This window comes from Neltuma alba, unplaced genomic scaffold (genome assembly GCF_004799145.2).
Source record: "Neltuma alba isolate B1F8T4 unplaced genomic scaffold, ASM479914v2 tig00002049_pilon, whole genome shotgun sequence".
In the NCBI taxonomy this organism is placed as follows: Eukaryota; Viridiplantae; Streptophyta; class Magnoliopsida; order Fabales; family Fabaceae; genus Neltuma; species Neltuma alba.
Genome location: NW_021632720.1, coordinates 5,136 through 76,041, shown reverse-complemented (window position 1 = coordinate 76,041; position 70,906 = coordinate 5,136). Strand labels below are relative to the sequence as shown.

Sequence of the window (70,906 nt, the reverse complement as noted above, 5' to 3'; positions counted from 1 at the left end):
GTGCTTATCTATAATATGGACCTTGTAGATTAAAATTGGATGGTCCAATTATTGAAACAAACTGTGATATGGAAACAAAAACCTCTAGGGCCTTCTAATCATGATTAACTTTAATAAGCATCTTAATTTCACACCTTGAATTGCAGGGATTTGAATTGACCCGAGGATAGCTGCAAGAATAAACTAATCCCGTAAATATTGAAATCATACATGGTAGAACAGAGAACATAATTTTGATGGGCAAAGAAGGAAGCGCACGATAGGGGTAGGCTGAGTGTCCTGACTAAACTCCAAAGAGAAGCATTTATTTATGGTGTGTTACAACAACAATAAACCTTATCCCACTTGGTGAGATTAGGAGCATTGATTGCAAGACGCCATTGCTCTTTATCAAGCCTTGTTTATTATGTGTTGGATTTAAAATAATAATAATACAGTTTCCAGCAGTAAATACTTGTTTGCAGTTAATGAAGCTGTTTCAAAATCAGTTATGATGAGTATATTGAATGAATCAGCGATAACGGGTTTTGTTTACTTTTTTCACCGCTATCTTTCTGGCTTGCATCCTTCCTTTCATAATGTAGGTGTTTCCCAGCAACTGCAAGAGTATGAGCGCAAGATCTATGGAGCGGTTGACCCTGGCGGCTCTCCTTTGTTTGGATTCTCAACTCCAGCACCTCCTCCTATTAGCTTTGGCTACCCAAGAGTTAATGATCCAGCAGCTCCTCTTCCTGCCTTTAGCAATCCTGGCGCTACCTCAGTCTTTGCCCAAGCTCCCTTAGACGTGCCCCCGACTGACTTTACTTTTGGAGCCGGTCAGACTCAAAACAGTGTAATTGGGAGCCCATTCAACGCCAATCCACCAAATCGAACTGGCAGTGATGCCCAGATGGATGGTTCTTGATTCCGGCTAGAATAATTCACGATGACCAGTACGGCAACTCTGATGAGCTTTATTATCTGGAGCATAGAGAGTGGTGAGGGTAAAATGCTCATACATTGTAGCTTCTAAGACTTGGCTGGTGCTAAATTTATAGACTAAGGTAAAGTTTTTTACGTGTTTGTTATCAAGTTTTTCAATAAAAATTTGACATGTAAAGGAAATCTGTTGAAAGATCCAGTTATGCAGTGTTGAGTTATTAGAAACATACACTTGTCATATTTTCATTGTATAACTTGATAACAATCACATAAAAGTTGTACCCCGAGTTTAGGATGCTGTCCTGCAAGCTGCCTTGCTTCAAATCGAGATGCGAATGATCACAAGTGACTGATAGATACTATACAAGTTCATTCTCTCTTATTTATTTTCGACTCATTTCATAGTTTCCTGGTTGTAGTAATGAATTACAGCTGATTTGCTGGCCTGATGTGCCTGCTCTTCTGCAGAGCCGCACTTGGATTTTCCGGTTGTTAGACATTACAAGCGGAATTGTACAAGATGAAATAGGTTACGGTACTCTTTATCTACGCATTCGGTATTGTGTTACTCTTGCAGGGGGTGTTTGGATAGAAATCAAACCATAGTTTCAGAAGTGTTTTTACGGTTTACGAAGTAAATATGTGAAGGAATTTGTCTCGTTTTGCGACAAAGTGCTTCTGAAACTATGATTTGGAAGTTGTCAAACACCCCGCAGTCATACTCGTTTGCAAACTGACTTTTCATTTGAAGTCTCTGCCCATGCGGCCTGATCTAGACTTGACTAGATTACGAGTCTGTTTTCTTGTGGTGTCTAATCTGAATCGTATTATTCGTAGATTATGATTAGTGGAATGTAGCTTCCTTGTGTGTGTGTTTTAATTTGTATGCCCCTTGACTGAAAATAATCAACATGTGCCACCTCATTATTCAACCAATATAATCTTTCTTGAACAAACTCCGAAGATAAATTTAACAGAACCATTTTGTTAGGTAATATTGATCATTAATAATTACAATAATGGAGGATATTGTGTTCAAATTCAATAGCCAATGACCAATCATCAATATAAGATGTAAAATATAGAGCAACTTGTTTCTATCGTACTCTGCGTAATGCATCATTCTCGTGTTTAATTATGAACTATTTGTCGTGTAAGCAAGGAGCCTGGCTATTTATTTAGAGATGGCAGGAGTCGTTCGTTGGTTTTTTGGACTTATTTCACATAAAACGTCCCCTCAATCGACTTAAGGGTGTTTGGGTATTAAAATTTTTTTTTTAAAAGTGTTTTTTCTTAAATTGAGATAAATTTCTTCACATATTTATTTTATATACTATAAATCTCTTTTAAAAATTATTGTTTTAATTCCATCTAAACACCCCCTTAAACTATTAAAATTATAATAAATTGTATTAGTAATAAATTATAAATATTACAGCTTTTCTTTATAAAATTCTTTGTGAATAAACTACATGAATAGCACGTTTGTATTAAGCTTTATGCCTCACCTTTTTTGGGCAATACATTTGAAGTAAGAAGATGTGAAAAGATTGGAACAGGACATAGGTTAAGAGGATCCATGACCTCATGTCTCATTCCAATTATCAAAATCCTCCCCCAGGTCTACTCTGAGCACAATCAAACGGTGACTTATCGGACAAGACAAAATCTGATGTTCACACATGGGTTTAGGCTGACGTTCCTCCTTTTGACTATTTACAAAATTTAAAGGTCAATACTTAGAATTGATTCCTTTGTATGTATCAAGACGAAGTAGGAAGTATGAGTGTTCTTCAGACTTCACAAAATTGGATGAAAATTTTGACCCAAAAAAGAAAAAATCGATGAAAAGAAGATTACCTTGAGCTAAAGTTATTTAGATAATAACCCGATAAATCCAGTAATATTTAATATTAGACAGCTAAATCATACAATTTACTTCAGTCAGAGACATAATAATGACAAAATCTTCCTTGGATTTATATAGCCCAACCTCAGAACACATCACAATTCACAAAACTAGAATTCGAATCTGCCCAACACTACCTTACACAAATTACGCTAAAACAAAATAGACACACCCCACTCTTAGATATCCTTATCCTATACTAAACTTTATTCCACCACTTCTAAATTTGATATACTTATATATAAAGATTCGACAGAAATAAATAGGAAGTAGTACAGGACATTGAAATTCAACAATGTAGTTTAGGGATTTAATTATATTGTTTTCATAGGAATTCAGTTAAAACATTCTTGACCACATAATTGGCAACAATGCCGTTGGTTTTCTCAGTCGGATGAAAAGAATCCCAGAAAACGTATTTGGAAGCATCTGAACAAGTGAACATCTCCCCTCTCCTGCAGGCATACCCCATCTCGAACATTCCTGTTGCACAACACGCCACTGAGGTCGATTGAAACCCTGTTCCACACGAAACATCCTAGTCAACTCCGAGATAATTAATTATATCTAATTTAATCTCAAACAGAGGATAAATATTTAATACTAGTATCCAGTTGACTCATTTGTGACTAATCTATGAAGATTAAGAAAATTATTAAATTACTTAGCATAATCTCTCTAAAATATGTTTGTATATCGTTATAGTATATGCTAATTCATAAGCGAGGCAAGTTAGTTTTGAGAAAAATGATAAATATAAATACTTAGTAATTTTTTTAATCTCTTCAAATTAGATCTTATCTTAACGGGCAAGGTAGTAAATGGAAATCGGACTTACCATACTGGGCAGGTTTTGTTATGATGCGCTGTAAAATGAAATATGGATTAGAAAACGCGAGTCTGATCCCAGGTAGCTCCTTGTTCAGCTTCATGGTCAATCTCTTGAGCTTATTGTTGAACTCCAGGGCTATGGCGTTGTAACTGGGAACACATTCATTACCACCAACGATGTTTGTGGTTCTCTCTAATGGCAGGCAGCCCATTGGAGGGAGGCCTCCTAGGGAGATCCTCCGGGCACCCAGACCGTAGAGTTTCCTGATGAAGTTCTCGGCGATGCCGGCGAGGAAATTCTCGTATTGCTGAGGAGTGTACTCCGACGACCGGCCGGGAATGGTGTAGTAATTCTCCAGGAAGTCGTTTGTTCCCAGACTCATCATGTGTAATGCTTCACTTATGGTCTGGTTTGCCCTGCTTTCTCCAACATGCCCTCTTAGCTTGTTTTGGTAATCTTTGTAATACTCCATTTGCCTCCATAGTGGTATCACCGACTGAAAATGACAAATATTTGTTTTTGTCAATTTACGTTACTTTTAAAAGCTGTCAGCTTCATAATTCTTGAAGGAATTTGGCTGAAGCTGACACCAAAAAACTGACAAAACTCAAAAGTTAGAACCATGAAAGCATGAAACAACGTAATGTGAAGAGAAGAAGACAATAATTAATTACCAAAACATCGGAAGTGGCGTTGTCGTAACCAGTAGCGGCAGAAGCGAAGGTGACCCCGGTGGCGAAATCGGAAATGTTATACTTTGGATCCAAGTACGCCGGAATGTATGGCTTCAGTCCGACAGCCTCAGAGATGAAGTCAGTGGGTATCCTTCCATTGCTGAACCTCCCTGTAGCCTTCCCACCCTGAAAGTCCCTCCCATAAGGCTCGAAGTTGCTCCGGGCCACCGTGGGAATGAAGTTATTGTTCCCAGCGTCCACCGACGAGTCACCGAACACGATGACCGCCGGAACCTTTGAACCGCTGGTTCCGGTCACTAGGAGTGGGAGAAAGATGCACAAAGTAAAGTGTATGCATGAGAGGGATGATGATGAGATCGCTTTGTTTTGGTGGCCTTGCATTGTTGGAGCTGTAAGTGACTGTGATTTCTGGGATGAAGAGAGATCAGAGAAAGCGAGAGCGGTAAAGACAGGGATGGGATGGGAGAAGGTGAGATCATAAATGACATATTTGTGGGGGAACCATTAATTAATGCAACTTTGATCTTTTGATCTTTGGGCGGAGAAGTTGTTGAAATTCATAATTGCTCCTCACAAAACCACCCTGCGATTTTTTATGTTCATTACTACGACCACCACCACAGTGACATGGTTCCACATTATTAATTAGTTATTACTCTTTATATTCTCAATATAAGATTTATTTAACTAATTTGATTAGGTTAAGAAAGTTAGATAAGTTAATTAATTATAAAAAATATAATATTTTTTTCTAAAATATTATAATAATCTTTCTTAATATCCTTATGTCTTTTTCTATTTGATTATGGTGGAGGGAGCATCTATAGAGATAATTTAGAAAAAAAATAATAAATATGAAAAATAAGTTTTATATTTAATACCAAAATCAATTATACAATTAGGTCTGTATTAAGGACCGGACGAGTATTCATTAGGATGATGATGATTATATCAATTGACTTGAGATAAACTTGGGATCAGTTTTTCTCCCCAAGTAATGTGGAACTCGTATCTTAGATGTCATGTGAACGCAATACCCTGCCGGTGATCCTAACCTGGACTGGTATTTATCTTAACTTCTATTTTCAGAATATTTAGTATTTTTATGCCTATAATTTTACCTCCGTTGTAATTTAATCGTTAAATTTTGATTCAACACAACTCAAATACTATAATTTTGATTTTATTTAGAACTCGATAGCTAAATCTTGATTAATTGCAAGTTAGGAAACTTTAGTCTACTTAATTTCATTAAATATAACTAAGTGAGAACTCCGAACGAAATTAGTCAAGTGATAATATTAAAATATATACACACACAGCTGAATGAAAATTATAAGGGCAAAAAGATTGATAATTCGTTTTTCTTAATTTAACTTAATACTAATTGTTTGAAATTGAGAAAACTATCTTTTTCTTCCACTGGTAGACAGCTAGAAAACTGTCTCTATTTTAAGTTTTGTTCCAAAATTGGTGAGAAATATGCACTTTTTTGCATTGAAGTTTATTTGGTAGAACACGTACCCCTGCTTGAGTCAAACAATAATGAAGGATTCTGGATTAGTAAGGGACAAAAGCTTAATGTTCCCAATGTGTCAGCCTTAAACGTCACAAATTAAAGTACAAGGAATTGTGGTTATCCTTTATAAATAGTCATATGCAACACAATTATATAAATATTGATATGGATATCCTATATTGCTATGTATCACGAGGACAAAAGAATTTGTCATGGTTTTAATCTTTTTTTTTTTAATGCTTTTCTCTCATTGTCTTATTATTTATTATTTATGATGGACTGTACTTGTTCAGCTCCAAAAATAACCTTTCAACCCCAGGATCCATTGGGTGGGTAGGCCACACCCTTTCATACATTATTGCAGATTTTGTATCATATTATTAATGATTTATCAGCAATAATGGATCTTGCTGTAAATTTTGGTTTCAATGAAATTGTTGCTCCACTCAAATTTTAAATTTTATACTCATGTTGATTGATTAAACGTAATTATACCATTTCATTCTGCCGTAAGTGCTTATACCTATTAAACTTGCTGCAAAGTTTTGTATATAACAAAAATTTCAATAAATCACATTTATGCCATCTCTAGTCTCCACACAAATTTGCCATAGATGAAATTTCAATTTCATCAAAGCAAAAAAAAAAAAAGGTGTCAAAATACCAAAATTTAAATAAAAATAGGAAAAAAAAACACTGTACTTGCATAAGGCGGAAGATGGGAAGAGACGAGCTGGAGAAGTATATGAGAATGAGAGAGATGATTTCAGGAAAAAGATGTAACAAGAAGGAAAAGAGTTGTGGATCAGAATGTGTGTTTTGAGTAGTAAGGATGACTTTCAGAACACAAGTAGATGCATATATAGGAGGACCATTCTTGAACAAACATGTAGATATAATCGATGTGCAATAAAAGCTGCCTCAACAAGAAATACTACTCTTGATATTAATGCATCTATCCACTTCTTCACCTATTAATTCCAAAGGCTTTAATTTCCATAATTTTCTAGGTTCCCCAATTAATAATATATATTTTTCTAGTCTTATTTATAAGGCATTCTAGCAATATGTTTCAGCAGAATCAATAAAAACTTTAAACCTTATTAGTCTTATCTTAAAATGTAATAAATTTTCAACTTATTTTTCTTACTTAATATCTACTACTTTAATAAAAAATATAAAGTTAAGACAATAATAAATAAAGCTTAAAATTGAACATGAATTTAATCATGTAACTTATAAATAGAATTAGAATAAATCTTCTTCCTTTGCTTTATGTAAGTCCAAAATGCTGCTTCATGAGTAGTCATTGCCTCTTTAATAATGTTCTATCTTCTTCTGGTTTCATGACACAGGCACATGCCACCCTCTCATATATTTTCTGGGTTCAAACTTATTAGAAATTAAAGCACACATGTACACTATTAATTGTTTTCTTAAGTAAGACAGAGAAATTGAAACACGCACCTACACAAGTGAAGAGATTTAATGCATTCTGATTATGAGATGTTTAGTGGGCGAAAAAAAAAATTACTAATTAAAACTGATGCGAAATAGAAAAATTCATGTTTGTGATATAAAGAACAAAAAAGATGTGGGAGATCGAATTAATGAGGGAGGGATGCATGTGGTTGCAACCGTCCGTGAAAGAGAATTCCCACACACAGACTCATAAATTTTAAAGGCTTCCTTATTCAATTCTCCCACCAGAAAATGAGGTGATCCCATGTTCCTGTCTCTCTCTAGTTAAGTGCAACCACCTTAATTGTGTTCCACTGAGTTTTCGTGCTGCTATCGTAAGTATCACATTTATTTGTTGTCTCTGGCTCAACATCTGATGGATGGGTGTATGTGTTTGATCCGAAGTTGTGCACTGTTACTCATGATCTCCTGTTAGTGTAAAAGAACCATCGTTGACAAAGCAAGAGATCTCTTGATTCATTGATCAAGGACCTGTTTGGTTTGAAGGGAGGGAGGGGAGGGTGGGGTAGGGAGGGGAAGGGGAGGTTTTATCCTCACCTTGTTTGGTTTGATTAAAAAGAAGATGAGGGAATGATATTTAATGATCCATTGTTTGATTCAAGAAAGGGCGGGAGGGATAGTAATAATTAATTTATCATTTTACCCTTACACATTAGTTTATATTTTTATTGATATATTATATAAACCAATTTACATCTTAATTTAAATTATATAATTTAATAAAAATTCAGTCTCATCATGTTAATATGTGCATTAAAAAATTGGTATAGTAATTTTTTATTCTAATTAATATAATAATATATTTGAAATAATCAAATTAACAAATTTTATATGCTCTAAGAAAAATGAAATTTTATTCTCTTTAGGCTATCCTTTTTTTCAGCTTTAAAATATATGTAATAAATAATATATTTATAAAAAACAATTCATTTTATAATATTATAATTTTTTATTTTTAATTAATATTTGTTATAATATATTTTTTAATTATAATAATTTATATTTTTTATGTTTTACTTAGGATAATATAATTTTTATTTGAAATAAATATTATAATAATATATTTTATAAATAGTAGTGGAATATTAAAAAAAATGACCTAAAAATTTAGTTCCCCTCTGAAAACTCCTAATTTGGGAGGAGCTAAAATGAGAGGAGGGGAGGAGACATTTTGGCTTCCCTCCTCTGCTCTCCAAAATTTTTAATCAAACGAGGAAAAGGGTTCATTTTCCCCCTCCTCCCCTACCTTCTCCTCCAACCAAACACAAAAGATTCAAACGTTATTGATGCATTAAGAAGACAATACTACCTGGGCTATTTTCTTGATGATGTCTCTGAGAGTCTATTATTGTTGGATTGGAGCCATGAAGAGATTGGAATGACTTAGCAAACAAGCCGATCGAACTTTGCTAGCAACAGCTCATAGTCATTCGATTTCCTTCCATCACAAGAGGGTCGCAAGATTGAGGTTCATAAACACTTGTAAAAGAGTCTAAGGATTCACCATATATATATATAATCACCCATAATAAGGTTTAGGGTATCATGCATCCCCCTCCCCATGAAATATCCCGACACAATCAATACCATCCACTCTAAACTGAATTTGAAATGCACTTTAAAGGTCTCATAATACTTCTGAATTTGAAATCACAAGGTTTTATTCCAGTTCAAACGCAAATCTCTAACTAATAACATGCATCTGCATACGCATAATAATGCTTTTCCGCTTCTTCCATCTGCTCTTTTCCTTCATTGCTCTTCATCAGATGACTCATCATCTGTATATGAGCACAAACTCACACGTCAACATAATATACCGCATTAAAAAAAATATGCTTTTTGAGTGAATAAAATAAATATTTGATCAAAATCATTAATAAGATAAATTTTTAATTAATCAATATGTGCGTGCTATGAAATAAAGTTGATATCTTTCTATTTTCTTGAAGTGAATAATAATAATTAAATTTTGGAGTTATAAGTTTGCTGGATACAGAAATTCTAAGATATCAACTAATTAGAAAGAACAAGCAAGTCTATGGAAGTTCAGATCTTTATGAGTTGATCATGAGCTTAAGGACTGACAAGTAATATAAAGAGGTAGTTAGGAACAAAGATTTTTCCTCTTTCCTTTTGGAAAGAATACTAGAATCATAGATTAACATTTTAAGTACAAATTTCAGGTCTGTAACAGAGACTTCGCTGGGAAGAAACTCTGTTTTATTAAAAAAATGGTTAATCAATAGAGTAGATTTTGTAATATTTGTTTCAATTGTATATATTTTTAATGGATCATTATGTTTAAATAAGGAAACCGTGGGAGCAAGATAAATAGTGAAATACCTATGGTTTGGGTGGAAGCGGCTTGCAGGGAGGAAAAGTCCAATTTTGGGCATTCATCTATCTGGACTTCTTGGAGTTCGAGTTTTGGAGCATTTAGCTTGAATCCTTTGCAGAAGTGAGTGAGGGCTGGCAATTTTGAAAGTGTCAATAATTCTAGATGTGGAAGCACAAGTTCTTGCGTACTGGCAGTTGCTTCATCACTTTTATGTGAACAGAGCTCCTCCATTTGTGTTGCCTCTGATACGCCAATGCATTCCTGTGGCGGAAGCATTCCAACATCAACGTACCTGAGAAGGCATTTCAACTTGTTGCAGCGTTTCACTGTTATGCTCCTCAATTGTGGAAAAGGCAACTGCATATAATTCGAGTTGGATACAGTATTCTGAGCTTCTTCCAACGACTCTTGCATGATTTCCTCTACTTCCTCACATTCTGTAATTTCTAGATATTTCAGTTGTGGAAGGCTTCCCCAAACAGACATGGAGAATATACATTTGAGTTTTCCACATCCATGCACTCTTAAAGAATAAAGATACTGGAAGCTCAAACTTTGGGAGGAAGTGAAAGCCGTGCATATAAAACTCAGCTCGCTTAGATTTTGGAACTCTAATTCCTCTAATGTCAACAGGTCTAGATAGAAATATGGAAGTTGATGAAGCGGTTGGTTGCTGTTGTTGGCGTGAGGCTTTGCTTTCTATGCAACACACAAATGGAGCATATTAATGAACTAATAGAGAAAGAAAGCCAAATAAAGACATTTAATGATTCGGCCAATAATAATATAGTGTATACATAATACAAAGTAAAGGCAATTCAAGGCTCTAAGTATGACGTGTTTAAGCAGCGCTAACTTTTTTTATTTTATTGTCGTCCTCCATGCGAAACAAACAAAACCAACACTCGAATACAACTTACCTGTGTAAACGATATAATCCGCATGCTCCCAGTTGCTCCCATAATTGAAGAAAATTTTGGGCAATTATTCATTTTAATTTCTTGGACATTCTCTGCGGATAACTTAAATCCTTTGCATATATCAACAAGACTTGGCAATTTCATTAGCCTTATGTCTGTCAAATTTGGAAGCACAATTTTGTTGACATTGTCATTACTGCTGTTGGCTTCACTCCTATGTTCAAAGAGCTGCTCTAACTCTGCACATTCTGATATCTCTATATTGCATAAATGTGGAAGCAATATGGTGACAGAGGAGGTTGAGAAAAGAGACTTGAGCCTGTTACAGTGCTCCACCCTCAACACTTGTAACTTAGGAAAGCTAGTTTGGAATGATTGGTGATCTTGTTGTGTCAGAATCACCTCCAACTCCTCACAGCTCCGTATCATGAGCGTCTCTAACATTGGGAGGCTTCTTTCGGGGCTGCCCTCACCAAATACGGATTTCAACTTCTTACAATTATATAGGCCCAATTCTTGAAGATGGACAAGGTTCGAAATATGTGAAGGAGCTCCCCATATCAGCCACAGCTCAGGGAGACTTCCTAATTCTAATGCTTCCAGTTTTGAACACAACAGCTGCATATACACAGACCAAACAAACACACATCAACATAATAACACAAGACAAGAAGCCGCTTCCTTTTCCAGATGCCAATCATCAGTACAACATTTTTGCTTTATAAAAATAATTCAAAATTATTGCTCAGCTACGAAACTATATTGCCTATAACTTCAGGCAACATCTCTGTTCTTTTGCATGCTTCAACACCAGTGTCATGTGGTTTACAACAAAATATTATCAAAATAATTTTTGAATTCATCTAATTAATAAATTAATAAACTTACTAATAAATAAATAAAATTTTTAAAAATAAAAAATGAATGGTTCTTTTGATGCATTGGAAAATAGTGGGCAACATTTCTCGAATGTTGGGAAGAAATATTTAAAGGCCACATTTATCTTTTCATTACCTATAAAAATATGGAGTAGCTTTTAAGTGTTGCAATAAAAATAGTTTTATAGGCAACAGTTTTTATGTTGCCTATTTGACGATTTCAATTCAATAGTTGAAATTTGTCGCCTATTCTGTTTTAGGGAATACTTTTAGATCTGTTGTTAAATATTACTATCACCTGTTCATATGTTAGATTACGCAACAATTTCAGAAATGTTGCATAGTCAAGTGTTACTAAAATTAAAAAATGTTCCAGCGTCCCCTTTTCTTCATATTCAATAAAATAATAAGAAATACGACTATAAAAAAAATTTCTAGCTGTCTAGCCTATGCGCGTGCGCACACATATATAAAAATTAGGGTAACAAAAATATAAAAAAAATATTCGAATGTCATTTTTTCCCTTTTAACAAAACTAAAGATATTTAAAACTGCTCATTTTAATTCACATAGAATTTTCATTTGAAATGAAAAAATTGATCAATCAGCTGTTATAAGTTCGCATGGTTTGCTAAAGAAAAAGAAACCAAAATTTAAAAAAAAAAATTTGAACAATCATACTGTATACATATATATATCTATAAAGTATTGGACGGAAGCGTCTACGTTCAAGAAATGTAAAATGTTAAATCCTTTGACAAAATTCATCCTTTGGAAAAAATTATATGTTCAAATTCCTGCTTTTAAATAAAATTAGAATTTTAATATATAATTTTTTTATAAATTTTAATTTAGAATTAAAACTCGATAATTCTACTATTATTTTTCTGCACAATTTCCTATAAAATCCTTACCAAAAAGAGGGAGGGACAGCAATAAGAAAAAATCAAATAGTATTATATGTATTTATGCCATAAAAATATTTAGAAATCATTAAAATGGGTACATATTGTGTATATTCGTTATTAGGATCTTGAATCTCTAATTTTGTTAATCTAAAATGAAGTGAATACAAATATTGCATCATCCTGGGATATAATAATAATTTAAGATTCAAGAAAGAAAAAGAAGGAAAAAAAACTTATCTGCGATTAGATACTTAAGGATTCCAAGAACCAATAAATTGAGCTGCAATAAAGAGAGAAAAAATTCATTTAAAGAAAGGGAAACAATTAGCAAAGATGTGAGTACCTGGCGAAGACAATCATTGGAAAAGGATAAATTGTGACAGAAATCCTTGAGACTTGGCACTTCTCCTAGAATCAAACTCCTTAAATTAGGTAATACATTCTCCGAAAAATCACTCCAATCTATGGCCATTGAAAATAGGCATTTTAACTTGTTGCATCTTTGAACTCGAAGCATTTTCAGATTTTGAAAACATATTTGTGGTGAATGAGGAGAATTCAATGGGCTTTGATGTTGCTCTCCTACCTCTGCACTGGATACTATTTCCTCTAATTCATCACAATCTGATATTTCAAGATATTCCAATGGTGGCATGTGCTTAAGAATTACAGGGGAGAAAATAGTTTTCAAATTGTTGCACCCGCTCATTGTGAATTTTCTAAGATTTTGGAGGCTCAATTTTTCCATGGGACCACTCCAAACAAATTTTAGATCGGGCAGATTCTTCAATTCCAGAGCACTTAAGGAAGACGTTAACTTGCTCTGTGAAGTCCTTTTAGTCAAAACATCCTCTTCAAGTCTAAATATAATGTCTTCCGTACTACAATCATCGACCTTAAGTTTCTCTAAATTGAGAAATGATAGTGGAGCTGAAATCCCACTATTCAATTGATTGTCCTGTGGCAAAGGATTTCACAAATCAAAATAAGATATTCACATTTGGTTCGTGCATCATTTTCATAGATATTATTGAAAAAAAAAATAGCAACAAAAATTCGAACGAAGAATTTAACAGAGGGCACATGAAAATACATACCATATTTCTGGTTGAACCATCGGTGATGTTAACACATGAATATTTCAATTTGGGACATTCCACGCATTGCAATTCTCTCAAAGATGGGCAACTTGAATGAATGTTTTTTGGAAAAATGCTGAGCAAATTTTTCAACTGATATAGTCCAAATGATTTCAAAGCAGGAAGCTTGATCTGAACCTCTTGATGCTCAACTTCATGTTGACCAAAAGCATATTTTAGTTGAGAAGCCCTATAAATGCACACCCTCTCCAACTGCTCAAGGCCTCGTACACAAGAGTTCGAGAATACATATTCCAACTTGTCACAATCAATGATGGTCAAACTTTTCAATTTTGAGAACACCAAATATGCACTATTGTTTGAAGCTGAAATTATTTCATTGTTAGCACCACCACCATCCTCCTCTATTATATTCTTCAGTTCACTACAGCCATTTATATTTAGCTTTTGTAACGATAGCATAGCTCTCACAACACACTTCGGAAATAGCGATGTCAGCGTAGGGCAATGGGATATATGTAGTTCTTGTAATTTTTCAAAGAAGCAAAGCTGAGGGGTACCACACCAAATGACTTTCAAGTTCACTAAAGACTCCAACCTTAAGTTGATTACCTTTGGGAAGAGCCAACTTTCTGTTTCATGAGAAGTTGCATCTACAAGGCATTCTAAATCTAACCAAAACCGGAGCCACAAAGTAGTTAGCTCATTCATCCCTCCTACAACTTGAACAATGTCTGGTACGATATTTTTGTGACCTGCATCACATCTGTGCAAACAAACAAATTCTGCTTGTTGCAAAAGATCCTTAATAAATGGACTTAAAACAGAGATTTTTAACTCTTCAAATGATAAAGCCTTGGAGTGAAAATCCATCAAATTTTGATAATCCATGGTGAATGTAACATCAGTATCACGGTTGATAATTTGAAGTTTATATCTCTTCAATCTAGGAAAAGCAGCATCTTTCAACAAACGTTTGCCAAGTTTTAAAGTTTTTCTGAGTCTCCAAGCATATAATTCCTGTAGTAGTGTGCATCTTGCAATTATCTTAAAACTTTGGTCGCTGATAAAATCTAAATCCAACAACTTCAATTTACTTAACTCTTCCAATCCTTTTGGCAGGTCCTTAAAATGACTATATTTCAAGTCAAGAACTTCGAGTCTTTTGAGGCCTAACATCCATGACAAATCATCACCTAATTGACAGTATTGCAAGCGCAGAGTTCGTAGATTAGTTAGCAAATTCATAGAGCGCGGCAATTGTAACAAATGGAGTGCATCAATGACACTACGTGTAGAGTTAATTTGCATAACCTTGAGTGCCCCAATACCTTTGAAATTTGCTTCTGATAACTCACATTTGCCAATATTATTTAGCAACAAAATCTCCAATTTTGGAGCATCTAATCGTGAAGAAAATTGAGATACTTCATTGCACCAAGAAGTGAATGCATAACAATCTTTTATAGACCCATCTGTTGTCACCTTCATGTCCTTCTGTAGATTCACTATAACATTGTGATTCTCTTCATGTGATATCCACAATGCTACATCTCGAATTGTATCATGCATTCTCAATTGGCCTTTATTTTTCTCAGAACGCATTAGCAGACAAGAATCTACAAGAAGATTTATACATTCACCCACTTTGTTTCTTGCTTCTTTAAGAGACTTTAATTCTTCACACATGCCCAAACCTATCATGATTCTGAACAAATCTTCAGTGTAGATATCTGCATCTTCTGGATATATGCAGCATTTCAAAAACAGTGACTTGGCTTCTTTGATACTCAAATAATCATAACTCAATCGAAGACAAGAAAAAGCATCTCGGACACCACGTTCCACATTGATGGGTTTTGAATCCCTTAATCTTCTTAATGCCTCCTCCCATTCTTCTATGGACTTTCTTTTCAAAGAGGCTCCTACGGCTTGAATTGCAATAGGAAGTCCTTTGCATTCCCTTACAATTCCTTGTGCCACACTACTCAATGATTCATCAATAGTAAGAGTGTGTTTTTGGAACAATGTCCAAGATTCCTCATCAGATAAAAGATGCAAATGAATCTCTCTTTCACAACCCATCGTATTACATACTCGTTGGCTCCGAGTGGTTAGAAGGATCTTGCAACCACGATAATTTTCAAGAGGGATACCGACTTGCTCCAAATCAAACCTAGCCCACACATCATCCAATATTACAAGAATTCTTTCTCCATTGCTCAATCTCATCGATAAACGTCTAGCTCTTCCTTCATCACTTTGTTCTTTGAATTCCAAACCGGACATATCTGCGATCTCATCTTGAATCTTTCTAATATTCAGAGTTAGGGACACAGTTGTCAATATGACTAGATCAAAAAGGTTTGATTTCTTGGCTTCTTTGCCTACTTGTTTTACCAATGTTGTTTTGCCACAGCCCCCCATTCCAACCAGTCCAATCATGCGAACAGCATCATCTTGGAGAGCAGCCAACAATTGATCTGAAGCCCGCTTTGTAGACTGGAAATACACAAACTTTCCAGAAGAAAAGTACTCTACATCTGGTATTGGGACAGGGGTAGAAAAGGGATTAAATTCATTCCTTTCATTGAGATTCTTTGTTGCCTCGATCATCTTTGTCATTTGTCTACACAAACGATATCTCCTCCAAGTAGGACACCTTCCTTGAAAGCACCTATTGCTTTCCTTCATTTGCTGTTCCAATTTCTGCACCTCATCCATATGACTCCTCACTTCAGCTAACCACTTGTCAACAGCATCAACAGGCTTTTCAGTTTTGTTAAGTGCTTGTCGAACACGTGATTCAACTCCATCTCGTGTTGATGCAAGCTTCTGCTTTTCAGTTTCAAGAGTTTTTGTAATGCTGCCTGCACAAAACAAATATTGTCCTTGCCGCACCAAAGGGGCTACCGAATATTCAGCGAGTTTGGCAATAACAGATACGACAATCTCTGCCATTTAAGCTAAAACTACCTGAAAGAAGACAAGCGGATCAAAACCCCTCTTTGTGAGTTGTAGGACTAAATGAGTCGTTGGCAATCTCATGCAGAATCAGATTATAATAGTATAAAAATAATAAAGAAAAATATGCTTGTGTTCATATAAAATTAACAAATGCATGTGTGATTGGATCTCATTACATGAAGACTTTCGACGTGCCTCCCAGAATCTAATAATAGATGCACTTCTTGACCCAAGCACGTATGAACATGTTAGTACCCACAAAAGTGCATATTTGATCTTTTAAGTAGTCTTTATTTTAGTTTTCGAATTATATAAAGTGACTTTTTATTTCTCTAATCATAATGATATTAGTATCATTAACAAAAAAAATTCTACCACTGAAATTTTAAATATAAATAAAACATTCTCAAATACTGATATAATATAACAGTTTATGAATAAAAAAATGATAAGGATTGACATAAAAAATCATCATTTACAACTAATAGTATTAGAGTTTGGAAACAAAAAAAGGAGGTTCATAAAATTAAGAGATTAAACTGAAGACTTGTATAAAATTAAATAATCAAAATACACTTCTGCTTATGATAGAAATATAATGAATTTTTAATTAAAAATTAAAATATGTAATTAATTTATGACAAATAGAATTAATAACATTATATTAAGTTATTCTTCCGTTCTAAATATAAGATCTCTTTTATAGTGTAAATTACTTTACAAAAAAAATTTTATATTTAGGACCAGAGAAGTAATAAATATTTAAAATTTTGATAAATGTTCGATTCCTATGCATGCAAGATATGAATATCTTTGACGCGCATTGCCAATTGACGTAACACATTGCTTCATCCTTTTAAGAAGCAACGGTGACGAAAAGAGAATTATGCCGGTAGTTATCCCACAATTATGAAAATTCAAAACTTTCTCACAATGCTTAAAAAGCCTTCACCAAAGTAGAAACCATTTTAATTCAATTTTTAATTACTTAGGGCGGAAATTTTTATTGTTTTTGAAACTTATACTTTAGTCAAATTTTTTATAGTTTTTGAAATACTTAATTTTTACTAATCTATACAATTTTAAAAAAATATAACTATTAATTTGCTCACTGTAATCCTGTTTTCAATCATCCTTTCTCATGCCAATTTAAAGAATTCCAAACAATTAAGGATGGTAATATTTAAATAAATATTATACATTAAAAAAGTTTTTAATCTAAATGAGTTTTGGGCATTGTTTATGCTAAAAATTGGTTTAAAATATACGACTCAATCGTTAATTAATAATATTCGTAGATTGGAATAATATCTTAGAAAGTACGTATTTTGTGGCTTTAGATTTTAAGAAAGATTTATACAGGCTTCAGAAATAATATAACTTTTAACCCTTAAAATTTTGCCTTATAGTTTATTGAATATAAGAAATTATATAGTTATGGAGTTGTATTAAATTACAAAATCATGAGAACTAAATTGTTTCTAGATTATCAACTATACGAACTAAGTTATTCCAAATCAAAGTTTAAGAAACTGAAATGATAATTAAGAAAAACTTTAAACAGTGTAAACTTTTTCTTTGCGAGAAAAGGAGATCAGATATACATGTACAAACTTTCTAAGAAGGAAGCAGGGATGGGGAAAAAAGTGAGGGTGCTTGTTATTTATCAAGCTCACTCCCGGCATATTTTGCCATTATATGATTGCAATATTATTCATTCCATTAGTACTGTCTTTTAAATCAAACATAACATAGAAAATAAAGAGAAGAAGACTGACTGACACAGATGATGAGTGGAACCGCCTGAAACCAAACACACACAAACACACACACACATCTGAGCTCTAGCTGCAACCTATAACCCAAAACCCATATCACAAATTAAAGTCAGAAAGCAAAACCCAGGTAATTGAAATAACTGTTCAATGCAACTTTGTTAATTTCAACCCACAGAATCTAAAAGCCAATGAAAGCATGCGGAGAATTTTAAGGCAAGCATGGATCGGAGAAAACTCAAAACCGCCTGTAAGATTTGGAAATAAAAATTCAAACTAACCAAGGGATATTGGACGAGTGGCGTTGGACGATGGAGGTTTGAGAGACAGAGAGGCTGATCGACGGCGAATTATGACAGTGTGCCGACGAACAGTTGCGAGCAGTGGTGGACGCAGACTGGAAAAAAAGTGAATGAAAGGAATTAGAAGTGACGAAGAGCTTGAGAGAGAGAGAAGAAGCAGAGGATCGGAAGCCAAGTTGAAGTTGTATGTGTTGAAAGGATTGCCCAAACCTTGTTTTTTGCTTTTGGATGCTAATAATTAGGATCGCTGCTTAGTTTCCTGGTCATTTCCCATCTTCACTTTACTTTGATTTTGGGTCAATGAGTTCTCACTTATAATTTCCTGGTAAAGACATGCCTCTCGTTCCAAATCAATCACTTTAACAAAAGTGCTTTGCTTTTGGATATGTGTTGAATTATTGATGGTTGTGTAGGCCCTTCTTGTCTGCCATTTCAAATTAACAAAGTGATATATTCCAATCTATCTTCACCTTCTCCGTCAAACTATTAATTTGTCCCCATCAATTAACAGGATTTGTAATTTTAAGAGAATCTCACTGCTAATTAAGTGCTTGCCAGCTGGTGTCAACTTCACACATATAGTTTATTTTAATCAACATTGAAAAGGGAAAAAAAAACTGGGGAAAAGATATATATATATATATATATATCTATCTATCTATAGGCCTGCTTGGTTGATGCTCATGACAAATTATGAGAAGATAAACTCAATAATGGAAACAACAGAGACACCTAGGAAGAATATCTCTGTTGAAAGTTGAAAATATGAAAAAGATAAACTCACGGAGGTAACTGTGCTTAATTAAAATCTCCTCAGCTTTAGAAAAGAAAAAGTGCATGTCGGAGCTGGATAATTATGAAGGAAAATTATTGTGGAACATAAGCAATATAATTTAAACATTCAAAAGGACCTCCAACAAATGAATAAAAAATGTGAGGGACATTTGACAATAGTACGAGGTCATAAGGAAAATTGAACTTGCAATCTTCCACTTATTGAGAGTATTCATGTCATTAGGTTATAAGACTATGAGCAAATATTAACTCTTACTATGTTTATATAATTAAACATAGAAATAAATTCTTACAAACCAAGTCGGTGTAAAAGGTGAAAAGGAACTTGGATCCCTTCAGTGCCACAATGAATGTTGAAGAAAAGTGACTTTGCTTTGTGCCTACCCAAAAACCAAACCCTATAAATAAAAGATTTCATGTCTTGGTACGTGAGATTAGGGTGGGTATCTTCAGCAGGTGTGCCATATATGTGTGTGTTTAATTCCATATCATGTCACTATTTCTCCACTGCGAGCACAAAACATCGTCAACGTTTCACTCTGCACACAACGTTTAGATTTTGCTGGTGTATGTAATTCCCAAGAAACTTTTCCTTTTGAATCACGGAACATGTTCAAAATTACTATCAGGCACACCTACATGTTCAAAGTTGGTGTTTTAATATTTTTTTATATTATTTTCGTATTTGTTCTTTATTCTTTATTTTTTCTTTTTTTCGTCACACCCACAAGTACATGTTCGGCTTAAGCAGCAGGGAACTGGCTAAAGTAATTGGCTGCCATTGTAGGCATATGAGGCTCTGTTTCCTATGTTAAAGACAGATGAAGAACATTATTACTCCCTCCGTTCCTTATTATAAGAGACGAATAACCGAATTACGTTGATCAAAAAAACAGTTAAAATTAGTTAAGAACAATTAATGTGTAAAAAGTATAATTTTTTTTCCAAAAATGCCCTCATTAATAAGGAGAGAGAGCATGAAAGAGAACAATAGTAAATTCTTAAAAGAAAGAGAAGTAGGAAGGAGAGAGAGTGTGAGTTGGAAACAATAAATATGGGTAAAATAGGAAATCAACACAAAAAAGTAGAGACAACTTTTAAGTGTCTCTTATATTTAGGAACATGCTATAAGCATCAAATGTCTCTTATAATAAGGAACGGAGGGAGTATCATTTATTAACGCAATAACAGATGGAGGCCACAAACATTTAACAAGGCACCAATAAAAATGATTTGAGCCATAATTTGTTCAGGCAGAAAACACCTCAAAGGCTCTGTTCACAGTGTTCTAGCACTGTGAACAGAAATCCTTGAGATTTGGTGCTTTTTTTTAGAGTTAGTTTTATCAACTTGGGTATGATCCTCTTATCTGAATTACTTTGCCATTCAATTTAAGCCTCGCCTCTAAAAGTTTTCTCTAATGGTGCAGCTCTTGACACATGGAGATGTTGCAACTCAGGAAGATCATCCCAAGCTATAACCACAGAAAATAAGCATTTTAACTGGTTACATCTACTCAAGCTGTTGGTAACTTTGATTGATGATTTCCCCTGAAGTTTCGTTTTTTTTCACTTTTGGGGTCAACGTGTTCTCACATAAAGTCATGCCTCTCGTTCCCGTGATCCTTCCAAATAATTATTATGATCATCTACAGTTATCCACTTTGCTACAGTATTCGTGCCATTCGTTTGGGTAAACAATTAAGAGTAAAAGCCAAGAAACCAGGATAGTAAAAGGACTAGGGACCTACACAGATCAGATACGAAAGCATGAGGGAGCCACTAGCCAAGGCCTTGAGTGGGACACAGCAGCCTCAGTCCCAATTAATTAGGCCCATTCCAAAACCAAAGCCAGTGAGGATGGACATGCACAACCTCATAGACATAACTTCCTAACTAATTAATCATAATGTCTGTATATACCTTCAGGCTTTTCACTTCTTCCATCTGCTCTTTCTTTCAATGTTTTGTCCATTGCAATGGTCATTTTGCACATCAAAAGAAATTGGCATTTCAACCTACATAAACAATTTCCTAACCACAGTTTATATGTTTGATCCATTCGTGTGTGTGTGTATGCATGTAGTAGTAGTAATTAAATAAAGAAATGAGGTGGCAGCTTGATAAACACCTGTGCCTTCCAGAAGCGAGAAGCCAAAATTTGGGCATTTATATACTCGGACATCATGAAGGTATGCAGCATTTAACTTGAATCCTTTCCAGAAGTGAGTGAGGGCGGGCAACTTTGAAAGATACAATTTCTCTAGATTTGGAAGCACAATTTCTTGCATATTGGCTGTTCCTTGATCACTTTTATATGATAAAAGCTCCCCCATTTGTGCTGCCTTTGATACCTCAATGCGCTGTAGTTGTGGAAGCATTCCAACTACAACATTTTTTAGAAGGCATTTCAACTTGTTGCAGCCCCTCACCTCTATTTCCTTTAGTTTTCGAAAAGAAAAGTGCATATTGGGGTTGGTTAGATTCTGATGAGCTTCTTCTCGTTCTTCCATGATTTCCTCTACATCCTCACATTCTGTAATTTTCAAGGATGTCAACTGTGGGAGGCTTCCCCAAACAAACATGGACAAGATACATTTTAGTTTCCCACATCGATGGACTGCTAAAGATTGAAGATATAGGAAGCTCAAGTTTTGAGAGGAAGTAAAAGCTGTGAATATGCAACCTAGTTCACTTAGCTTTTGTAATTCTAATTCCTCTAAAAACAAGTTTTTTGAGAAGGAATATGGAACTTGATCCAGGCATTGGTTGCCTTTGTTGGCATTAGGCTCTACTTCCTTCTGCAGAAAACACAAACGAAGCACATTAATGAGCTAAGAAAGAAAGAAAGCCTAAAGAAGTTTAACTATAAAAGATTACACCAAAATTGTTCTGGCCAATACTTGTTTTGCGTAATACAGAGTAAGGCAATTCAAGGTTCTAAATATTACTTGCTTAAGCACCATTATCTTATCTTATTTTATTGTTGTCCTCAATGTGAAACCAACAAAACCAACATTAAAATACAACTTACTTGTCTTAATATGGAAAGTACATGCTCCCAGTTGCTCCCATAATTGAAGAAAATTTTGGGCAATTCTTTATTAGGATATATCCATTGTTCACTACGGATAACTTGACACCTTTGCAGATATCAACAAGACAAGGCAAATTTGTTAGGCTTATGTCTCTCAAGTTTGGAAGCATGATTTCAGCAATGTTGTCACTACTACTGGCTTCACTACTATGTCTGAAAAGCTCCTCTAACTTTGCACATTCTGATATCCGTATTTTGTATAATTGTGGAAGTTGAGAAAAGGCACTTCAACTTGTTGCAGCCCTGAACATTTAACTCATTCAATTTAGGAAAGAAAGTTTGAAATTTTTTATCCTCTATCATAATTTCCTCCAACTCCTCGCATTTGCTTAACACAAAAGTCTGTAGCATTGATAGACTTCTTCCATGGATGCCCTCATAAGATACAGATTTCTGATTGTTACAATTATAAAGCACCAATATTTGAAGACAAGCAAGGTTGGGAATCTGCAAGGGGGCCATCCATCTCAACCACCGTTCAGAGAGACTTTCTAATGTCAAACTATGAGGTTTTGAGCCAACGAGCTACAAAAAAATGGGCAATGGAACAAGATCAACAGCATTAGTAAAAGAAGCCTTTACTGATACATGTTCAAAAAATTGATAGTGACTACCTAGTTTCTTATAGTTAGTACCTACATACTTTGAACCAGCATACAGAGGAGTTGTTGCTTTCACGATAATGAAAGTTCTAAACTAATAAGCTAAGACAAAATGAATAAGAATATTGATTGATAGCGAGATCCAATAATATTAAAAGAAACTTCAAAATACATCAAACTCTTCATTAGAACTACTAAAATTCAACGGTTTCCACACTAAAAATTGGGCTGCAAAAAAATACAATTAATAAAAAATTAAAGAAACCAAAGTAAGTATAGAAAATGTGTTATACCCGCAAAAGACACTCATTAGAGAGCGATAAACCTTGGTAGAAATCCTTGAGATTGGACACTGTCGTCAGAGCCAGATGCCTCAAGCTGTGTAAGAACTTCTTTTCTGCATTGTTTTGCCATTCTGGCTTGGCCTCACCTCTAAAAAGTTGTTCTAGTTCACAAGCTCCTGATACATATAGACGTCGAAGCTCAGGAAGATCATCCCAAGGTACGGCGACAGAAAACAACATTTTAACTTGTTGCATTCCATGATTTGAAGGCTTTTCAAATTTGGAAAGCACACTTGTGGGGTGTGAGATGAGTTCTGATGCTGTTCTCCAATTTCTGTATGTGAAATTATTTCCTCTAATTCCTCACAATCCCATATAAATAGTGTTTCTAATAGCTGCATGTGTTTAAGAATCACAGGGGAAAAAATAGCTTTGGCATTGTTATGCCTGACCACATCGGACTCCTTAAGATTTTGGAGGCTTAGAGTTTGAGATGGACGAATGCAAATGAACTTTGGTTCAAATAAATTCTCCAAATTCCGAGTTTCCAGGCATGAGGTTATCTTGTTACGGATAACTGTTTCTGTGAGAACAACCCATTCGAGTAGAAATAGAGTGTCTTCCGTGGCAGAATCTTTAACTTCAAGTTTCTCTAAATTGAGAAATGATATCGGAGTTGAAGCCTCACTACAACAATGATTGTCCTAAAGCATGAGTAAATTTTAGTGAATCAAAACATAGAATAAGATAGCAACCTTGTTTATACATTAATTCATAATTCATAAATATAATAAAAGTAAACGTAAAACACTTTCAAAATAATACTATAGAGCATATGGAAATACATACCATATTCATATTTGAACCAACCATGATGTTACAGCATGAAGCTGTGAATTTGGGGCATCTTCGCCAATACAATGCCCTTAGAGAAGGGCAACTTGATTGATAGTTTTTGGGGAAAATGCTCAGCAAATTTTTCAAGCCTTCGAATCTGATTGATTTCAAAACTGGAAGCTCGGTCTGGATTTGATTGTGTTCATCTTCATAATGACCAAAAGCATATTTTAGTTGAGGAGTATGCGTAACAGATACCTTCTCCAGCTGTACAAGGCTTTGAACACGAGTTCAAGAATATATATTCCAGCTCATCACAGTCATAGATGGTCAAAGATTTCAATTGTGAGAACACCAAATCAGAATCATTTGAACGTGGAATAATTTTGTTGTTAATACTAGTACCATCTACTTCTATTATATTCTTCAATTCATGACAATGTTGTATATTCAGCTTTTGTAGCAACCACAAAGCTCTAACAACACATTTTGGAAAGAGCGACTTCAATTTGGGGCAATGGAATATTTCAAGCTCTTGTAATTTGTCTGGGGGACCATGCCAAACTCGTTTTAAATTGCTCAGAAATTCCAATCTTAACTTAGTTAACTTTGGGAACCAAGCTTCTGCTTGCAACAAATCAACCTGATGGGAAGTTGCGTTTGTGTCTATCATGCATTCCAAATTTGAACAAAAAGAAAGTGACAAGCTCCTCAACTCATCCATCCCTCCTACAACTTCAATGATGTTTGGTACAATATTTTTGCAACCTCCACAAAGTCTTTCCAAGCTAGCAACTTCTGCTCGGTGTAAAAGATCCTTAATAACTGGACGTGAAATGGAGATATTTAAATTTTCCGAGTGAAAAGCTTTTGAACTAAAATTGAATGGAGCATTGCTGTCAAGATGTATAGCAGCTCCAGTGCTCCCAATTTTAACTATATACCTCTGTAATCTTGGAAATGTGGCATTATTTAAAAAAGATTTACCAGGTTGTAGTTTTATTCTCCTTAGTTGGATTCTAGAAGCGTATGACTCCTCTAGTTGTATGCATCTTTCTATTACCTTGAAACTTTGCTCTTTGATTTCACACCCTGACAAATCCAACAACTTCAACTCCTTCAAATCTTCTAATCGTTTTGGCAACTCCCCAAACGAACTACCTTTCAGGTCAAAAATCTCAAGTCTTTTAAGTCATACAACCCATGACAAATCATCACAAAAATCCCATTTTTGCAAGCGAAGAGTTCAAAGATTAGGTAACAATTTCATAGGCTTTGGACATAAAGTAAATAATTAGACCGATGAAGAAGATCCAGAGACAATACCCATACCTTGAGTTCCTCAATACATCCAAAAGCTACTTCTGACAATTCAAATGAACTTTGAATTATTAGCAGTAGAATCTCAAGATTTGAAACATCAAGTTGTTGAGGAATCCGAGATGTTTCATGGCACCAAGAAGTGAATGTGTAACAATCTTTTATAGATTTGTATGCTAGGGTATTCATATCTTCCTGAGGATTTATCACAATAGTATGATCCTCTTTGGATGACATCCACAATGCCACATGGCGTATTATGTCATGCATTCTCAAGCAGTTTTTCTTTTTCTCAAAGCCCATCAACAAACAAGAATCTATGAGATTGTTTATACATGCATTCACTTTGTTACTTGCCTTTTCAACTGATCCCACTTCATCCCAAAGGCCTAAACCTACTGCAATTTTGAACAAATCTTCAATGAGAATATCTTCATCTTCTGGATACATGCAGCACATCAAGAAGATTAACTTGGCTTCATTACTCTTCAAATAATCATAACTTAATTGAAGACATGCAAAAGCATCCCTGACACCTTCTACATCAACTGGTTTTGAATCCCCCAATCTTCTTAATGCATCCATCCAATCTTCAATGGACTTTCCTTTCAAAGAAGTTGCTACAGCTTCAATAGCAATGAGAAGTCCTTTACATTCCCTTACAAATTTTTGTGCCATGTTATCTAATGATTTGTTAGCCATACGTGCATGCTTTTGGAACAAAACCCACGATTCCTCTTTAGATAACAGATGCAAAGGAATCTTCCTTCCACACTCCATTATATTGCATACTTGTTGGCGAGTGGTGAGAAGAAACTTGCACCTCAATCGATAATCTTCAAAAGGAATACCGATATCCTTCAAATCGATCTTAGCCCATACATCATCCAAAATCATGAGAATCCTTTCCCACTATTTAATCTCATTGACAAACGTCTTGCTCTTCCCGGCTCACTCTCTTCATTGAATTTCAAGTCTAGCAAGTCTGCAATTTCACCTTGAATTTTTCTCACATCTGGAGTTTGGGACACTATTGCAAATATAACTCGATCAAAAAGCTTTAACTCCTTGGCTTTCTTGCCTCCTTCTTGTACCAACGTTGTTTTACCAGAGCCCCCCATTCCTTACAATCCAATCATGTGGATATCGTCATCTTGGAGAGCGGCTAACAATTGATCTGAAGCCAACTTGGTGGACTGGACTGGAAATACACAAAATCTCCAGAAGAAAAATATTCTATATCTGGAAGTGAAGCAAGGACAGAAAATGGACTAAATTCACTCCTTTCAATAAGAGTTCTTGTTGTTACCATCATTTTTTCCATCTGTCTACATAAACGATACCTCTTCCAGCAAGAACACCTCCCTTGAAAGCAGTTTCTGCCTTCCTTCATTTGCTGCTCCAGCTTCAGCACCTCATCCATATGATTTTTCACTTCACCCAACCACTTTTCTACTGCATCATCAATTCTTTCAGTTCTACTAAGCGTTTCTTGAACACGTTTCTGCACTACATCTTGAGCAGAGGCCAACCTTTGTCTCTCAGTTTCAAGAGTCTTTGTGATTCAGTTTGCATGGAATAAATATTGCCCTTGACGTACCGCTGGATCAAGCAAGTATTCTGCTAGTTTCGCAATAACAGATATTGCGATCTCTGCCATTCGAGCCAACACAACCTGAAGAAGTAGCTTTAATCCATCTATATATATGAGCTCTAGTACTAATTGAGTTATTTTTAATCTCTGACCGTATCAAATCTACACATTAGATATTTGCTATGATGAAAAAAACAACATCAATATACGTTTAAATAGAATCGATAAATAAGCATCATGCAGTCCATTCACGTCCAGGATAAAATATTAGGGCAAAAGAAAATATGTCATGTTTCGTAGGATAATACCACGGCAATATTTGTTTCAGTAAGCATGCAGATACAATGATATAAATCTAATTCTAGATACAGGTCTACAATAAATATACCAAAAAAAAAACAAAAATCAAAACAGGATCCTGTAGAGACATTTTAAATCCATAATACCAAGTAATTACTTTAAATTAAAAAACATGTTCGTAAGAAGCTTCTCAAAAGCAATATCTGTAGCTTGGCAGAGGCAGCACCAAATGTTCCTATCAGTAGCATTATGGGATCATAATTAGATCTAATTAACTCTGTATCACAGGATTTAAGAAAAATTAAATCTTCTAGTTGTAACAAGCCTATGATTAAGCAGTGACAATAAGGTACGGATGCAAAACGAAAAAGGGTACTATGAAAACCACATAAGCAGTAGTGAAAGTACGTAGATAGCAAACATTAATTGCAAAGAGTTCTACATTTGATTTTAACGAAATGAATGGATATATAGGTACGTACCTTAAAGCAGGAGATGCAGAGGAAGGTGAAGTGTGAAGGATGATTGATAAAGGCTAAAGGAAGCAAAGGCTTAGTTGCGTAACAATATGCCTTTTTCTTTTTATATATATAGATGTATAGATTAAATTTGACTCAAGACTGAAACCAAAGAGTAATCAGTAAGTAACAACTCGGAAATTAAATATTGATACAAGATTCATCCAGTAGTTGAAAACTAGAGAATGCTGGAATTTAATTATAAAATAGGAACAATATGAAAAGACACTATGTTTTATGGCTGTAATCAAAAGACAACATGCTTTTTACGTTCCTTAATCGACACATTGGCTGTTCCCCTTGTGTAATTTCCATTGTGCTTCGTCTTTCCTTATTCGTATCAACAATGTTAAATACTTTCTGCATATATATGTAGCCCCTCAGGACTTGTAGCTGCTGCAGGGGAGATACAGGCAGGGAAATTTCCCAAAAAAATGATAGTTAAAGTTTCAAACCCAAAAGGCGATGCGAATTTGTAAAATTTCGAATAATCAAGTCATAGTCAGCGACTTGGAATTTTAAAATATTGGTGAATTTATAATGTTTCTCTTTTTTTTTGTCTTTTTTTTTTTTGAAACAAACCTCAAGTCACCCATGCTGGCAACTTTTTTTCTGGGGGGATTTTTTTTAACCTTCATAGCATGAGTAACAATTCTTTTAAAAATACACAAGGTTAGCCACTCGCTAGTTTCTCCAAATTCAAAAACCTATTATCTAAAGTGGTTAATAGTATTAATAAAATTGTGAATATCTTTATAAGAATTGTTAATCACGTAATGAATATTAAAAAAAATCTTAATTTAAAAATCTAAAAAACACAAAATAAATGAAGTTATTGGAGTTATAAATATCATTGTAAGAGTTTTTGATCATACTATGAATGTTGAAAAAAAAATAAAAGGAAAACATTGTGAATTCACCAATATGTTAAAATCACATAAATTTGCCAATATGTTAAAATTCTAATTTAGCCATCACGGCTAATTTGAAATTTCTCAATTTTAGGTCGTCTTTTAATATTTTTGAAATTAAACTATTATTTTCTAAAATTTACCGAACCAAATATGGTGTGAGTGGGCTCCATCCGACAAGTAGGGTCACCCACGTCTATGTCTTAAGTTGTATCATTTGATGTGGGTTTATATGCTAAGAATATCATTCAGTTGGGGCAAGACTGGATAAATTAGTCTCAATATCGGAGAAACTTTTATAGGAATGACTTCGCAAACAAGCCGAAGCTTGCTGGTAACAGCTTATAGTAATTCGATTGCCTTCCATCACAAGAGTCACAAGATTTAAGTTCATAAACACTTGTAAAAGAGTCTAAGGATTCATTGATATATTGATGATGATAGCTAGATGAACAGTGATGACTAATTTTATTGGGCTGCGTGTAAAAGTGTGTTTTAAATGTTAAAATTCATTTCGAAGTCTGCGACTTTTTCCTTCCCGATGATTTTTCTCTTTAGATGTGTTGCCAATTCTCTATCCTATTTCTCTGTTTTTTTCCCTCCTTTTCCTCAATTTCTTATCGCCCTTTCACTCTTTTCCGCATCAGGTATCAGGTATGCATCTCCTCTCTACCTCAATTTCTTTTCATCTCTTTTGTCTCTCTAGCTATGGCTTCATTGTCTTCCTTGTTCTTCATCTATATTTGGTTACCTTCCAACTGTTTTTTTTTTTTGGATTAAATTCTTTGCCTTCCAACTTTGTTCTTGAGATACCTAGCAAATCCCACATGGAGATTATGTCTTTTGGCTTGTGGTAAGTTGTTTTCCCTTCCGCCTTATTCCCTTGGTGATTCAGATCAGAATAAATGTTATTCATGCGTTTATTTTTTTGATGGAAGTGAGGTGTTAAAAATTTTAATCTTATATTTTCCTTCTATGATTTCTTTTATTCCTTTTTCTTCCACATTCTCTTTTCTTAGTTTCAAGGATCAAACATAAAGATCCTTTGACTACATATTTTCAGGAAGCTGATTCAAGGATGTGAGAGTTTGATCAAGAGGTCTCTATCTACTTTGTAGTTATATTCTCATGTGCATATACTCTTCATGAGTTGCTTCAAACATCTTATTTTGGTATTTATTTTCGTTTCACCCAATTTTAACGCTTACTATTTCTCCACCTATTTTTATTCAAAGTGGTTTGCTATCATGCAGAACTTGAGGTGTCCTACTTACTAAATTTATTCAAAGATGGATTTTCTATTGGAAAATGTAACACGGTCAGCATCATGATACTCAAGAGTTTCGCATGTCAGGCATTTATATTGCTTCTTGCTACTACTGGAATTTAATTTAATTCTCACTGATGATGCTGATTGTTGATTTTTGCCCCCACAATTCACCAGTCATCACGGAAAGAAAAAAGGTTTGCTTGAAGATGCACACCAAGTGCTTGAGAAAACGACCAAGAGATATTCAATAGTGGTAGACCAGAGGACACATGAACTGATGAACTTTTGCTGACATATAAATTACATTTGAGACCTGGTTCTTGAATTAGGCCCTGCGGTGTTTTGTCGGAATTTGTTGAGGTATTCTAAACATCAAGAGCAAACTCACTCATTGATTGTTATCCATGTCTTTCTCTTTTTGTTATTAGAACAAGCTTTCTTCTCTTTTTTTCGTTATTACATGTCTTACTCTTTTTATTATTTCTGTAGAATGGAAACTTATTTGCAGTTTATATGATTGGATTTTACGTCCTAGCTCTCATATAGTTTATTTGAGATCTGTCCTTATATTCTTATTTTGTTATTTTACTTTATGGATTAAGTTACATGTTCTATGGCAAGTCAATTTCTGCCATATTTTTGAAGAATTTTGCAACTGAACACCAATTCTATCCAAAACGAGGTATACTTTAGTTTTCAGTTGGTCATCTTGACTAACAATTAGGATATCATGATATTTTAACATAATAACTAACATGGTATGCTTTAGTATTCAATTGATCATCTTGATTGCTAATCATTTCATTCTCAAGATATATAGCAGATAATGCAATAGTATTAATAGAAATCATATTACTTGCTGTCAAAATAGTGGGATTAAAACACATTACTCTTAGTCTGTACCCTGAGTTACTGCTTCTGAATGTAAAGAGTGTAGAGATATCTTATTTTCATGCTTACAACATTAACCAAGTCTTAAATTAAGCATATACTTTATCTGCCATTGTACATGGAACTGTCAAGGATACCATTTGAAAGGATACTGACAGAAGTTAACCATCTTGTGTTCTATAAAGTTGCTTATCAGTATTTTAAATTGCAGTAAAAGGTGCAAAAAGAAGCTTGGAGGGTTAGACAAAGTTAAGGTAAGTTACTCTATTTTTATGGTAAATCTATTGGGTTTCTTGTTTATCTAACATATTTTCGTGTTATTGTCCAGATCTTTATTTTATGAACTTACAAAGTAAGATGGTTGGCAGAAGTTTCTTGAAAGGGGGTCAACTTTGGGAATACAGAAGTTCTGGTATTTTCAAGGGCAGAAAATCAATAGACTTATCTTGCAGGATTTGCTTAGCTCTGAAAATCTTGTGATGTGTTGCAGGTTTGGACAAGTTGTGAATCATCATAAGGATTTAATACATATTAACACTTTTGTTCTTCCTTTTATTGAGTTATTTTAGTTAGTAAAAATGATTTGATACTGTTTCGTGCAACTGTATAAAAACAGGGCCATATGCTAAAGACGTTATATTTTCATTTATTTTATTTTATCTTTTTTTTTTTTGCTATCCATTTATTTTATTTTATCTGCTATTGTTGTCCAGGAAAAATGTGATTTTCCACTATTAACTTGGATTGGTATTATAATAAATGCAAAATATTGAACCTTAATGATTCAAAAATTATAGGCATTAACTTGAGCAATGTAGAACCTTGTGAAGATGAAGAATGCAGTGGTGGTATTGCTCAGTATTTCACATTAGCTTGAATTTTTTTTTTATGACAAAACGGTTATAAGGGATGTTGTGTCAAAAATATGATAAATGAATATTGTAGTTTGATTAGTCTTGTAGCTCATCTGTTTTTTTTTTTTTTGGTAATGATAAAGTTTAGGTAAGTTGAGTCCCGGGGGCTCACCAGGGCCAAGGTATGCCTCAAAGCTCAGAGAGCATTTATAGAGGTACTTACAGATCGCCCACCAATAAGGTCCCCACATCGGCAGCGGGATTCGAACTCACGACCTTATGGGTTATGAGCTGACTACTTACCAACTAGACCAACTCTTATTGGTAGCTCATCTGTTAATATAGTTACTCACTTGCATTGTGGGTTGAGGCCAGGGCATTTTAGAATTTCTTTCTTTATGTCATGGGCCGATAATGTAACCCATTGATTATTATGGATAAAATAATCTCACATTGAATTATTTTATAAAATAATTTAAGATATTTTTACATGTTTTTTTCAAATGATTTTTATATTTTTAAGCTTTTTTTTTTATTTTTAACCTAAGATATAATTATCAACGTTGTTTATAGGGAATTGTTTTAGAATGTTAGCACTTCATATTAAGCTGCATTTTTTATTTGTTTCATGTAATAAAGGCTTGTCATTTTTTTGTTTGATGCTGTTTGTTTTGCAAGGCAAGGGATTTTGTTTTGTGCACATTGTTTAGATTAACTAATTTATTTTTGAAATGATGTGACACATGATGAATATATTGTAGTGAATGCTTGCCATGCATGGCACAGAGAGTAAATCCTATTTAAAACTCAATAGCTAAATCTTTATTCACTGCAAGTCAATCGCTATAGTTTTTAGCCATTTGAAATTTTAGTCTATTTAGTTTTCTTAAATGTAGTTGAGTGAGAATCCGAATCAGATTAGCCAGATAATAATATTAAAAATATACTTATATATATAGTTGAATGAAAATTATAAGGGCAAAAAGCCTGATTTTTCATTTTTCTTAAGTTAACTTAATAGTAATTGTTTGAAATTCAATAATTAAAGAAAGCTATCTTTTGCTTCCATTGGTAAACAGCTAGAATACTGTCTCTATTTTAAGTTTTGTTCCAACATCAGTGAGAAATATGCACTTGTTTGTATCAAAATTTATTTGGTAGAGCACGCACCTCTGCTTGAGTCAAACAATGATATAAAGGATAAATGGATTAATAAGGGCTAAAAACTTAATGTTCCCAAGATGTCGGCCTTAACTATGTCGCAAATTAAAGTATAAGGAAGTGTGGTTATCCTTTATAAATAGTACTCCTCCGGTTCTTAATATAAGACCTATTTAACTAATTTGATTAGATTAAAAAAGTTAGGTAAGTTAGTTAATTATAAGATATATGACAAATTTTTCTTAAAACATCATAATCATCTTTCTTAATACCCCATCTCCCTCTTCTACTTGATTATAGTTGAGGAAGTATCCATAAAGGTAACTTAGAGAAAATTAGTAAATATGAGAAATGGGTCTTATATTTAGGACTAAAACTAACTCAACAATTAGGTCCTATATTAATGACCGGAGGAGTATTACCTAACAAAATTGTATAAATAGATATGGACATCCTATGTTACTATGTATCATAAGGACTAAAGAATTTGTCATGGATTTAATCTTTTTTTTTTTATTGCTTTTCTGTCATTTTCTTGTTATTTATTATTTATGATGGACTGTTCTTGTTCAACTCCAAACCCTTTCAACCCCAGCTTCCATTGGTAGGTAGGCCACACCCTTTCATACATTACATTGCAGATTTTGTATCATATCATATTATTAATGACTTATCAACAATATATCTTGCTACAAATTCGGTTTTAAATGACAATGCTACCCCATTCAAATTTTACAATACTCATGTTGATTGATTAAACAAAATTATGACATACCATTTCATTCTATCGTCAGTGCTTATTCCTATTAAGCTTACTGCAAAATTTTGCATGCAAACAAAATTTTCAATAAATCAACACTTATGCCATCTCCAATCTCCACACAAATTTGCTATAGATTAAATTTCATCAAAGCAGGAAAAAAAGGGTGAAAATACAAAAAATTAAATAAAAATACCAACAAAAAAAACTTTACTTGCATAAGGTGGAAGATCGGAGGAGACACGCTGGAAAAGTACTTGAGAACGAGAGAGATGATTTCAAGAAAAAGATGTAATAAGAAGGAAAAGAGTTGCGGATCAGAATTTGAACAAACATGTACATATAATCGATGTGCGATAAAAGCTGCTTCAACAAGAGATACATATCAAGTGGCTTGATATTAATGCATCTATCTACTTCGTCACCTAATAACATCAAAGGCTTTCCATAATTTTCTACGTTCTCAAATTAATAATGTACTCTTCTAGTTATATTTATAAGTACTCGCAACATGTTTTTCCAGAATCAATAATACCTTGAACCTTATTAATTTTGTCTTAAAATTTAATAATTTTTCAACTTCACCTTACTTATATACACTCTATCTGAAAATATAAAGAATTTAATGACGTAATTTATAAATAAATAGAATCAAAATAGATTTCTTTTTTTTTCCTTACAAATAAAATTAGAGTTAAGCGTATATGGTGCATAAGGTATGTATGTACAATGTGCTGCTTCATGAGTAGTTATTGCCTCTTTGATAATGGTTCTGTCTTCTGGTTTCAGTGTTTCATTACACAGGCAGATACTAGCCTCTGGCATATTTGCTGGGTTCATACTTATTATAAATTAAAGTACATATGTACATTATCAGTTGTTTTCTTAAATAAGACATTAACAACCTGAAACACACACACCTACACGAGTGAAGAGATTTTGGATTCTGATGATGAGATGTTTAGTAGGTAAAAAAAATATATTAATTAAAACTGATGCTAAATACAAAAATTTATGTTTGTGATATGAAGAACAAAATAGATGTATGTGAATTAATGAGGGAGGGATGCATTCACACACACACACATAAATTTTAAAGGCTTCCTTATGCAATTCTCCCACCAGAAAATGAGGTGATCCAATGTTTCAGTCTCTCTCTAGTTAAGCCCAACCACCTTAATTGTTTTCTACTGGGTTTTCGTGCTATCTTAAGTATCATATTTATTTCTTGTCTCTGGTTCAACATCTGATGGGTGTGTTTGCTCCAAGATTTTGCATTGTTACTCATGATCTCTTGTTAGTGTAAAAGAACCATCGTCGACAAAGTAAGATATACATCATTTGATTATTAATGATGCCTAAGAGTTTGTTGAACTTAGCTAATTAGTAACAGCTCATAGTCATTTGATCTCCAAGACTCCCTCCTTCACAATATTTATGATCAACGAGTGAGGGGGATTCACATATGATCAACCACAATAAGGTTTAGGGTCTCATCCCCATGAAATGTCCCAAAATCAATACCATCCATCTTGTAATACTCTGAATACAATACAAAACACATTCATATTTATGAATCACAGCACTGGCAAATTCCCCACTTTTGCCATATACGCTTTATTAAAGGCCTCAGTAGCTTTGATTTTCAAATCACAAGGTCTTGCCGTCCAAGCAAAACTCTCTAACGAGTTAAGAACATGCATCAGCATACGCATAATATAATTCTTTCCGCTGCTAGCTTCCATCTGCTATTTTCCTTTATTGCTCTCCATCACATGACTCATCTGTATCTGAACACAAATTCATACCTCAACTTACATGTTTTCCCATCCAAAGCTTTAAACATATTTAGCGTAACAAATAATGCATATCAGCACAATTACGTCAGGAATTTAAGATTACAGCCAGCATACTCAGAACCTTTCTAAATTTAGAATTCCAAGCGACATCTAAAGTATGCATAATTTTGAAGGGTAACATAGTACACAACATCAAAACCAAAAGAGGAATGGTTTTGAGCGAATAACATTGTTCACTTTTTTTAAAAAAAAAAAACCTGTTTTATTTTTAAAAACATGGTTAATCAATAGGGTAAATTTTGTAATATTTGACCATTGGTATATATTTTTAATGTACTATTATGTGTAAATAAGGAAATTGTGGGAGCAAGATAAATAGCGAAATACCTGTGCTTTGGGTGGTAGCGGCTTGCTGGGAGGAGAAGTCCAATTTTGGACATTCATTTATTTGGACTTGTTTGAGTTGTGGAGCATTTAGCTTGAGTCCTTTGCAGAAGTGAGTGAGGCTAGGCAATCTTGAAAGTCTCAATATTTCCAGATTTGGAAGCACAAGTTCTTGCGTACTGGCACTGGCTTCATCACTGCTATGTGAAAAGAGCTCCTCCGTTCGTGCAGCCTCTGATAACTCAATGAGTTGTAGTTGTGGAAGCATTCCAACTACAACGTTCTTTAGAAGGCATTTCAACTTGTTGCAGCGTTTCACTGTTATGCGCCTCAATTCTGGAAAAGGCAACTGCATGTTTTTCCATCGCAGAAAAAGAGCGGAGAAGGACGAATGAAAGGAGAAGAAGCAAAAGCTTGGTCTGGGCTGTGCGAAAGTAGGTTTGTTTTTGATTTGGGGGTCCCCAATAAATAATTGAGATCACTGTTGGGCTGTGATTGGTACTAATAACACTGTTCCATATGAAATGTAATTATTGAATCATTGATGGTTGTGGGGACCTTCATCTCTGCCATTCAAGCTTTGATTTGTCGGTCGCTGTCAGGAGATAAGATAAGATAAGCCATGCATGTTTATATTGGGATTGGAAGGTACTTACTGTAAAATAATTCATTAGCAGAAAAAAGTATAACAAATTTGTTTAATCAAGAATCAAAATAAATAATAAAATAAATGTTAGCGTTTAATATTGTCAATTACTTATTTATTTAAAATTGTACTTTTAGTATACATAAATTTTTATTTGCCCCCATATAAATATTCCATTCCTGTGTAAGATGTGAATTCATTGTCGCGCACTGCTAATTGAAGAAAACAAATAGGGTGTATGCACTGCAAAGTATTTTCTCTGACATATTTAGTATCCTAAAATATTTTATAATACATTTAGTATCTTTAAATATTTTTTTAAAAGCCTCCCGTGTAGTATTTTTTGGTGCACGTGACACTCCAAAATTTTTTTTCTGTGTATCCAACACCCTAAAATATTTTATGGTACATCCAGTATCCCGAAAATATTTTTCAGATGTTTCCAACACTCTAAAATATTTTGTTTGTCTTGGTAGTGAATGCACCAAAAAATGTTTTAGGTCATTAAATGTATTTGAAAAAAATATTTTGGGATGCTGGTCCACCTTAACATAAACAAATATTGGTGCTAATAAGTAATTGTTGATTTAATTAGCACATTTGATCCATCCTTCTTAGAAACGGCAGCGATGGAAAGAGAATTTTCGCCTGTAGCTATTTTACGATCATGAAGACTCAATAATATGTCACAGAGCCTTCATAGCATTCTCCAAAGACTTTTTTTTTAACTTATAATTTTTTTTGCCATCTTTTTAAATTTTTTAAATTCTAAAATATTTAATTTTCCCACTTAAAATTATGTTAAAAATATGTAATTATCAATTTTCTCTTATAAACTTATTGTCTAGAAAAAATGGTCCAAAAATTATCAATTATCAATTCAAAATTATGGTTATACTAAACACATTATTATATGCCAATAAGTCTTTGCAATTCTAATTTATCTAAATGACAAGCAAATTGGATCACAATAATAAAAGTATTTCATGTATCAAACTCACAGGAAGATGTTACTCTTCCAATTAAGCTAATTCAAACAAAAAAATTAACAATAAATAACAAGTTGAACTGAATATAACATGAATTAATATATGTTTTGGCCATATGTGTGTGTGTGTGTAAATGGATTCGCAAGTAAAATTAGATAACAAGAGCATTTGAATAAAGTTTATAGTGTTATTATTAAGTGTCTCACAAACACGGGGTTTGGCTATCATTAATATATTTCTTTATCGGGCTATAAATGTCATCAAGGTCCCACCCTGCAAGTTCGAATTTTGTTCTGGTCAAAAAAAAAAAAAAACGTTCGAATTCTGTTAATGGAGATGACTCCCAAGAAGCTTTTTCTTTTGAATCACAGAACATATTTAGGCATCCAGTTTTGGTACATCTAACATGTCAAAATATATTTTTTTGGATGTGTCTAACGTCTAAAAATATTTTTTGATACACTTAACACAAACCCAAAAAAAAACTCAAATACTGGATATACTTAAAAAATATTTTATGATACCAAAAAATATTTTAACATGCTGAACGTAGATAAAATAATATTACTTTCAGTCCTAATTATAAGAGCTAGTTGACTGATTTGAAAAGATTAAGAAAATAAGTTAAGTTAGTTATTTGTAATAAATAGGTATTATCTTTTCTAAAATATTCTTGCTAATCAACTGTATTGGCTAGAATTACCATTATTAGAAGGACTATATTGAAAAAAATGTATAAATATAAGAAATAAAGTGGATTTAGTTCTTATAATTAGATCAAAATAAAAATTAAATAAGTTTTTAAGAGTAAGCTAGTACTTGAGACTCTCGTATGCATGTTAGCCCTCTTTTCTTTGTTCTTCTGTTCTTTTTTTTTTTTCTTTCGCCACACCCACGAGTCTATCAACTGGTTTGGCACAGCGTTTCAGGGCCAATAAATAGCTTATAAGTCAGAAAAACTCGATTTCAAATTTTGATACCGTTTGGTTGAGCGATTGGACAATTTGACTTTTGTATGAAAAGCTACAATAAGTTATAAGCTAAAATTAACAGTTAATGACTTATTGTTTATGATTTATAGCTTTTGAAATATGGAAAGAGAGAAAGTTAAGAAATTTATTACCTCTTTTGGTTCTTATTATAAGTCTCAAATAACTAATTTGTAGATAATAAAAAATCAGTTGAAATTAATTAAAAGTAATAAATAAGTTAGAAATATACTTTTATTTTTAAATATACTCCTAAAAATATACTTTTATTTTTCATGTTTTACTTTATATTTAAAATATTTTTTATAACTTCTTCATATTAAATTATTTTAATTTCATTGTATTATTTGAAATTATTTTTTTAATCATGTTTTATTATTTATTAAAACTCATATCTATTTGGGTCATTTTACAATATTTTACAACCAAACTTACTTTTACTCAATCATAATCCAAACAACTTTTTACCAATTTCATTTTGGGTGTGTTTGGGTGACACCCCAAACCATGGTTTGGGGACCCAAACCATGGTTTGAGGAATAAATCACCCAAACAACCCCTCCAAAAACCAAAACCATGGTTTTGGGTCAAAACCATGGTTTTGGAAAAAGCAAAAAAATTTTGCTTTTGGAGAAAAAAGGGAGAGTGTGAGAGCCTATATGATATGTATTTTGTTATTTTTTTTATAAACATATTTTTTTATAAACATATTTAATCTTATATTTTATAAATATATATACATATTAATTATTTATTAATTATATTATCTTATGTATTATTAATTATGCTGGTAAAAAATATATTATTAACAATTTTATTCTTTCAAATTAAAATATATCATAAAATCTATTTTTCTGTAATTATCATATTAACTTATGTCTTTTTTTTAGTAATTTGTATATATAAAAAGTGCTTCTGATAACAACTATCCAAACACTCTCACTTCTCAGAATCACTTTTTTACAAAATCTATTTTTCACAGAATGTATTCTCCCCAGAATCTATTCTCTAGAATCACTTTTCCAAACCACGGTTTGGTTTCATCCAAAAACACCCTTTTGTAAACTAACTTTTCTGAATTCCAACTCAAACACAATTCAAATTATTTAATTTAGTTTTTATCTAATTTTATTTCTCCATGAGCTATTCTTTTAATAAGTTATTTTTCTAATCTCTTATCTAAACGGATCCTATGTCTTTGACGCTCTTCTCACAATCCATTCTTTCTTCGTTAGAGATTCTGATTCCACATTTAGAAACCGTTTCGGCCTCCAGGGAGCGAGCTCTTTTTTAATCTTTTAATCTGCTTCTGGGTCCTTTTTTTCCCCAACCTAGTTTTGTCAATTTTCTTTTTACATTTCGCCGTTTTCTATATTCGTATATTGGAAAAAACCCGCTTTTTCCGTTCATATTTGTTAGCGAGTCTTGAATAATCAATGAGCTCACTCGTGGGAGTTTCGAGCTCTTGCTCTAATGGCGCAAAATGGTCTTTCATGGCTTCAAAAAAAGTAAGATTTTCATTTTAATTGCCTACAAATTCTGAATCGCGCTATGTTCGGGGGGGAATTTTTCAGCTTCTTCGCACCCAATTTTCAGTCCTTCGGGTTCGAAATTTGACCGTTTACTGGTTTTAGAATGGTGTGATTTCCTCTTTCTCTGACGAGGTCTCTTCCAATTCAAGGGTCAACTCTGTTTCTTTTCCTCTGATATTTCTTGATCTGTCGATATAGCCCCAAGGGAAAAAGAAAATGTATGGAACTCAAAGCAAAATAGACCTTGCCGTCGAATACCAATCCCAAATACCGATTTTGAGGCCCAGCGTCTATTCCAGAAGAGCGAATCTCACTGTAAAATTCCAAGACATATATGATTTCACGGTAGAAGGGAGTGTAGATGATGTCAATGTGTTGAATGAGGTACGAGAAAAAGTGAGGCAACAGGGAAGGGTATGGTGGGCATTGGAAGCCAACAAAGGTGCAAATTGGTATTTGAATACTACCATAGGCGAAGGCAGTGCCCTTAAGAGTTCCTTGAAATTCTCTACACTTGTTAATGCCATCACTCTGAAGAAGTTGATTAGGAAAGGGATTCCCCCAAGTCTACGGCCTAAGGTGTGGTTTTCCTTGTCGGGGGCTGCCAAGAAAAAGTCCACCGTGCCTGAGAGTTATTACGATGATTTGACCAAAGCAGTGGAGGGGAAGGTCACCGCCGCCACCAGACAGATCGATCATGTGAGTGGCCCTGCCATGCCTGTAATAGCGGATTCTTATTTGTGAGATCTATGATGATGTCTCAAGCATTGATACTTTAAAAATATGAGATGGGTTTGCAAAATGGATTACCATCATAGTTATCAAATGTAACTGCATACATCTTTATAGGTTATTGATATGATTATTTGAGAATGGTATGCACCAGTATCCATATGAATGTGATTAGTAAATTTCTTCTGCTTCTTAGAATCATTCTTCATGCCTACTAACAGGACCTGCCACGAACCTTCCCTGGTCACCCGTGGTTGGACACTACAGAAGGACATGCTGCTCTTAGGCGTGTTCTTGTTGGCTATTCCTTTCGTGATTCTGATGTTGGATATTGTCAGGTTAGTTTGCTACTTTGCTTCACTGTCCTGTGTTCTCTAACTATATCTGGCTTTCTTTGAAGTCTTAATCATGAAACGAAATATATGCTTTGATAGTTAGTCTCATTTTGTACTGCTAATAAAGATGGAGCATGTCAAAGTTTCTTTTGTTTAAATTAACTATTTTGGCTTTTAGATATGAATAATGCATGTTTTTCTCTGATCACAGATGTTGCATAGATGCCTGAAAACATTGTTTCGTAGTTATTGACTCATGTAATATTCTTCCAGGGGTTAAATTACGTTGCAGCATTATTGTTGCTTGTCATGAAGACAGAAGAGGATGCATTTTGGATGCTGGCAGTCCTATTGGAAAATGTCTTAGTTAATGACTGCTACACAAACAACTTATCAGGATGCCATGTTGAACAAAGAGTGTTTAAAGATTTACTTGCTAAAAAGTGCCCAAGGTATTTTCATTTGATGACTTAACACTGCCATTTGTTTGCTTCTTCGGCATCTTCTGAAAAATGGAGAAAGTAAAATGCAGGATAACGGCTCATTTGGAAGCTTTGGAGTTTGATGTCTCCCTAGTTGCCACTGAGTGGTTCCTTTGCCTCTTTTCGAAGAGTTTACCTTCAGAGGTTAGACTGATGTTGCAATTAATTATCAGGAAAAACCTTGTCTTGGTCATTGATAAATTAGTGGACTTTCATTTTGTTCCTCCATAAATAATTTCTATCAATTTAGTCCCTCAATCATTGAATTGTTTGCAATGCCATCCTTTCATCCCATCTCCATCCAAAATGAAACATCAAACCTCATAGTTGGCTAACTTCAGTGTAGTGACCTCTAGGGTAGACTATTAATTTTTGGATGGAGACTGAATCAAAAAAGGCAATATTGCAACCATTTTAACTATGAAAGGATTTACATTGAAAGATATGATCAACCTATTTTTCGGGACCAAAGTAGGATTTCTTTCCCCTTTTCCCTCCCACCTTTTCAATATTTCCCCCTTACTAATATTTCTTCCGTGGGATATCAGACAACTTTGCGCGTGTGGGATGTCATGTTCTACGAGGGGGCAAAGATTATGTTTAACGTGGCTTTGGCAATCTTTAAGGTATCAACACTATCTCGCCTCTATGTTCTTTGTATTGTGTTTTAGGTCTATCTCCTCTCCCTCTCTCTCTCTCCGTGGCACAGAAACATATGGCCAAATATGCTGTGAAAGAAGGGGTGGTTGAGATCTGACATTTGAAACCTCCAATTGTAGATGAAGGAAGATGAGTTGCTTCTTACACATCACGTTGGTGAGGTAATTGATATTCTGCAGAGGACAACCCATCATCTATTTGATCCAGATGATTTACTGACAGTAAGAATTCCTTTTTCTCAATTTCTCTCTACATCTCTAGTTTTATTCCCATAAAAATGACACAATAATAAGCCTTTAAGTGGAGTTGATTATATGAATTGTACGATGTTATTATGTTCCGGTAACAATCAAATCCCTGGATATGACTTAATAAAATAATGATGATTAAATTTGATTATGATGGTCCGTAACTTATTACTGCTAACTTCAAAAATTGAATTAAAGTAGCATAATAGTAAGACCTAAATTGTTCTAGTCAAACATGACCAATCACAGAGATATACGAAGATTCACATTCATCTTGAAAGCAGGTCCTAGCTCTTACGTGTATGAAATTATTCGGGTATGGATCGTAAGTTCTGTCATTTCTGTAGAGATGGTTTCTGTGCTGCTGCAAAACATCACAGCAATGTCCTAATGATTCAGATGTAGACTGATTGCGTGTATTTTTTAATAAAGGAATATATTTATTATTTTAAATGAAGCAATATACAGAAGGAAAACATGATGGTTAAAATAAAAGAAGTTATATGAAATTTAGACCATTTATATTTGATTTCAACAGATTGGAAAAGATCTATTGCAAAACGAGTGTGCCAAGCAGAGTATCTCAACTTTACTTCTGTTTGGGAAATCTGTACCCCAACTTGTGTTTAAAAATATTGAAAATTAGTTGCAAACGTACCATCATAATGTATGAGTTCCACCAAGGCATTTGCTTTGCTCTATTCTAATGCTCAATTGCAGAACTCATTTGCTTCTCCTGGATTAAGCTGAAGCGTTTTGAAGCTTTTTTCTTATTTATTCCTGTACTTACAGGTAGCATTTGATAAGATAGGCTCCATGACAACGAACACCATATCAAAGGAAAGGAAGAAACAAGAACCTGAAGTGATGAAGGAACTTGATGAGAGGTTGAGACGGTTAAATTCAGTTCAAGTTGAAGAAAAATAGCAATTTCCTAGGTCTAAGTTGATCTGAAATAGTAAACTGTCCTAGTGCTAGCACTGTCTCTGTCTCATGGAGGTGGATGTTGAGTTCACGCCCTTCTATGAATTCGTCTGAATGAAAGTTCCTATCCAAGTGCATGGAACCTGCTGTTTCAGGGGATACTTGTAGGTGAGAATGTAAATGAAGAATGGATACATCATAATCTGTTGTTAATTTACGGCGCAGATTTGATCAAGAAATCGTGGGATTTCGTTGATCTTCTAGTTCTGCAATTTTAAGCATGAGCTTTTCCATGAATTATATGATAAAAGTTTCCTTGTGTCAATGACTTTCTCTCGAGGCATCTTGTGCCTATGAACTTGAAATCTAAGAATATATACGTGAAATATGTAAACTAATGAAGTACGGAAGCATTAAACATGATTATTTCCTTGTTCGTTTCAGCCTTATTTGTTTATCTCCTCTATCACCATTGTAGTAGTGAAATAAGGAACAGAATACCTTTGAAGTAGCGGGATTATAATGCATGAGTTTCATTCCCTTAAATCTATTTGCTATGGCATAAAGAAAAGAAAAGGATTTACGAAGGCATTGTCAAAGCTTAATACAATGTAAATAAGTTGAAATGAGTTACCACGAAAATGCAGTTAACTATCAATTGGAACCTATTTCCGAGTGATTGGAGAGGGTATGATTAAGGGTTTTTTAAGCATTTACCATCATAACCCTTTTTCTTTTTACCAAATTATAAAATTGCTGTGTAGAAATTAAATTTATTCTAACAGTCATGTTGAAAAAATCTCGGCGAAACTCCTCAGAATCTCACCAATCATACTACTAGAAACGATTTGTTTTTTCTCCCTATTTTTTCTTTTTATCTTTTTGAATAAATCTCTGCTTTTACTTTGCTTGAGCACTTACAAATCTAAAGTAGTAAAAATGAAATCGAAGAAAAACTTTTTTCTCCATGGCATGATACGTGCGAGGAATCAATCGTGTAATCTCAGATTTATGAAGTGTTTAGATAAAAATCGAACATTGTTTTAAAAGTAATTTCACAATATACGAAGTAAATATTATTTTCTGTTTTTAATATAAGAATTAGTTGAGTAATTAGAGTAGATTAAAGAAATTAATTAAGTTAGTTATTTGTAATAAATATATATTGTCTTATTTAAAATATCCTTGCTAATTAATTTTCATTTGATTAAATATTTAACGTGTGCAATTACTATAAGGATTACCTTAAAAAACATAAATAAATATGAGAAATAAAATAAATTACAGTCTTATATATTTAGAACAAAATTAAAAGTCAAATTAGCTCTTATATTAAAATCTGAAAATAATGTGTGAAAAGAGTTTTATCTTTAAAAGTGTTTTTTTTTTAATTCCAAGCACCACCTTAAACAGAATCTACAAAAGCGAAAAGTGTCGGTCACTTGAGTGAAAAAACTTCAACAAATCGAAAATAAACGTCCAAAATTCAAATTCTTCTAATCTATAACTCTTTTTTTTAAAAAAAAAAAAAGCTTTGTTTTTCTTTTATATTTTGTCTTAAATGATTTAAAAGTTTCAATCACTCTAATGCTTTTTTTTAATTTTACCCTTCTTTTAATTCTTATTAAAAAAAAGAGATGTTATCAATATGGAAGTCATTTACATACAACAAAAGATACGTTGCACTCACAGATCATACTTGCACGTGCTCAAATTCAGATCCTTTTAGCTAATTAAATTTTCAAACAGGGATTTTTTACCAATTTTTTCATGATTTATTGACAAAAAGATAGAAGAATAATTTGTAAATATAAAAGAGAAAAAAATTTAATAAAAATAAATTTAAAAAATTTTATCAGTATTTATTACCATAAAAAAACGTGCTACAAATCACTTAGATTATATTACCTTATATATTTATTATAAAAAATTTTTTAATTTTTATTTTGATTCTAAATATAAAATCTCAATCTACTCCTCCGGTCCTAATTATAAGACCCAATTGACTTATTTGAGGAGATTAAGGAAGTAAGTTAAGTTGGTTATTTATAATAAATAAATGTTGTCATTCTTAAAATATCCATACTAATTAAGTATATTGGCTAAAACTATCATTATTAGAAGGATTATCTTGGAAAAAAATGCATAAATATAAGAAACAAAATAGATTGGGTCTTATAATTAGGACCAAATAAAAAGTCAAATTGGGTCTTATAATAAGGACCGGAAGAGTACTTTATTTATCATATTTATTTATATTAATACTGTTCTTATAAAATCTCAATCTACGAATCAAGGTTATGGGTGGTATTTCAGTTTGGCCAACAAGGATGGCGAACAAATAATTGGAGTGCCATTCTCCTGACCTCATTTTTTCGGCAGATTCTTGAACCCCGTGTGTGTTGCGTCTAGCAGTAGCACTATATCTATCTATCTATCTGACTATCTGAATGTGACAATGTCGCACACAGAAGTACAGAACCCTCAACAGCTTCGTCAAAATCCAATGTCCCCTGCGCAGCGCAACAATTCCTTGACCATCGACTCTGACCTCGACGGCATCGACCTTGACCCCTCCGATTTCGGCTCCTCCATCCCTCTCAAGAAGGTCCCCAACGGTGATGCTTTCGCCGCCTCTCGCGCCGGCGATGTTGACCGCCTCCGTTACCTCCTCGAGTCCGGAGTCAACGTCAATGCTCGGGACCAGTGGGACTCTGTTGCTCTCTACTATGCTTGCCTTGCCGGTCACCTCGATGCTGCTCGCATGTTGCTCGAGAGTGGTGCCATCTGCTCTGAGCACACATTCGACGGTGACCGTTGCCACTATGCCGCCCTTAATTTGAAGGTCAGGAAGTTGTTGAAAGCATTTGAGGCAAGACCGCCGCCTCTGGGTCCCTTGCAGGCGGCGCTGAGAGATACTTTCTTGGGTTGTGCCGCTAATAGGGCCTACTTGGAGCTTGCTGATTCTCAATTTCAAATTTCTGGTTAGTTTGTTATGCATTATCCTTGTTCTATTCAGAGGGTGAATGAATTATTCATTATGATGGATTCAGTTCCATTTTGAAGCGTTGCATTATTTATATAGTGTAGTATGGTATTCAAACCACAACAAAAATGGTTATTTTATTTGGTCTGCTCGATGATTAAGATTAGTTTTAGCACTGTCTTTAAGAGAGGTAAAGAAGCGAGCCGCGGGGAATATGTGGAAAGAGAAAAGTTGAATTAAGTAATGATCACCCAACTTTTAAATATCAATGATGATTTTCATATTAAACGGCAGTCTGAAGTCGCCTATTAATTTTGATTTAACTAGAATGAATAATTGGAACTTATATGTCAAGATTTTTTTTTTTTAAATTGTATACTTTTTAATCCAAGTACTTCGGGCCAAAAAATTCCAATAACTACTAAATTTTGCTAACAAATTGAGCTGCCTCTTTTTATTGCAATTACTATATAATTTTTCCTTTTTTAATTTGCTCTAAATTAGTCAACGGTTGCCCTCTGGTTTTGGATTGTGCAAGTAGCGAAAAGTTCTAACATGAATGATCATAAGGTGAACTGTGTTGGTGAAAAGTGCAAGATGTTGACATTAACTTTTGTTTTGCAGTACGAGGTGTATTTAAGTAACCAAAGATCACTAAATGCAAAACTTTCAGAGTAGGTTTTATTGAAACAACATAAAAGTTTGGTTGATCTTTTACTTGGGCAAAATATGACTTTATCCTTGCTTCCTACAATCCTATTGTTCTTTCCATAAGCTTAGGCATGTGTTCGCTTTATCTCAGGAAAATGGATCAAAGTTGTCTTGCCTAGGTTCCAGCAGTTTTTCCATGATGAGCTTTCTAATGCTTCATTGATTTCAAGAGATTTCTTATAAGCAGTTCCATGGAAGTATCACTGCTTAGATTAAGTGAATTTCTTTGGAAGTATTTTTTCAACAATGATGTCGTAAGAAGACGTAGTCTGAGACTCAGTATTTATTTTGATTGAGTAGGTATATCATCAACTCAGGGATCCAATTGCAACCACTTTCCTCCGGATGTGGTTTTCTATGTATCAGGAAGGCCTATTGAGGCTCACAGAGTCATATTAATTGCAAGGTCACCATTTTTCAAGAAAAAGTTTGAGAGTGATTGGAAAGAGCGCAGGGAAGTAAGATTCTCCAAGGAGAAATTGTCCTTTCCTGCTCTCTTTAGCCTCTTGCACTTCTTTTATTCTGACAGATTAGAGATTGCTGTAGATGACATGGAAGATCTTGTGAGAATCTGTAAAGTGTGCAAATGTGAATCACTACAGACAATTCTGGAGAAAGAACTAATTCATCAAAAATATGCAGAGTATAAAGCACTGAGAGATTTGGACAATTCTCAAAAACGGTTCATTTTACAGGGTTTATCCCTTCCTGAAGAAGACAGGCTTCCTGCAGCCTTGCATCGAATTCTTTGGGTTGCCCTTTCAAATTCAAATCAAGAAAATGTCCTAGATGATGGAATTGATAAATTAGCTTTTCGGGTGGATGCAATGCAGATTGCTAATTCTAAGGATGATCTTGCTGATGTTTGTATTAGAGTTGATAAAAAAGTTTTTCGTTGCCATCAAGTTATTTTAGCATCAAGGTCAGAATACTTCAAAGCAAGATTGTCACGGATACAGGACTTCCATGAAGGGAAAGATGAGTCATCTGTTGATTCCCTTCCTTGTCTTGAAGAACGTGATTTGAGCAAGGAATCATTTGAGAAAATGATCGAGTATATGTGAGTCACTTCCCTTGGCTAAAAGCCTGAAATTTAAAATATGAAGGGAAATTTGTTTGGATTATTTCAGTAACTTCTCTTCATTCTCTGTGGCTTCAATCAGTTCTCCATTGTAACTTGAGGCCTTTTAACTGCTGAGTATTTCTTACGATCCTATTCCCTGATTTATTGTCCAGTACTGCAGAACGAGAATTTCCTTGATGTTGCATATGCATTTTTTTTTTATCTGAAGAGTGGGGACTTCCACTATGTATAGCGTCTTCTGTTGGAATATGTGATAAGATGAACACACATTCAATTATTATATGCTGATACAAGTCAGGATACATATGACAACTTGTTAACTATGATACTTGGGTACTTATAATATGTCAAGATTGTGTAAAATCTATTCGAATTTGGGGTCATATGCAGTAAGTTCTTGCATGAGTGTCTATAAAGTGATTATGTGGGTCATATACTATTCTCGTTGATTATCTGCTCCTGCAGTGTCTTTGGCATGTTCCTAATATGCGCAATAGAGTATGTTGAAGTTTCATAGAGAATATAGTATATTTGTAGCCCGATTTTCAGTTGTAACTCTAATCTACGTGCATCTTATTCTGTCTTCTTTTGTTCTTTAGGTATACTGATGGTCTGAAGGATATTGATCCAGATCAGGTAATTCAACATAACTGCAAGTTGCTGTTGAAATGCTTTTTCATCTGTTTTCTAATGCTTACTGTCTCTTTTAAATAGGCAGAGGAAATGTTTGATGCTGCTTCTAGATATTTATTGTTTCCTCTAAAGCGTGCTGTGGCTGATGCACTGCTGCCACACTTGGAAATGGCTTCCCCTGCAGAACTTTGCCATTGGTTGATAGTGGCAGACATGTATGGCTATTTCCTTCCTTTTCTAATTGGAGGAAAAAAAAAAAAAAAGAATGATATAAATAACTTATCTTTATATTCCTCTATTAATGCTTATTTAGTTCTACTTATACTTGAAAAGTTGAAGATCCTATAGTAATAAGTTATCTGGCATAATGGTTAATGGTTGAAACACTGAACTCTGTTCATGAACAGACGTTATGAAACTTCCATCAGATTTCATGCAGTTTGAAAATAAATAAATTGTCGGCATTGAGCATTCAAATGATAATGGTCATTCATGGGGAATGTATTTGTATAACAATTTTTCTTGTCATAAGCTGCTACAACAGGTTTTCTGGAGTGAAATGTTGGGCGATTGGGAAGATCAGGAAAAAACTGAGTAGTTAAAAGCCTCCAGAGTGTAATGATATGTGCATAACTGTATAGGTGACAAAGCATTGCCAGAGGTATTAGAATCCTCAAATGAAGAGGAGTGGAATCATCTATTAAATCCTGACTGTAGAATCTGGAAATTCAGACTTGCAATGGTGAAGAATATAAATAAATTTAAAAAGAAGGATCAAAGAGAACAATGTACCTTTATTTATGAAAATCCGGTAGGGGTTGCGGGGGCGTGACTGGAATCAATTTCAAGGAGAATCCAAGGGCTGTGGGGAACATCTGTTAGCCGTGGGAGTAGTTAGGGAGCGGTGAACAGAGAAGAGGAAGGGGGGGGGGACAACTAGGTTTTCCATCAGAAAATAATGTAAAATCTCGTGAGAAGGTCATGGTTGACAAAAGGGATTCCATAAACAAAATAGATTCTCTGAAATAGTCATTGAATCATCCCTTGCACAGTATGTCATTTTGTTAGAAGAGAATAAGTTTTCCTTTTCTAACTTAATTTCTAACTGAACATTATTATAGATTCTGCTCAGATGAATTATATGTGTTGATTATTTTGCCACATGATAAGTCCTTGTATCTTAATCCAATTGCCCAACGTTGAAATCGTTCTCCAACATTATTAGAGTGCTGCATATCTTCTTCTTCTTGTTTTTTTTTTTGGCTGTGGCTAAAATGGTGGGGTCTTATGCTTGTGTCCAGGTATGGTGTTCTGAAGATACGGGAATATTGTCTAGATACCATAGCTTGTAATTTTGAAACATTTGCTGATACTAAAGAATTCCGAGCAATGCTGTTGACGCTGCCGCCACCGTCTGGAGATTCCTCTCTACGTACTACTGCCCCAAGTGTTCCTGGGGCTGCTCTAAATACTGATCAAGGCAATCTTCTTGATGATTTACGAGAGAAATGGCTTGAAGTTGAAGCTGCTGAGCTTGACAAGAGAGATGAGAGCGCATTGCAGTTTGACAAGCGTCTAGAAATGCTTATGCTTGTTGCAGAGCAAGAAAAATTGGGCAATACTGAATCAGATGATATTGAGAATGTGGCGTCCTCAGCTCTTTCTGAAACCTCTACTCAAATTTCTACTGAACTAGAACTGTAGATTCTGGAAAGTTTTGATAGACGTTCTTTTTCATGAGATTAAAATAAAATATGTGGAGTGTGTTACAGTGGTAATCTATAAGTTTGGTCGCTCAGAGTGCTTAAGTTGGGCTTTTGTAACTTCAGATGCTCGGAGCATCCCTTGATTGGGGTTCTTTTAAGTACCAAGCCGTATAGGATGTTGTGAAATGCGAGTGTTTCACAAATTACGAGATGATGTGAATCGGTTTAGACAAAGGTCTAGTTTGCCTGTATCCGATAAAATTGTAAGAATACAAGGAAGATTACCATAACTCAGGAGAAATCTACCTTTCTGCATGATAGTTAGACCCAATCTGTATTGCCTTTGTGTTTGTGTGCGTGTGGTTTTTTTTTTTTTTTTTTTTGCCCCTTTAGTGAGCGGCATATAACTCAATACAGGTAAGGATTGTAGAGATATTAACTGCGCAGAGATTGGAGTATGTTTTTGGTTTCTTTTTCTGAGTTGGAATTGTCCTGAGGATCCTGGAAATTGGATACGGTGTGGTGAAGTATAGGGATTATATTGCAATTTTTTAAAATTAATAAGAATTGGTATTAATACTTAATATCATAACAGAATGAGTGACTACCAATTTATTTGTTATCGACATAACTTCCATTTTGTTTTTAAAACAATCATTGTGCTGTCCGCAATTATGGTTAGCTGCATTATTGGCAAAACAAAAAATGGTTAGCTACATTAAACAATTAACTTTGGGTGTTAATTATGTAATATTAAGTACCCTACAGTTCGACACTTACACGAACATATTAAAATTTATAATAAATTATTCTATTTATAAATTAAGAATAATGTCTATGTCATGTATGGAAAAAAAATCGTCTAATAACTTAAAAAATAAGCTTGTAAATATCCAAAATTTTATTGACATATTGATTTGCATGTGAAATGAAATATGGGCTAGAGGACTCCAGAATTCATGAGTGGCTGTAGTTATACATAAACAAATTTGTGTACCAAAGACTAGGATTAGTTTGATGCTCAAAATGAAAGCATACAAATTATAAATAAAATTTAAAAAATAAAAAAAAAATCATGATATGTCTATTTTGAAAATAATGCAAAATGCTTTCAAAATTTTTAAAAACACAATCAATATTACATCGTTTCAAGGGAAAGATATGTCGCCTGTGAAAAACCAAAAATGGCCTCATAGCATGGCCAGTCTCCGTTGCATGAAGAATCTTTCCCATTTGACGAATATTGGAATATTGTGTTTCCTCTGCATTTTTTTTATTCCAAGGAATTGCGCTTAATTTATTTAAAGAATATCCCTAAGAACCAAAAACTCTAAATTAAAGAAGGGAAATTTACAATGCACCCTTCTTTCTTCTGTGACTTGCCACAGGACCCAAAAATTAAGCTATTTCTTTTGCCCTGAAAGCCAAAGGACAAATAGTTGGCACCTTCCTCTTTCTCATCCCTGTAATTCCATTGGGTGCCTTTGGCTTCAACAATTAAGAGGCTGTCTTTTCATTCTCATTGTCTCCTTCTGGAGAGCTCTTATTCTCTGAAGCATCAATTTCTAACTTGGATACATCATCAGCCACATCAGGTCCGCTTTCAGCCTCTTCTGAAGCTCTAGGATGTTCATCTTCTGATCTCTGGAGGCTCCAGTACATGATGCTCGCAGTCAAAGTAAGAATCATCTTTGAGTTAACCTGTCAAGGCAGCAAAATAAGCTGCAGCCAAACCACAAGCTTATACTATATATATTTCTTACAATAATCCAATGAAGCTTTCCCGAGTCTCATCAAATCATCAATAAGTGATCTGTTTTGTCTTTGCCTTTATGTCAGAGAAGAGAGTATACGCCTTACTCTTCTAGTCTCCCCCCCCCCCCAAAAAAAAAAAAAGAAGTATCTATTTTATAACTAGAATGATGAATATTTATATTGCAAAAGGTTTTATTTATGCTGTGAACGGTTTCATGGTCTTTCAAGGCTACAACTAGGATTGAGTTGACATTTTCAAATTCAAAACGTACATTTGATTACCCCAGTAACCCCAGAAGACTAGCAACACTTGAGTGAAAGAGACATTTAACAGTAAAATGTTCCTTTTAACACTCAGGCACTTATTTTTTATCAAAATCTGGTTGTAAAATGCGGTTAACTGTCAGTTAAACAAACCATAATGTTGAACGACGCTTTAAACCGTCAGGGGGTAAACTGATTTTGGGCAAAACCATGGCAGGGCAAACTGTCACTTGCAATCAAATAGGGTTCGCACGATACACTATCAACAGAAATACACTTTTAGAACTTAGAAGTGGACACAATATAATTATTATCTCCAGATAATGAATTATTTAAAGTTGTAAAGGGTTCCAACTTCTGTATTTCAAAAACTTAATCTAATTTGATTCTCATAAGTTAATATCGAGGACAAACCACAATTAGGTCAATCATCATATTAGACATACACAGGAAAAACTTGTTTTCTTTATAATACTCTGCATTTGACAATTAAGTTCAACTTAATTTGTTTTTGTTGGCCAACAATTCAACTTAAATTATCGAACATACCTCCATTATGTCCTCAGGCAACAGAAAAATAGAACACCCAAGTTTTCGAGCAACACTGATTATATATGTTGCATTTGATTTCTTGTCCTCATCTGCCATCCACATAACAAAATAATAAGAAATCTTTCAATTCCAACAAAATGCTTTATGAAAAATTAAAAAGGCGTAAGCTCAAATCTAACTAGCCTTAACCTGTCCAAATGACAACATACCTGTCTCCCCCTTGGTTACAAGACTCCAGTTGACAACCCTTGGCTCCACTGCACTCAGAAGTTCAAGGAAAAAGGTCCCACTGGAAAGATTCTTGTCCTGATGGAAAATAAAGAGTTTAAAAAAATATATATTATATAAATATCAAAACCAATGTTTTAGCCCCACATTACAGTTAGTGCTGTGCCTCAATGATTAGTCCAGTAAAAATAGGCACTGATAAGCAGATTCTCCCATGGTAAGAAAGCTTGACATATGCTTGAAAGATTCAGCCAGTGCATTGTGCCTCTTAAAATAAATGGCGAACAGTATTTTCTTTCTTCCTAAGTTTGAAAGTACTTTTAGGATTGCAAGCACTTTATTTAATCACATCAGAATATTAAAAAAATTATCACCGTAGCAAGATTTTTGTAATCGTGACACGGATTATGATAGATATTATCCTTGTCATTTCTTTCACTAGTAATTCAATAATGATCATGGATGTTTAAAACTCATGAGTCATGAATAAGATGAATGTATACTCAAAATAACAATGGAGGTACGCACAAAAGCTCACACATATAAACAAGTTTCGACAGTCAGCAATTTTCATGCAGCCACCCAATGGTCATAGTTAATGAGGTGAATATCTAAAGTCGTTTCTTGGAGCCTATTATTCCCTACATTTAAAATGCAAAACATACCAACTTTGAGATTAATCAGCTACCAACCTCAACAAATCTAAAATTGAGCGTATTGGATAATGAGCTAATTTTTTAGAATCTATATTCCAAGGTGGTATACAGAAAAGCATCCAATTATATTAGCTTTGCTGCAGCATTAAACGAGGGCTGGGGCTTCTAAGTTTTCTAATAGGAGAGTAGAAAAAAATGAAAACAGATGGTGCTGGGAGATTGATAACTAGGTGTCATATAACTAATTACCTTGAAACTCTCCATTTGGGAATTTCTTCCAGCACTCTTTACTTTATTGTTTGCCCAGTTTAATATATCAGCATCTGTAATTTCTTTACCGTGATGTTTGCCTTGGGAGTGTGATCTCAAGTTTTTCAGAAGTTGAAGCATATTATACCTCATCAACTGCCACAAATATGCTGTGAGAGGATGAACATATAGAAATGAGTTTCTCAGACAAATTACACAAAATAATGGTGAACTAATAGTATAATCCCCCACCCCATCATAAAAACAGAAGTAAATACAAGTTGCAATCAAGCAATTTAAAACAAAAATGGGCAAGTTAAGTAAGACTCTCTTCAGCCTAAAATAAGACAGATTTTGCTAATTAAATCAAATCTCTGCGGTAAGGAAACAGTAATCATATTCATTGCCAACAATGTCTTATCAATAATTAACTCATTCTCATTAGTGATATATGCTAAGACAGCATCAATACATGCAGTCCGCCAAAAGCAAAAGATGGCAAGGCAACCTCATTCAAAATCCATAAAAGCCTTCTCTCCCTACTTCACAGCACTGCAGATTATATGTTTAATGATGATATCCTTTTTGAAGATCGTAGTTCAGTATATCGGGATGCATAAAAAGGTTATCTAAGAACCCAAAGAAAACATGAATAATATGATGGGTTAAAATGCAGGAATTATTCGGTTTAAAATTTTAGGAGAATAATCCGAAAGTCCAAGATAGTAATACGGTCTATAAGTGAATACGGGTGCGGACCTCAATTTTTTTGAAGACTAAACATATATTTCAAAATATATTTATGATTTTCCCGAAGTAAAGATAGCTGTCTTAGCATACTTACACATGATCAAGGGAAAAGGATAATCAAATTTGGGAAGATTTTTATTTTATTTTCCTTTTCTTTTATATTTTCATTTCTAGTTCGGGAGGGGAATTGGAACTTCCACTCGGATACGTTTTATGTAGTTTTGGTGGGCATGCTGGAACTCCGTTTATTTGGAGATAAATGGCAGTTTGCCAAACCAAACGTGGGGGAGTCCAAAGTGACATGAGGAAATCGTCCTAAGGAGCAAACAGCAAAGGGACCTAAATCTTGGAATCCAAAAATATCTATAAAAGACATCTTTTATGACTTCAGTTACTTTTTGTATAAATCAGTGCTTCCTTTACCAAGTACCCTATTAAGAAAAATAAAATAGATTTCAAGCACATTCCAAGAGAAGGCACAGGTCATACAAGTATATATCAACTTTGCCACACATAACAAAGAAAAAATTACAATACTCAAAGGGAAGACCCAAACTGACCTATTATGAGCTTTTTATTGCCTTGTACAATATCATTCCCAGCAACATTCACTAAAGAAAAGTTTAGGTTTTTCCCAATTTCTATTACTTGGTTGCAGTTTTCAACTTTTCGAAATGGCATCTTTATAGGAGGCTTAGTTGCCTGCTTCCAATTGACAGATGTAGGTGAAACCTTATCAAGTACTTCTAATAGAACCCATCTGCATATAATGTAAACAATAGCCACTAGTTGAGCAGGAAAAGCCAAAAATGGAAAGAAAAATAAAAAGTGAAATAAATATGAAAAGGAAAACGGGGAAGGAAAAAAAAAGAAGCCGAAGAAAGGAAAGTTTACCCATTTCTGACATCCTCAAAAACATTATTGACATGAGTAGAAATCCCAAGACTGTTTATCCACATTCTGAAGCATCTTTCTTCACGAGATGTCTCTGCATCATCTGTCATCATCTCAGCAAAGGACATTTTATCACTGTCAACTTTGTCTGTAAGACCATTCCTGCAGAAGTATCCGAGAGATTTTAATTTACGTAAAGAAATCTTGAATCTCACTTAACAGAACATGTGAGAAAGGTTAACTCAACTCATTGAACAGTGAAATACAAAACCTAATATGATTGTATTATTTCCCATAAAAATAAAAGCACCAATACTTTCCCCAAGGCCTAAATGAAAATGCGGAAAATAGCCAGGGTTGGGAAGATAACCAGGAATATCCCTACAGCACTAACATGGAATGAAATAACTGGCACATTTGCAAGATCCTAATATTAACCATACCTATGCTGGAATATCTCAGCAACGAATGCAAGATTAAGGTTTGCTGACCCCTCCACAATGTCCTTAGAAGTAAGGTATCTCTTGCAATCCAATTTCTCTGCCTGCTCAAGAATCATGTTTGCTCTTTCTGTCGGATCTTGTGCAGCCAAGACAGAAGGGCCAGAATGTTCTGGAGCAAGAGTATTAAGCAAGTAAGCATATGCCTCTCCATCCTGAAGACCAAAGACATCATCAGCTGTAGTAATTGTTTTCATGATAAAACCATATTCTAGCTAAGCATATAACCATCTGTTACATATGGCAAAGACTATCCACATCATGAAGCAGCAGTCTGTATGGTTAGCAATTACATAATGAATTTTTTCCTTTAATTTACTGGACAGTGGATATGGCCGAGAAAACAATGTTTCTTAAGCATTTTAATTGTCAACCCATTATCAATAACGGCTGACCAATGTAATAAAAAGAAGTGAATATCCAGTGGGTCCCATCAGAGGCAAATTCAAAACAGACAACCCACAGCTCTTGGGATGAAAATTATCAATAAGGTGATAACCCCATTCACATTTCACTCCCAACACCAACACAAAGGAAGCCACATAGAAAGGAGGCAGGGTCACAAAGGGAATGCTCATGAACGCCTCCATCCTATGTGCCCAGTTTCCCGTCATCCTTCCTCTCGCAGAGGTACACAATCCATCTATTTACCATTTTACTCAGTTGAAGGATTGAATTAAGCATCTAAGAACCTGAGGCCCAAGGCCCCACAGGTTTCTCACTATTATCTTCCATACAAGTTAGACAGACTCCTCTCAAGATCAGGTTCTCTCCCTAACTGCAAGCATTTTCTAAAAAAAAGTATGTATAACACAAATAACTGACATCAGCTTGAAAAGTTATCCAATTCAGATTAGTTTCTAGCTAGAAGTGATTAGTTCTGAAGGAGTAAGTCAGATGTAAATGGTTAGGTTTCTCTTACCTTTAAGTCAGACGAGAAATTTGTAACCTGTTTCTTATATCCCGCTTTCTTCAAGTGGAAATTCATCCATTTCAATAAAACCTTTTCAGGTGCTAAATTCATAAGCTCCTCCACTTCCTGCCAACATTTTATAATAAAATAAACTATTTATGACCATTGTAATTTATGATATATATATATAACCACTAAGCTCCTAAATTAAAAATCAACTGGAACAATTAAACCAATCTATGACCTTGCTGTCTTCCACTAGTTCCACAAGTTGAGGAGTTTTCTTCAGATTGACATCAGCTAAGAGTTGAAGCTGATATTGCCATCATATTGCAGGACAAAGAAAAAAGACTGTGTAAGCATTATAAACTTTAAGTCTACCCACTGACAATGGTGCCAGTTTCTTAATCCATGGTACATAACCTAAGACTAAGTTTCATCTACCTTGATTATTTGTGAAATCAAGCCCAGCAACAGATGCGGCTGCAAGGTAACCAATTAACAAAATAAAAGGGGAAAAAAAGAGTGTTGGAGTCAAACTACAAACAAAAGGAAAGAGACATGTATGATGCAAAAATAAGATTAAACTTACTCTTCCTTCAATTAAATCTTGTGTGCCTATATTAACCACTGTGCACCCAATAGCCTTTGCAGAATTCAGGCAAAGGGTATGATTTTCATTCCTCTCCCATGGATTAAGAACCTGTTTTGTGTTAATTGCTCTCTCATCTATAGTCCCGGGAACAGCAACATTGATAAGCTTGCTGCAGGAAACAGAAAAATAATAACAGCATAATTACATAAACATTGTCTTAAAACTAAACATCTTAACAAAATAACGTGTGCGTGTGTGTGTGGATATATCAAAATCAACTGGTTGGATCCTGCACATATACCAGAGAAGGACCCCATCTTTTACAAGGTCAAACAAGGCGTTTGTTGATGGATCTATAGGAAGAAACTGCTTCAAAAATTTATCATCCTTCAAATAGTTGTTAATATGAGAAACATAGGAAGCTTTCTCTGATTCATTGATAGCATGATGAACAGTCGTAGTTGTTGCCTTCAGAAATGAAGAGCCTTTTGAACCACCAGTTTTTGCCACTGCTCGGGTTTGCAAATTTAAATGTGCCTGCCAGTCAATTTGATTCATTTAGATGCCTGGCCCAATGTAAATGTAATGCATAAAAAAAGCACTTATATTTACAAAATAAGCTACATATACAAGCATAGACGGACATAAATAAAAATGCAATGCTACGTTAAGTACATATAAGCTATGGCCATTTATACATCAAATGGCAGTTTTTTTTTTTCCTTTTGGCAGTCGGCTTTTCTCTTTAGTTCTTCAAGAAAAGCGACATATAGGTTGTTGCTGCAAGAACAATGGAACAAACGCATCAACATCTTAGAAAGTAAACATAAGACCTCAGCATTACTGAACTAACCCGAAGGAAGGACTCAAAATCAATTTCTTCATTCATGTCCTGATACGACTCGCGCAAGCTGGCCTTAATCTCGTCCTCATCGAATAATTCATTAAAAACCTTAAGTTTCTTTAAAAGGGACGGCAAATCTCCCACGGTAACTCGTCCCAATTCAGTCTTCACCGATAAAAACTGTAAAGAAGATAACTCATTTCAGGCATCAGTCCAACACGGACAGGTTGCCACAGTATTGGTTTCTTCAAGGAAACAAATCACTGATGTCTATAAAGCAATGACGATACGTAATTACAACATGAACAACCTACTTTAGATTTCAAGGTTCGAAGCTCCACTTGGGTGAACTGGCTCTGAAGCTCTTGATCAGAAACAAGGACTCCAACATAACTAGACATTTTGAACGCGGTTTGGGTGCAAATAATCAAACGCCTCGAAGAACACTGCCCATAACACATCATAAGTTTATAAAAATTCCGACGCAGTCTCAGCAAATCATGACAATATATCACAAAACAACATAACGAAGACAGACTCCGACGCATGAAGGAAACGAAAACTAAAATTGAACGTGCATGCAAAATGCTTGCTTTAACCAACCCAACAGAAGAATCACGCGGGCCACAGGCACGAAACATGGAAGAAGAAAATAAAACCCAGATGGGGAATGAAGAAGAGGTACCTGATACACTCAGAACCTTAAGGGAAAAACGTAAAAATGTGTCATCATTATGGTTGCAAGAAGTTTGGAGTTGCGAGAAGAGATGGAAGAAGGAGAGAAAGCGAGAGCGAGAGGGGAGGGAGAGTTTGGGTGTGATGTCTGAAAATCAAAATGGGGTCGAGAGAAAAATATGTATGACGGTAGGATCCGCGAAGAAGGAGGGAAAGCTTTTTGGCGCTACAAGCTTTTGCGTGGTCTGACGGTCTCATGCTAATATTATTATTTATACGCATTTGGCAGTTGAAACCTGACTGAACCTCCCTCGTTCAATTTGTTTTCCATTTATTGATTCTTTCTTCTTTCTCTGCTACTCCTGTAATAAATCACATTTTAGAAACATTTTCTATTATCGAATACAAGTCATTTTTACGACAAACATTTAATACCAGCTCAGTTACTTGATATAATAGCTAGTTGATTAATTTGAGTAAATTAAAAAAATCAGTTAAATTAGTTATTTATAATAAACACCCTTGCTAATTAAACAAATTAACCAAAACTACTATTACTACAAGAATTACCTTAAAAAATAGATAAATATGATAGACAAAATAGATTGAGATATTATATTTAAGATAGAATTGAAAGTTAAACTAACTGTAATTATATTAAAAAATAATTTTATCTTTTTAAGAATGCCCCCAGCGGAGATAGAGCACTGAATTAGAATGATAAAGAAACTAAAGCAATAAATTTAAAAAATAATTTGCACTGCCACTCAAAAATAATTTTGAGGCTACTTAAGATTTTTATATTAATTATATAGATGACCGATTCTCTTTTCATTTTAATTTTAATTTTCACTAAAAATATGTCAATATGGTGCAAACTATATATCATATCATATTAATATACTCTAAATTTATCTACTTTATAATAATGAAACATAAATAATGTACAATGAAATAAAATTGCTAAACACGAATAGCACTTGACTCCCTTGCATGGATATATATTTTATGTGTTCTTATTTGTATTATAAACATATTCTCAAAAAGAATCCCTATTTTATATAGTTTTTTTATTCTTTTTTCTACGTGGGAACCAATAATAATAAAATCGTTTAAAATTTATAAAAACTAATTGACTAATTTAAGTAGATTAAAGAAGTATGTTAAATTAGTTATTTGTAACAAATAAATCTTGTCTTCTCTAAAATACCCTTGCTAATTATATGTATTAGCTAGAACTATTATTTGATGAAATATTTAGCATGTATAACTATTACAATGACTGTTTTAGAAAATATAGATAAATATAAGAGACAAAATAGATTTAGTCTTATATTTAAAACCAAATTAAAAGTCAAACTAACTCTTACACTACCTCTGATCTTTAATGTAAAAGCTAATTGAGTAATTTGAGTAAATTAAAAAAGTTTGTTAAGTTAGTTATTTGTAATAAATAGGTGCTATTTTTCTTAGAATGCCCTTCCTAATTATTTGTATTAGAGTACTAGCATTCTATGGAATTTTTAATATGTGCAATTATTACAAAGACTACTTTAAAAAAGTGGTTAAATATGAGAAATAAAATAAATTGAGGTTTTATATTTGAGATTAAATTAAAAATCAAACTGAATATTATATTAAGAATGGATATAGTATCAACTATTTGTTAGATACTCGTGATTTCACGAAAAGTCCTTGCTTCTGTATTTTTGTCAACCAGCTAAGCTAATTAATATAAACTGAAATTAATTTCTTCATGAGCATCTTTTGATCCATCTCTTTCTCATTTTTGGCATGTGAACGCTTTATTGAGATAGAATGAAGAATAAATATTAAAATTTACTGGTTTTAACATGCACTAGCTTTAACATTTGATTAAAAGGATATTGTACCTCTTAGATAGATTTAATTATGTAAGTCTATGTAACATACTGTTTTTTTAAAAAAATATATCAATTAATTAAAATAATATTATATTATTATATTATAAATTAAAAAAAATACCCAGCTTTCCACCGAATACGGTGGAAAGGCTGGGCAATTCAGAAAGAACAAAGAAAAATGGGGGCAAGCATTAATTGAAGTAGGAAAAAATGAGGCATGGGGATGGGGTAGTTGGAAGGTGAGAGGAAATAGAATAAAAAAGGGGTAGGGGGTGGTTGGAAGGTGAGAGGAAATAGAATAAAAGAAGGGGAGGGGAGACGGAAGAGGAAGAGAAAGAGCAAAAAAAGAAGAAAGAGCAAAAAAAGAGAAAAGAGAGTGAGAAGTATAGAGGAAAAGAGAGACAAAGCTAAGTTATAAAGTACCTAATAGTTTTGGAGATTATTTAAGTATACAAAAATATTTTTTTATCAAATTTTCTTTATGAATATTTTCTATATATTTATAACTTTATATTATTAGTGCCATTATAATGTTTGGAGAAAATTTTACTGTTTGGGTATAGAGTAAATATGGAGTTTAGACAATGTATAACCGTAGAAATTTAAAGATACATTATTAAAGAATTTTAATCTGTTTATATTTACTTAATGACTGTTTTGAGAATTTTAAATTAAGATTTTAGTTGAACAAATTGTTGTTCGAAAATATAAAATATTTTTACCGATTAAATTCACGTTAAATAATTTATTTGAGTTATTTAATATATTATTAAAATTTTAATTGGTTTAAATACTAAAATAAGTTAAAGATATATTTTTGAAATAATTTTTAAAGACTTAAAAAATTGTAATTTAAGAATTTTATGAAATTAAATACAGTTACAGCTTATTTATAAATTAAAAGAGTTGTTTAGTTTAGAGAAATCTTAAATGAGACTATAATAAATAATTGATATTTTAATATAAAATCTTTATATTTTAAGAAATATATATTTATTTAAGTTATTAGATTTAAATAGTCTTATATGTAAATTATATTTTCAAAATATTATATCTATTATAAATAGCTAGATCTTGGAGTTTATATAATTTTACTTTAGAGGGTAGTCTTAGAATTTTAGAGTAGTTTTGAGTTTTATATTAATAAATATTTATGTGTAATTTTGTAGACTCTTGAGAATTTTGGAGTAGTCTTTGTGTGATTATTTGTAAGCTAAAAGTTACCAGATAACTCTGAAAATTCTTTCTTGTATATGTGAATTATGTATGATTATATTGTGGATTTACTAATTTTTATATTACTGAAATATAGTATTATGATTTTTCAAATAAATGTTTGATATGTTATTAGATTTTAAGATTTATTGCTATTGATTATGATTAATATTTAAATATATTGATATCTATAGAATTATCACGAGTTGTTGTTAAATGATACAGAAATTTTATTACTATCTTATTTTTAATAATATACTTGAGGACGTATTTATGATGTAATATTATTTGCATCTGACATATGCATTGTTGGGCTAAGGATAGAAAGAGATTTGTATGAATATAAATTACCACGTGATATGCCATCACTTGGTGCACAGTGGATGACACTTGTCAATGCCCCTTCTTTCATGTTTTCCTTTAGCCAGGAATTCATTGGAGTTGTGGGACATGTGACACCTTTCTCTTCGCAAAGGAAGGGAGCCATAGTCCAAATTTGAGCTCTATATCTTTGGCCAGATATATCTCTAGTATCGGTGAATTTGGAATAATTCAGTAAAATGAATTAGTTTCTATCAGACTATGTGTTAGTACTATGGCTCCAGTCAGCGATATAAGGGTAGATGGTGATATAAGAGAGGTAGCATATTGCATTATTTTTGATATATTGGAAAAATGATATCGGTATATTGCTGAATCAAAAATGAAATTAAGTTAAATGTATCAAATTCTTGATTTTTATATATACATATATACACACATATAAATAGATTTTTGGTTTATCATATATGGTTTGCTTGTACAGGTTAGAATTTCAGCAGTTACTAAAACGTTTGATCTCATCTCTTATAGTAACAATTTTTCAGATGAAGAATCTAGTAGGAATCAAGATAAGGCACCAATGGAATGAGCCGTGAAGGCTTCTATGCTCCTCAAACACATGCTATGTTATATTTTTATTTGTCATGACTATAAGAGTTCAATAGTTTATTTTGTCAAGTTATGTTAGAAATGTTTTGAAATTATAATTTATTTGAAATATTAGAAATACTTATAAACTTTTAAATGAAATATTTTATCGCATATACGGATATAATTATGCAAGGCGTTACAGTTTAATCCGTACTTCTTCCTCTTTGCTTCAATCAATTCACAAATTGTGTTTTTATCTGATCCCAAGGTACATGCACATGCATACGTATAAGTCTGCGTGTGTTGAACATGATTTCTGGCCAGTCGGGCGAGAGTCAAATATGATACAAATAGCAATAACTCTAACCATGTACTAACTCCGATCCTAATTATAAAATTATAAAATCCTATTTATAGTCTACAAATGAGATCTTATAATTAGGACCGAAAGTGATATAATTTTAATATAACATATTCTTAAATCAAATGAAATAAAACGTGATATAATGATCACTTTTTAATTTTTCTAATACAAATAAAATTTTAATGCGAAAATCAAAATATTTAATTTTTACCATGTGTTGTTCGAAAATTGATATCAATTTTCTGTATTGATGAGTATAGTTCAAAGTAGGAACATAATATTCGGCCAAAAAAAAAAAAAAAGGAACACGGTAAAATTGGTTTTATGAAGCTTACTATGTAGCTTCGCTTGTTGTACTTCGTATATTGCCTTAATCTATTTGGGTTCTATTTTTATCCTCTGTATTATCTTTTAACTTCTAGTGATCTACAGCGGAATGCGATTTTAAATTATTCGTGAGAAGTTTCTTCGTATTTTTATTACACACTCGTGCATATGTATGTATCCAAGTAATACGCTTCTTTGAGGTATTCAATTCAAAATAAATTTAATTATCAAGGAAATTCTAGATACAAACCCAAGACGTGTGAACTTCTTAAAAAGGAAAAATACTATTCCTCCGGTCCTTAATATAGAACCCATTTAACTAATTTGATTAGATTAAGGAAGTTAGGTAAGTTAGTTAATTATAAAAATTGTGACATGTTTTTCCTAAAATACCATAATCATCTTTCTTAATACCCCTCTCTATCTTCTACTTGATTATGGTTGATGGAGTATCCATAGGGGTAATTAAGAGAAAATTGATAAATATGAGAAATGTGTCTTATATTTAGGATCAAAACCAACTTAGCAATTGGGTCCTATATTAAGGACCGGAGGAGTATATTTTATCTCCTTCAACTAAGGTTTAAGTACAAAATGGGTAATCAAACTTCAAAAATGTGATCAAATACCTTCTAAAACTTTGGACTAAAATGAAAGAATCGAACCTCTCTTATTGCCTCTCAACAATCTTGGCAGACTGATACGAGGATCACATTCTCTCTTGCAGTTTATTATTTTAACTGAAGTACGACATTTTTGCTTTAGCCCAAAGTTTGCTTTGCATTTAAAATTTGAACATATGAATATTATTGTTCAACCTTTAAAAAAAAAAAAAAAGATAAAATGTACTTCCGACTTTCTTAAATCAGTCAAACAGAAGCTAGTATATGACAGATTGAAGGAGAGTTAGTGGGGAAAATTGGGGAAGCTCTCCATCTATGGTGAAGCCCATTCCTTCCGGATGTCAAAGGTATAGTTGATCTCCAAGTGACATTTGTTATCATCATCAACAAACTGCAAAAGCAAAAACTTCTGTCGTACAACTCGAAAGCTCAGGCAAAGTGAAAGCAAGTACCAAAAGAGTTTTGCATCAAGACATAAAATTCTGTCTCCCCGCAAGCCAGAGAAAATGTCAAATAGGAAGAAATAAGAGGAAAATTCGAAAGCTGTTCACCACACAATCACTTCTCTACTGAAAAATAAATAACATTAGAGGTAAATTCAACAAGGAAGATTTGACATGTGTTTTGAATATATTGTCTGGTAAGAAATGATGTTGATGAGAACTGAGAAGCATTAAATATCTGAAACATCTGGCAAGTATTGCTCATACCCTTTTCATAGCCTCATCCCATGAAAATGGTTAACAGAAATTGCAGCAACTAATTATAGTTCAAAATGCAACTAGTTTGAGCTCAGAGAATACTTTATCAAGAACTAACTCTGACTATTGTGGTGTAGTGAGGGGCTAATACATTAGCAGTCATCTAAATATGAGTATTCCATGTTTCTGTTTGTCTTTGGAAAATGCAGAAAATTGTATGACTTTATTTAGTGGTAGTTTTACCCTCGATTTCGCAGAATATTGTCCTCTAGCAAACATCCCAGAGGGTGTGGTTTCTTCCGGCATCTCATGTGTGTAGGGCTCTGCCTGAGGGCTGAAAGTTCCCAACATCTCTTTTGCGCTGTCCACTGAAATGATACTCATTTGTAAGACAATGCCTTAGAAGTTAGATCAGCATAAACATTTAATACCGTGCTCAGAGCAGCCCTTAACTAGAATTTTCTACAGAAGTCTTAGCTATAATTTTATACAAATTATCCATTAACACGTCACTTGTCCATAACAGGTCTAAGTTCATAAAAGTTCTAATATGAACCTCCTGCTTGTAAAGTGAGCAATGTCGCTCTCAATTTTTCAAAATGTTTTGCGTTTCTGTCACACCATCCATGTAAAATTGAACATAAAGTAAATAACTTCCTAGCATAGACATTATTTATACACCTGGCATGGTTAACCCATCCTTAGACTTGGAGTAGAAGTCAGTAGACTGTTTGAACTTTGGATGGAGATGCGATCAAATCACAAAATTGGATCATTTAAGAAAAATAGGAGGGTAATATTGCCTACTTTTGGACTATGCAGACCGAATTGAAACTATTATAAGGGTAAAAGAATCCTAACTGCATTTAAGCCTGTATTATATATTTGGAACAATTGCGACATAACTTACCCTTCATGCCAGTCTTCCAGACGGTATTGGTGTATTTAAACCCAGACACAATATTGTTGCTGACTTGGAAGGCAAATTTCAAACGGTAATGGCTACCTTCTTTAAGAGTAAACCATAAGCCTTTTGGGTTTCCGTCCTCAGGAATAGGAAGAACAATGTCATCTCTTCCAGGAGAAATGATTGACAGACTAAGAACTTTCACTTCAGGTTCAAGAGTTTCTGAAATGATAAATTGGCAAATAGAAATCGAGTTATTTGATACAGGAATAGAATAGAAAGAGGATTAGCTAGATAATAAATTTAAACTTATATAAAAAATTTTACTTAAAATTGAAGGGACTCACATAAGAAAAGAGACATTCTAACACATAATCTTTCAAATGACAACATAAATCAGAGCGTGATGTTGACATGGTACAATACAGAAAGAAAAGTAACATAAAGCGGTATTGCTCAGCACATTTATCTTCATGAATAATTAGTGACAGGATTTGACACCATCATATAGAAATAACTGAGAGCAAAAACAAAACATCAGTAATTGAGAATTCGAGAAATAAAGGCATAAGGGAAATAGAACACCTCCAACATTTTCCATATCCACGCTGCCAAGAAGTTGTTCCTTCCATCGCCTTAGACTCTCATCATCCTGTATTGTCAAAAAGACGACAAAAAAAGCATTAAGGAGGAAACAACAGTCAGAAAAGAAAACTGGGGAAATGAGTGTATACAATATATCCCCCTCCAGTTGGCCAAATTCAGTATAGATTTGAAACGCATATCTCTGTGAAAGCCCTCACGATTTGTTAGCACACCACTTTCTTCAGTTATATTTTGAATATTTGCAGTGATTTTAATACCAATAATATTAATTTAATAGACAACAAATTTATTTAAGACACAAGTGAAATGAATCGTTACAACTTTCACATTATTATTTTGATCAAAACTGAGACAAAATATTAAAGATTAACTAGATAGTAACAGAAAACATCAGAAAGTTAGATGACGGCAAAATGATTTTGCTGGGGATAAACCGGGTACTTCCACATCAATATGTAATCAATCCGGACTTTTCACTGAAAAGAGATAAAGAGAAAATAGAGATAAAAGAGAATATAAATATGATGAGAAATACTGGACGCCATAGATACCCATAGTCACATTATTACATCTAATAAATAAGTGTGCGACTATTAAAAAAACAAAATGTAATATGCACCGGAACATTCAACTGCAGGGAACACAGACCTTATCTTTCTCAAGCTGATCTTTAAGAGAGCATTTAGGCCCCAGCTCTAATTTGGTTCCCTCGTCATCGTCGTCATCCTCAGTTGGAGCGACAGAAGACTCGCTCGCATGTCTTGGCAGACTCTCGCCTTCCTTTTTCTCTTCAGCTGGTTCTTTACCTGCTTCATTTTCATCAGGCTTCATGTTCTTGGAGCTTTAGACTGCTCTAACAATTTCAAAAGTGGTTAGCTCATCAAAACTCACAAGGAATCACAATGCGCAAATGGGAAAACCCAGATGTCAAATTACAGAAACAAAAAAAGTTAGGTAGACAGTATGAGACCAATCAATACAAAATTCGAAACAAATTTAGGTCGAGGCTATGTTTCGGAAAACCCAAGAGAGAAGGCAGACGAATACGCACCAGCAAAAATGGGGTTTGTTTGAATTGTTCAAGAAATCTGAAAGGGGAGAGAAAAAGATGGGTAGGTCGGGGGAAAAAATCGTGAGGTGATCCGCAATGTCCGTGGGGAAGGGAGCGATTGACTTGAAAGGAGTGTCTTTCGTTGGCCATTAACAATCCAGAGAAGTAGAAATTGGTGGCAAAAAAAAAAAAGGATGGGACGATGAAATCGAAATTGGAATTCGTATGCTTTATATGGTTCTCTTTGCTGCTTTGCCAAGAGATGCCCATTCTAGTTTCCCGCGCTGAAACGAAAGGGCCGTTCAGGGCCAAATTATATTTATAATAATTCATGTTTAACAAAAAAGAAAAAAAAATTATCCTCATTATTTTGCTCCATATTTTTAATCATCTTTTAAAATTATCTTTCTTCAACAAAGTATGTTGAATCACTCTCCAACAAAAAAAAAAGTATGTTGAATTACTCTAATATTGTCTTCAATAAAAAAAAGGAAAAAGATTTATTCTTCCTATTCTAAATCTAAAACATTTATATTAGTATATATAAGGGTCTTATATTTAAAAAAAATAAAAAGTCACAAAAAAGGAAAGGAATTTCACGGTAGGCAGGTCGTCCGCTGACCCTGAGATTTTTTTTTTTTTTTGGGGCTAGCTGAGGGTGAGCATTTGTTGAAAACAATCTCAATGTCTTGGGTTTTTGGGCCGGACGGTGACTTAGAATTGATTTGACATGCGGCATGAATAAAAAATACGTTTTTTATTAGCCTATTAATAAGGCCCAACTTGCAAGACTCCATCGACCCAAGACCCAAACTAGTATTAATTGTAATGTCCAATATCAGCCCAAGAGGTAAAAGAGCATCCACCAATGGCATTTGAGGGTAGCGGAAAGAATTAATTTCTCACAATATAGTGAATCAAAATTTAAATTTCATTGAGAAAAGTGTTCATATTTAGTGTTTAATAGTGCTTTGAACAAGATTGTCTCTAACAAGATAATACACTTGCTTAGCCCAAAAAAAAAAAGGAAGATCATCCAAAGATAGAAAGGGATGACCTAGTTTTCAGGTTTTCTTTGGTGAAAAAATTGAGATAACCTATTCATGCCCAAAAAAAAAATGAGATGACCTATATTCCATCATTTTAAATATAAGAGCTAGAAGAGGATTTGTTACCAATGAGAATTAGGTTTAACGAAATAGACTAGTTTTTCAAAATATGATGAATCAAAGTTTGAATTCTCTATGAGAAAAGTACCCAATGAGTAATTTAAGAAAACATTAAACATGTCCAATATGTCAATCACAATAAACACAAACAAAGGACAATACAAAAGTAGAGGAGTTTGTAAGTGAAAAGAACAAAACAATCATGCTACCTTCGGTCCTAAATATAATATCACCTCTAATCATTAATATAAGAAATAATTGACTAATTTGAGTAGATCAAGAAAGTTTGTTGAGTTAGTTATTTGAAATAAATAAGTATTATCTTTTCTAGAATACCCTTGATAATCATGTGCATTGACTACTATCATTTGATGAAACTTTTAACATGTACAATTACTACAAGGACGATTTTGAAAATAATGAATAAATATAAGAGACAAAGTGGATTGAATCTTATATTTCGGACCAAATTAAACGCTAAACTAGTTCTTATATTAAGGACCAGAAATAGTACCTACTTTGTAGTGTAAATTGTACCATAAAGGCATCTTATATTTAGAAGCAAAGGTAATAACAACTATCAAAGCCACTCCTTTTTGCAGTATTGCAGTGCAGATTCAACCAAGAGCCTCTTGTATATATACATCAGCAAGCAAAATATCAATTAAAGGGTTGGTGCTTCTCTCAACCATCTTCTGAACAATTGTGCTATAACTATGATTAGATGAGTCCCATACACCAAGTCCCACAAACAAATTAGAGAATCCTATTGTGTCACCACATAAGATTTACTATGAGTTATATATTATCTAAAGGATTCATTTTCTCTTAAAATGAAAGAGATAAAAGTTGTAGGGATCCATCCCTTAAATATCTATTAAATCGACGATGCCTAAGTGAATGAACCTAATATCATGAGTTTTTCCAAAGTCATTTATTCTTTTTTTTTTTCCCCGCAAAAATAGGTGAACAGTCTCTGTTTAGAAGTTTCATTAGCTAGAGTGACCTTTTATGTTTTTATATATAGAAAGTGTTAGTAATCTGTAAATTTAATGTACAGAAGTTCTAATGCTTCAATTTAGGTCCCTCTGACTAATAAAATTTTTTAATTATAAAATTTTTTAATTAAAAATTTTTACAGAAAATTTTCACCAATTTTTCCCTTTTGTCTTTTTTCTAAAAAGAAAAAAAAGATATTCGGATAAAAGATCAGTTTATAATACAGAATGAGTAAAAGAACAAGAAAATAAACGCACATAAGAATCACCATTACTACTTACTAGTCCTAACAGAAGCCATGGCAAAAGCTTTTATCATGTTGGGGGAAGGTGTTGCGAAGATGATTTGGTTAAAGTTCCTAGTTGAAGTCTTCACGTGATCAATAGCATTTCTTATCAAATTCAATTTTCAAAAGAGAATTGATGAGGCTGACATGAGAAAATGCTTTCACTATTCATCCAATTTGTCCCATTTATATAAATATTCATGAATTCGAATCAACTTACCAATATGGTGAAATATATAATTAATTAATTAAAGCCCTAACTTGGATATAATTTATGATCACAAAATACTAAAATTGAATTTGTCGCATCCCATGCAATTCCATTATCTCAATGATTATGACATTTACAATTTGGATTTTGATAAAAAGCTAAGCATTATTACTTCTTTGCCTTCATCATTGTAGG

General features: G+C 33.6%; 7 protein-coding genes and 2 long non-coding RNA genes across 13 annotated transcripts in view; 5 read left to right on the top strand and 4 right to left on the bottom strand.

Moving 5' to 3' along the window:
* The window catches only part of LOC114716028 (protein-tyrosine-phosphatase IBR5), a gene marked incomplete at its 5' end in the record, with an annotated part of 2,465 nt that extends 976 nt beyond the window's left edge, over positions 1-1,489 (top strand). The window contains one exon of the mRNA XM_028900959.1: positions 585-1,489. Coding sequence (XP_028756792.1) covers positions 585-904 — 320 coding nt within the window. The remainder of the gene's footprint in view (positions 1-584) is intronic.
* A 1,307-nt stretch (positions 1,490-2,796) lies between these two features.
* On the bottom strand, positions 2,797-6,599 carry LOC114716035 (GDSL esterase/lipase At2g04570-like). The gene is made up of 4 exons (XM_028900972.1): positions 6,579-6,599; positions 4,337-4,765; positions 3,669-4,158; positions 2,797-3,349 (listed from the first exon to the last, which is right to left on the bottom strand). The coding sequence occupies exons 1-4, from the start codon at positions 6,582-6,584 to the stop codon at positions 3,156-3,158; spliced, it is 1,119 nt and encodes a 372-aa protein (XP_028756805.1). The 5' UTR covers positions 6,585-6,599; the 3' UTR covers positions 2,797-3,155.
* A 2,360-nt stretch (positions 6,600-8,959) lies between these two features.
* On the bottom strand, positions 8,960-36,327 carry LOC114716044 (uncharacterized). 3 transcript variants are annotated; one of them, XR_003737586.1, is made up of 2 exons: positions 9,705-9,829; positions 8,960-9,139 (listed from the first exon to the last, which is right to left on the bottom strand). XR_003737586.1 is itself a non-coding variant. In XM_028900990.1 (2 exons), the coding sequence occupies exons 1-2, from the start codon at positions 36,278-36,280 to the stop codon at positions 9,111-9,113; spliced, it is 381 nt and encodes a 126-aa protein (XP_028756823.1). In that variant the 5' UTR covers positions 36,281-36,327; the 3' UTR covers positions 8,960-9,110. The 3 variants fall into 3 exon arrangements, 2 of the variants coding, with proteins under 2 accessions (XP_028756823.1, XP_028756815.1); XM_028900990.1 differs by lacking the exon at positions 9,705-9,829 and adding an exon at positions 35,929-36,327; XM_028900982.1 differs by lacking the exons at positions 8,960-9,139; positions 9,705-9,829 and adding exons at positions 35,454-35,532; positions 35,929-36,327.
* LOC114716067 (uncharacterized) lies at positions 29,832-30,382 on the top strand. The gene is made up of 3 exons (XR_003737588.1): positions 29,832-29,905; positions 30,060-30,155; positions 30,251-30,382. It is a non-coding gene; the product is annotated as an uncharacterized LOC114716067 (long non-coding RNA).
* On the top strand, positions 31,022-31,639 carry LOC114716061 (uncharacterized). Its single transcript, XR_003737587.1, has 2 exons — positions 31,022-31,221; positions 31,296-31,639. It is a non-coding gene; the product is annotated as an uncharacterized LOC114716061 (long non-coding RNA).
* Positions 36,328-40,010: 3,683 nt separating the features above from the next.
* On the top strand, positions 40,011-43,725 carry LOC114715997 (TBC1 domain family member 2A). 3 transcript variants are annotated; one of them, XM_028900930.1, is made up of 8 exons: positions 40,011-40,780; positions 41,035-41,109; positions 41,137-41,151; positions 41,422-41,600; positions 41,681-41,774; positions 42,179-42,256; positions 42,410-42,511; positions 43,331-43,725. In XM_028900930.1, exons 1-8 carry the CDS (start codon positions 40,298-40,300, stop codon positions 43,463-43,465), a joined length of 1,161 nt encoding a protein of 386 aa, XP_028756763.1. In that variant the 5' UTR covers positions 40,011-40,297; the 3' UTR covers positions 43,466-43,725. The 3 variants fall into 3 exon arrangements, with proteins under 3 accessions (XP_028756763.1, XP_028756756.1, XP_028756771.1); XM_028900923.1 differs by having other exon boundaries at positions 41,035-41,151; XM_028900938.1 differs by lacking the exon at positions 43,331-43,725 and having other exon boundaries at positions 41,035-41,151; positions 42,340-42,415.
* Positions 43,726-45,860: 2,135 nt separating this feature from the next.
* LOC114716018 (BTB/POZ domain-containing protein At2g04740) lies at positions 45,861-50,913 on the top strand. Its single transcript, XM_028900948.1, has 5 exons — positions 45,861-46,446; positions 47,460-48,219; positions 48,843-48,879; positions 48,958-49,091; positions 50,178-50,913. Exons 1-5 carry the CDS (start codon positions 45,921-45,923, stop codon positions 50,578-50,580), a joined length of 1,860 nt encoding a protein of 619 aa, XP_028756781.1. The 5' UTR covers positions 45,861-45,920; the 3' UTR covers positions 50,581-50,913.
* Positions 50,914-52,039: 1,126 nt separating this feature from the next.
* Positions 52,040-59,554, bottom strand: LOC114716084 (fimbrin-5-like). The gene is made up of 15 exons (XM_028901026.1): positions 59,468-59,554; positions 59,097-59,228; positions 58,792-58,962; positions 58,240-58,475; positions 57,936-58,107; positions 57,788-57,826; positions 57,588-57,656; positions 57,353-57,469; positions 56,374-56,585; positions 55,931-56,092; positions 55,597-55,796; positions 54,287-54,456; positions 53,363-53,459; positions 53,151-53,242; positions 52,040-52,283 (listed from the first exon to the last, which is right to left on the bottom strand). Exons 2-15 carry the CDS (start codon positions 59,181-59,183, stop codon positions 52,080-52,082), a joined length of 2,028 nt encoding a protein of 675 aa, XP_028756859.1. The 5' UTR covers positions 59,184-59,228; positions 59,468-59,554; the 3' UTR covers positions 52,040-52,079.
* A 5,328-nt stretch (positions 59,555-64,882) lies between these two features.
* Positions 64,883-68,211, bottom strand: LOC114716075 (rho GDP-dissociation inhibitor 1-like). The gene is made up of 6 exons (XM_028901015.1): positions 68,047-68,211; positions 67,644-67,843; positions 66,975-67,041; positions 66,393-66,611; positions 65,726-65,850; positions 64,883-65,172 (listed from the first exon to the last, which is right to left on the bottom strand). Exons 2-6 carry the CDS (start codon positions 67,824-67,826, stop codon positions 65,095-65,097), a joined length of 672 nt encoding a protein of 223 aa, XP_028756848.1. The 5' UTR covers positions 67,827-67,843; positions 68,047-68,211; the 3' UTR covers positions 64,883-65,094.
* Between the last annotated feature and the right edge of the window lie 2,695 nt (positions 68,212-70,906).

Bases quoted from the DNA above. Each gene is read 5' to 3' on its own strand.
- LOC114715997 (XM_028900923.1), top strand. From the start codon at position 40,298: ATGTATGGAACTCAAAGCAAAATAGACCTTGCCGTCGAATACCAATCC. The intron at 41,601-41,680 runs GTATTTTCATTT...AGTAAAATGCAG, and splicing joins CTTGCTAAAAAGTGCCCAAG to GATAACGGCTCATTTGGAAG. The intron at 41,775-42,178 runs GTTAGACTGATG...GTGGGATATCAG, and splicing joins CGAAGAGTTTACCTTCAGAG to ACAACTTTGCGCGTGTGGGA.
- LOC114716075 (XM_028901015.1), bottom strand. From the start codon at position 67,826: ATGAAGCCTGATGAAAATGAAGCAGGTAAAGAACCAGCTGAAGAGAAA. The intron at 66,612-66,974 runs GTGTTCTATTTC...TTATCATTTCAG, and splicing joins GGATATGGAAAATGTTGGAG to AAACTCTTGAACCTGAAGTG. The intron at 65,173-65,725 runs GTAAAACTACCA...TTGCTTTTGCAG, and splicing joins AATATTCTGCGAAATCGAGG to TTTGTTGATGATGATAACAA.
- LOC114716035 (XM_028900972.1), bottom strand. The intron at 4,159-4,336 runs GTAATTAATTAT...TGTCATTTTCAG, and splicing joins ACGCCACTTCCGATGTTTTG to TCGGTGATACCACTATGGAG. The intron at 3,350-3,668 runs GTAAGTCCGATT...CGTGTGGAACAG, and splicing joins AACAAAACCTGCCCAGTATG to GGTTTCAATCGACCTCAGTG.
- LOC114716018 (XM_028900948.1), top strand. From the start codon at position 45,921: ATGTCGCACACAGAAGTACAGAACCCTCAACAGCTTCGTCAAAATCCA. The intron at 46,447-47,459 runs GTTAGTTTGTTA...TTGATTGAGTAG, and splicing joins TTCTCAATTTCAAATTTCTG to GTATATCATCAACTCAGGGA. The intron at 48,220-48,842 runs GTGAGTCACTTC...TTTGTTCTTTAG, and splicing joins GAGAAAATGATCGAGTATAT to GTATACTGATGGTCTGAAGG.
- LOC114716084 (XM_028901026.1), bottom strand. From the start codon at position 59,183: ATGTCTAGTTATGTTGGAGTCCTTGTTTCTGATCAAGAGCTTCAGAGC. The intron at 58,963-59,096 runs GTAGGTTGTTCA...TCTTCTTTACAG, and splicing joins TTCGAACCTTGAAATCTAAA to TTTTTATCGGTGAAGACTGA. The intron at 53,460-54,286 runs GTAATTAGTTAT...ATTTTCCATCAG, and splicing joins CCCAAATGGAGAGTTTCAAG to GACAAGAATCTTTCCAGTGG.
- LOC114716044 (XM_028900982.1), bottom strand. From the start codon at position 36,280: ATGCAGTTGCCTTTTCCAGAATTGAGGCGCATAACAGTGAAACGCTGC. The intron at 35,533-35,928 runs GTATTTCGCTAT...ATTTGTGTTCAG, and splicing joins CGCTACCACCCAAAGCACAG to ATACAGATGAGTCATGTGAT.